This window comes from Arachis ipaensis, chromosome B3 (genome assembly GCF_059453495.1).
Source record: "Arachis ipaensis isolate K30076 ecotype BB chromosome B3, ASM5945349v1, whole genome shotgun sequence".
NCBI classification, from domain to species: domain Eukaryota; kingdom Viridiplantae; phylum Streptophyta; class Magnoliopsida; order Fabales; family Fabaceae; genus Arachis; species Arachis ipaensis.
The window spans coordinates 37,437,709-37,509,797 of NC_142438.1; the positions used below are offsets into that span (position 1 = coordinate 37,437,709).

The 72,089-nt window shown below is 36.0% G+C and overlaps 1 protein-coding gene and 1 non-coding gene across 2 annotated transcripts; one reads left to right on the plus strand and one right to left on the minus strand.

Moving 5' to 3' along the window:
* Window positions 1-24,519: 24,519 nt before the first annotated feature.
* LOC148570324 (uncharacterized) lies at window positions 24,520-31,563 on the minus strand. Its single transcript, XM_088510013.1, has 2 exons — window positions 30,438-31,563; window positions 24,520-24,806 (listed from the first exon to the last, which is right to left on the minus strand). Exons 1-2 carry the CDS (start codon window positions 31,561-31,563, stop codon window positions 24,781-24,783), a joined length of 1,152 nt encoding a protein of 383 aa, XP_088366139.1. The 3' UTR covers window positions 24,520-24,780.
* Window positions 31,564-37,255: 5,692 nt separating this feature from the next.
* On the plus strand, window positions 37,256-37,363 carry LOC148570325 (small nucleolar RNA R71). Its single transcript, XR_015908891.1, has one exon. It is a non-coding gene; the product is annotated as a small nucleolar RNA R71 (small nucleolar RNA).
* Window positions 37,364-72,089: the final 34,726 nt, after the last annotated feature.

The following is a 72,089-nucleotide window of genomic DNA, read 5'->3' on the forward strand; positions in this document are numbered from 1 at the left end:
GGTGCTTTTCCAACGAGCCTCATCTTTAACTCCTCATATCGTACCTCTATGATTATTCAAAATGATATTGTGTCAATTTATGCCTTTAAAAACTGCTTCCGCAAATAAAGCATACTCTGAACTATTAGAATAATAGGATTGTGTAGTGTATTTTGTTATTGCTTCTAAAAATTTTTCATATTCATACATTGAAATGCATTAAGTTGTAAGGATGTTACCTTTATAGGAAATATGTGTCATGGGTTACACAAATAGGCATGTCAAATTAGCTACAACGGTAGTACGAATAAATCTCCGAAAATGTATTGCCCACTTCAAAAGTAGTTGGTATTCAAACCAGTCCATCGTAGGTAGTAGTTTTTTGGTCTTTATGTATTCAAACAAGCAGTTGCAAAAGAATGGTTGTAACCATGTAGGTCACTTTGTAGCTAAGGAATCTTTGATAAAGTTCCTCCAGTAATCCAAAGTAGTTTGGATGATTTCAATGCGTTTGTCATTATGGCACTTAAGTGTCAACTGCAACCCCTCATATGGTTGTAGTCAGTAATTTTCTGCATAATCATAAGGGATTTTAGCTAATATAATTTCTCAAAGGAACACAAATAATATCCTCAGGTTAAGTGTGTGTGACTATACCCGAATCTCATATGAGTTTCACAACTGATACAACACCACCCACTACGCAACGTACATGACGCAGTGATTACTGAAAAAAAATATTTCAGCTATGATTTTTTTATTATACTTATTCATACATGATTCTGTTATCGGGTAATAATTCTAAAAGACAACTAGAAATCAGAGGCTGTTTTCCTTTCTCGTGAAGAAAAACGTAAATTTACATGAAAGATCACATGATATATGATGATGGATCAACAAAACAGATATAATACACTAACACACACGGATGCAAGATTGTGCTGCAAAAATTAATTTTGATTCGTAACAAATAAATTTGAAACAACAACCATACATTCAAGACACTAAACATGACCACAATTATGTAGGGAAGCAAGAAATCTATTCGTGGGAGGTGTGATGTTCATGTTGTTACTCTGAGAGAAGTATATTAGCAAACAAAATATGAACACGTTTTTATTGTTGTGGTTAACATGTATATTAGCATTTAAGGGTTACCCTTCTTGGGTCCTGCATGACCTTTGGCTCCTTTAGCTCTAAATCACTATACAGTGTGCTGAATTTATTTGAGTCGTCATGCCAATTGTCATTATCCATTAGCTCCTCCAAGAAGATAGACTAAAGGTTGCAATTTGATTGTTTGTGCTATAAAGTTTTAGGATTGGCTTTAATATGAAGGCTGATTTGGTTATATTTGGAAAGAATCAACCATCAAGAGCAAGAAGATTGCTACTGCCAAATAGAAAAGGAAGCAATCATGACAATTATGAGAGATAATGGACAACAATAGCTAGTGTGAATAATAAAGCACTAATTTGATTATGTTAGAAAATAATCAACTACTAAGAGCAAGATATGAAGAAAATATAGAAAGATGTGTTGCTACTTAAAAGAAGGAAAGTGTCATGTTTTTAATGAAGAATGATTTACTGTAACGGCTACAAAAGCTAGGCTTTTTGATATAAGATGAAGAATCAAGTTGTAAGAAACTCAAGGAGAAAATTCAGAAATCAAAACAACACATTGAGTGTCATTTTTCCTCACTTTGGTCTCTATTTGTAAGACTTAGTTTTTGTTTTGAGTCTTTCTAGTGAACCTGTAACACCCTACAATACTTAATCTTATGCTTAAGTCATAAGACTGAAATAGTAAGGTATTACGACATCTAAAATATATATATATATATAATAATAATAATAATAATAATAATAATGGAGAAAGAGATACTTAACAAGGAGCCTTGAAAGATGGGTAAAGCGAAATCGAAAAAATTCAAAAGTGCAACCCTCAGAAAACGTGATTACTTGCGTTAGAAGAAAACCAAAGTTCAATAACATCTATGTACAGATGTTACGAGTAGAGGGCCAAGAACACATCATAACTAGCTCCTGACTCAGCCTGCGAAGCCAAGGCTGGCCGGAGAACATATACGTACATATAATAATAATAATAATAATAATAATAATAATAACAACCCAAAAGAACATGTTCAAAACCCCAATTCTCCATCAAACCTCTAAGAGGTACATAAAAAAAGTATTCTTACATACAAGAGGAGAAACTATACATATAGATACATCAAAATAACAAAAGGAGACCCCAAAGTAAACCACTTCGCCGTAGAACCTTCAGACGCCTACCAAGGAGCCGCTCGACCTGCATCTGAAAACAACAACACAGTATGGGGTGAGAACCGGAGGTTCTCAGCATGATAAAGGTGCCACGCATGTAATATATAAGGTCCTAGGAATGCCAAAGGCAATCCTATAACTCCAACAGACAGTTATAAAACTTAATTTCTAAGCAAAAGCCATAAAAATGGATAGGTGATCTAAGTACCCTGAACTTACTTACTTTAAATCCCAGCATTAACACCAAACTAATCCACCTTTCCTCCGATCCTCCATCATCCATAAACCAGCAGGGACAAACAAACAAATAGTTCCATGCACAAGTAGGAAACAGGTAGTACAAATAGCAAATATAGCAGTTAACAGAGTATATATATTCAGTTAGGCAATCCCAAATAATGCATAGCAGACAAAACAAACAAATGCACATGATGCATGCCTGTCCTATGGCTGATGATATCATCTGTCAGTTATATAGCCAACCCGACATGTCCTGGTAGCTAACCATGGACTGAAACACCCATGCAGAGCAAGTGGGTTTGAGCTACAACCCCCTTGCTACTACCCGCTTAACCCAGAGCCAGTAGAATAACCACTACTGCGGCTACTACCCAGGCGGGTGCTTAAAAGCTCAACCTGGAGCAAGTGGAAGATCCACTACTACTGCTACTACCCAGGCGTCACAAACATACATTTATTCAATTTAAATCAAGCATGATCACTATCAACTCTCAAACATTAATTTGGAGCAAGCGGGACGAATCACCATCTTTGCTACTACCCAGGTATCTCAAGCATACATTTGATTATTCCAAATGAGTTCAATCATCCATCAACATTTCACTATCACAAATGTTCACCATTTTCATAACATTTTCTCCCTTCTTATTCATAATCCATCATTTTAACCTTTACTTTACCTTCAAGTTACTTTAATTTCCTAACTTCAACTAGCTACTGTACTTAGTACTATACCTTATGTTTAAAAGGATGAAAATGGAGGTTTAGAAGTGAAAATCTGGTTTAAAAGACAAAATTCCAGTTTTGCAGCAAGCCAGGGCCACGCGTGCGCGTGGTAATGTGAAAAAGTAGCACGCACGTGTATTCCCTTACCATGCGTACGCGTGGTCATGAAGGTTGGCTCATCACGCACATGCATGGCTACTCGCGCATGCTTAGTTTGAAGTGTCATGCCACGTGTACGCGTAGATGTGCGTTTTCCCAAAAATTTACAGATTGCCCAAAAGTTGCAAAACCAGTAAAATTGCCACCTGCATAACACAGTTTTTACACCAAACTTCCGTCGTCCATAACTTTCTCTACAAAGTTCTGTTTTTCACAAAATTGATATCGTTCTAAAGTTTGCAAAACCACCTTTCATTTGAAACAAACCACATTTCCATCCAAAATTTGAGGAGCAAGTTATGGACTCCCAAAGTTCACTAAAATTCATTTTTTACCAAATAACACCTAAACCTCATTTTTTTCCCAAAACCACATTTCCTCTTCAAAGCTTATTTCTATACAACTCAACATATCACAATCATCAATCTAGCTAGCCTTTAATCATAACACCATAATTCTTACAAACTAGCTCAAAAACACCACATACACCTAACTTCACCAACTTTAACCACAATTCAACATATTACTCTATATACACATATCATCATCAATGTGAAATTCTTCAATTGTTAACACAACATTATTCATCATAATAAGATCTACAAATCCAAATATACACCATTCCCTATGTCAACCATACCATTACTTTACCACAATCATAAACCTTTTATTCATCACCATCACACTAGCATATATACATACATAAGTTTAACTCGCATTATCAGTTACTTAACACAAGCATCCACATCAATTGATTCATCAACAACACAAACACTAACCATTTAACATATTAAACCATTTCAACCTATCCTATAATGCTCAAGCCTAAGTTTTCACACAACCTTATATATTAAATGCACGAAACCTAAACCATACCTTGGCCGATCACTTTATTCAATCCAAGGCAGCCTCACAAGCTACAAAACATCCCCTTAAGCTCAAAGAACCCAGTCTTAATCTTAGCTTTAATCACCACCAAGCCTCCAAATGCTCACTTTTCAATTCCAACATATGTATATAAACTTAATTCACACATAATACACATATATATTCCAAATTCAGCTTATTCATAGTAAAATAGAAATTGACTAGGGTTTAGGTTGTTCTTACCGCACCCACACACGTAGCAACTCAAACCCAACAAGCTCCTCAAGCTAAATCGAACCTAGAATACCAAAATTGAACAATTTTCAACATAATTGCTCATGAATTTTTTAAATTGGGGGAAGCTGGCCGAGAATAAAATAGTGAGTTACCTACCAAATTGTTCCATGGGTTTCGTAGAGCTCGTCGCGGTGAATGCGTAATTGCAAACGGTTTGTCAATCGGAGCTCCGGATCAAAAGTTATTGAGAAATGAAATCTGAATGAGGGTTTGGAAGCTTTGGTGTTCTTCCTCCCAACAATGGCACCGTGGATACAGAAATGAAGGGAAAGGATGCTGTGTTCTTTTTAAGTGATGGGTCCGGTTGGACCCATGGGCCCAATTTTGGCTTGGTTTAACCAGTTCGGCCAGTCCGGTCCAATTTTGGGCCAAATTTTTCGAAATTGGTGTCAAAATTCTCATTTTGAAGAGCTCTATCCTATTTTGATATTAGTTTTGCATTTTTAATTTTCCTAATTAAAATTCGATTTATTGACTAATTATTTATCGATTTTAGCGGGGTTTACATCCTCCCCACCTAATTAGGAATTTTGCCCTCAAAATTTAGATTCAGTTATCTGAAAAGAGGTGTGGGTAGTCCTTCGGTATATTCAGAGTTTCTTGAAGCTGACCCCATTACTCAAAATGTCAATCTCCTTTCATTTAAACTGGCTTAGGTTGTAAGATATGGATTTGTTTTAGAAGCGTGTTTCAGAAGTTACGAAATATGGAGTACATCGAATAAGTTCAAAAGTTACGACAGCAAACTATTTGGTATGCCTCCGATCGTCAGTACTCTCCAAAAATTGAAATGGGCTAACCTAGCAGGTTTTAACTTCCTTGTTTTTGATTGCTCATCCTATTCTGGTTCATTGAAGCAATTTTCAGAGGTAGGTGTCCTTTTCCTTCCAACTTGAGAAGTCTTCTTCTTAAATCTGCCTAACTCTTTCGTCGGCTTTCATCATGAGAATCCTAACTCAAACTTACGTAACTTTTTCTCCGTTGTCTTGGCTATCAAATTCAGAAACTAAAATGTTCGACGATCCAGTTTTCGATTAATTCAATGGTGTTTAGCGTACTGTGAAGTCTCACCTTCTCTCTAATGTATAGTCTCTTTGATATCTTCAATAAGTAGTTTACTCCGATGGGAAAAATGGGCTTGGTCACTTGATCCATAATTTCCTAACAGCATCGGGTTTTGTCCTAGGCCTTGGCAATCTATTACAAAATCGATAGTTATTCTCTTTTACCTTTAATGTAGAACCTTCGACGGTTGCAGCATTTTGAACGGCTTCTGGTGGTCTTTCTTTCCTTTCTCATATATCAAGCATGTAATCATATAGATTGCCACTTCATTTTTCACTTCCGATTGCTCAAAAATATCTTCTTGGATTCGTGATACGTTTTATTAAGTTTAGGGCCAATTCGAAAATATTCCCTCGCAAGCTTCGGACAATAGTTTCTCGTCTCAACTTCCAATTTCAACACATAATTGTCTCTTGGTATCTTCTTGAGTCAACAGGCTTCAATACTTTTAGTAGCTCCTTATCGCCATTATTGCGTTTCCTAAGTCCTCGACTCTACGATCTCTATTTCGGCATTTGGCATAAAGATCAATCTTCTTCCTATAGCTCGAAGGTTTCCATCGTATTCTAGTATTTCATTCACACGGTGCACCTCATCGCGTCTATTTAGTCACAAGCGATATGACCAGCGAGGATTAAGGCTCTAAATTCCCTAGTAATGTCACAGGTTCGTTTTGGGTTCAAATGTCTTGCTCTAAGAAATCAACGTCTCTCTGGTTACAGATAAGATTCATATGCAATACTAATATAGGCTCGAGTTGATTTTCAAAGAGATATTAAGCTTGAAAGATAAATGAATAGTATGAACAGTGTTCGTGAGAAATCAAAAAGAGTTTTATATATGGTTGATCAGAGTTGTATCAAAATAATAGAATGCACAAGAAGAAGAATTTAGGTGCACCTCAAGAAAGGAAACCGGACCAAAAACATTTGATAGTATGGATAGGACATACTGAATCAAGTAAGTTTCAGTTGAGCTTGAGAGTTATAAAGTTGTGAAGAGAGCACCCAACATTCAACAATTTCCAAGGCTCAAGAATCATTTATCTATACCAAAATAAGCTCAGGCTCACCCCTGGATGGACAGATTCAAATACAAATATGTGCACGTAAAGGTTAGAATTTTAGAGGATAAACCATTCGTTGTTTGAGGGAAAAAGGAATCCAAAACAAAATTCCATTACAGGTTTCACAAGGAAAAGCTAGATCGAGTCACCAAGATTCGCCGGTACTATCCCTCTCACATACAGTCTACTACTATGGTCTTCCCTTTCTACTAACAAAATGGTGTTATCCACAAGGTAGCACTCGGTCGAACATATTTTTCTTTCATTACTCCCTTCAACCAAGTCTTAAGTTTAACACTAAGCTTGTCACTTCCAATCTTACATCCTCATCCCTATCGTAGGCTATAAATAAATGTAGTGTTTCAAAATCACATATTATAATTTAAATTTCTGATTATCAATTTTCGCAATTACCTCAATCTTGCTGATTTGATCGTCCCCCATCTTGAGTCTTTCCCTACGAACAGTTCCTAGATACGTGCCCTGGTAGACCATACTTGTAACATACGCCCAAGCCAATGCGGCACGGCCTATTCGGATGGTAACGGCCACACTTTTGACATGTCAGCTCCTCCGAAGTATCCCTTGTTTGTTTTCTTCTACCGTCCCCTTGGTGATCATCATCCAATCCAACCAGGTTCCGACCATGAGGAAATGGCTGAGCATATTCTCTTTGCTTGAATCCTCGACCCCTTGGTACCAAATTCTGGTGGTGGTCTCTTTGGTGGAATTCCTGGTTATCGCTCTTTTCCACGGCTGCGTTCCTCACACATTCTTTAGCTATTCGGCTCTTGTTTACAAGTTCAGAAAATACCCTAATCTCCATAGGTGCAACAAAGCTTAGAATATCACTCCGAAGGCCCCCTTTATACTTGATACATTTCCACTCAGCAAAATCCTCAGGAGCTCCTTGACAAATCCGTGAAAAACGATATAGTTCCTCAAACCTGCTAGTGTACTCAATAACAGTCATCTGGCCTTGTTTCAGCTGAAGCAGTTCAAGTTCCTTAGCATTTCTAACTGAGCTGGGAAGGTATTTCTTTTAGAATTCTTCTCGGAACAACTCCTAAGAGATCACAACCCCATCAGGCTGCAGAATGCACCTCATGCCCTGCCACCAATGCTGAGCCTCTTCCTGTAGTTGGTAGGTTCCAAACCCAACCCGCTGTTCATCAGGAACCTGCTGAGCCTGTAATGCTCGCTCAATGGCTTGGATCCAGTTATCCGTATCGGTAGGGTTCGAGGTTCCTCTGAAGGTCGGAGGACGAACCTTCAGGAAGGAGGAAAGCGTCATAGGACCATCGTCGCCGTTATTGCCATTGTTACCATTATTTATTTGGTTTCCCAGGGCTTCGGCTGTCGTGTGCATCGCCGCGGCCATATTCCCTAAGGAAGCCATAAAGTCTACAGGGTTAGGATTATTCCCTGATGCTTCAGGCATAGCATTGCCTATTCTGCCTCTACCTCGCCCGTGTCCGCGTCTGTGTGTCGACATTTGATCCCTATACACACCAAACAAGTGATATCAAGTTGATCAATCTCAATATCGCAAGTCTAGTGCTTTAAGTCCCAAATGCATGCTCATGAACGTTTATGCCACATATATCAGTTAGATATCCTAATAGCACATAGACACATATACAGAGAATGCATAAAAGCATAATCAATCCGTCCTCAGGCTCTATAGGAATGAACTGCCCGGATACCATAATGTAACACCCTACAATACTTAATCTTATGCTTAAGTCATAAGACTGAGATAGTAAGGTATTATGACCTCTAAAATAAAAATATATATATAATAATGGAGAAAGAGATACTTAATAAGGAGCCTTGAAAGATGGGTAAAGCAAAATCGAAAAAATTCAAAAGCGCAACCCTCAGAAAATGTGGTTACTTGCGTTAGAAGAAAACCAAAGTTCAATAACATCTATGTGCAGATGATACGAGTAGAGGGCCAAGAACATAGCATAACTAGCTCCTAACTCAGCCTACAAAGCCAAGGCTGGTCGGAGAACATATACGTATATATATATATATAAAATAACAACCCAAAAGAACATGTTCAAAACCCTAGTTCTCCATCAAACCTCTAAGAGGTACATAAACAAAGTATTCTTACATACAAGAGGAGAAACTATACATATATATACATCAAAATAACAAAAGAAGACCCCAAAGTAAACCACTTCACCGCAGAACCTTCAGACGCCTACCGAGGAGCCACTCGACCTGCATCTGAAAACAAAAACACAGTATAGAGTGAGAATTGGAGGTTCTCAGCATGGTAAAGGTGCCACGCATGTAATATATAAGGTCCTGGAAATGCCAAAGGCAATCCTAGAACTCCAACATATAATTATAAAACTTAATTTCTAAGCAAAAGCCATAAAAAGGGGTAGGTGATCTAAGTACCCTGAACTTACTTACTTACGTTAAATCCCATCATTAACACCAAACTAATCCACCTTTCCTTCGATCCTCCATCATCCATAAACCAACAGGGACAAACAAACAAATAGTTCCACGCACAAGTAGGAAACAGGTAGTACAAATAGCAAATATAGCAGTTAGCAGAGTATATATATTCAGTTAGGCAATCCCAAATAATGCATAGCAGACAAAACAAACAAATGCACATGATGCATGCCTGTCCTATGGCTGATGATATCATCTGTCGGTTATATAGCCAACCCGACATGTCCTGGTAGCTAACCATGGACTGAAACACCCATGCAGAGCAAGTGGGTTTGAGCTACAACCCCCTTGCTACTACCCGCTTAACCCAGAGCCAGTGGAATAACCACTACTGCGGCTACTACCCAGGCGGGTGTTTAAAAGCTCAACCTGGAGCAAGTGGAAGATCCACTACTACTGCTACTACTCAGGCGTCACAAACATACATTTATTCAATTTAAATCAATTATGATCACTATCAACTCTCAAACATTAATCTGGAGCAAGCGGGACGAACCACCATCTTTGCTACTACCCAGGTATCTCAAGCATACATTCGGTTATTCCAAATGAGTTCAATCATCCATCAACATTTCACTATCACAAATGTTCATCATTTTCATAACATTTTCTCCCTTCTTATTCATAATCCATCATTTTAACCTTTACTTTCCCCTCAAGTTACCTTAATTTCCAAATTTCAACTAGCTACTGTACTTAGTACTATACCTTATGTTTAAAAGGATGAAAATGGAGGTTTAGAAGTGAAAATCTGGTTTAAAACACAAAATTCCAGTTTTGTAGCAAGCCGGGGCCACGCGTACGCGTGGTAACGTGAAAAAGTAGCACGCGCGCGTATTCCCTTACCATGCGTACGCGTGATCATGCAGGTTGGCTCATCACGCGCACGCATGGCTACTCGCGCATGCGTAGTGTGAAGTGTCACGCCACATGTATGCGTGGATGTATGTTTTCCCAAAAATTTACAAATTGCCCAAAAGCTGCAAAACCAGTAAAATTGCCACCTGCATAACAGTTTTTACACCAAACTTCCGTCGTCCATAACTTTCTATACAAAGTTCCGTTTTTCACAAAATTGATATCGTTCTAAAGTTTGCAAAACCACCTTTCATTTGAAACAAACCACATTTTCATCCAAAATTTGAGGAGCAAGTTCCCAAAGTTCACCAAAATTCACTTTTTACGAAATAACACCCAAACCTCATTTTTTCCCCAAAACCACATTTCCTCTTCAAAGCTCATTTCTATACAACTCGAACATACCACAATCATCAATCTAGCTAGCCTTTAATCATAACACCACAATTCTTACAAACTAGCTCAAAAACACCACATACACCCAACTTCACCAACTTTAACCACAATTCAACATATTATTCTATATACACATATCATCATCAATGTGAAAATTTTCAATTGTTAACACAACATTATTCATCATAATAATATCTACAAATCCAAATATACACCATTCCCTATGTCAACCATACCATTACTTTACCACAATCATAAACCCATTCATCACCATCACATTAGCATATATACATACATAAGTTTAACTCGCATTATCAGTTACTTAACACAAGCAGCCACATCAATTGATTCATCAACAACACAAAAACTAACCATTTAACACATTAAACCATTTCAACCTATCCTATAATGCTCAAGCCTAAGTTTTCACACAACCTTATATATTAAATGCGCGAAACCTAAACCATACCTTGGCCGATCACTTTATTCAATCCAAGGCAGCCTCACAAGCTACCAAACAACCCCTCAAGCTCAAAGAACCCCGCCACAATCTTAGCTTTAATCACTACCAAGCTTCCAAATGCTCACTTTTCAATTCCAACACATGTATATAAACTTAATTCACACCTAATACACATATATATTCCAAATTCAGCTTTTTCATAGTAAAATAGAAATTGACTAGGGTTTTGGTTGTTCTTACCACATCCACACGCGTAGCAACTCAAACCCAACAAGCTCCTCAAGCTAAATCGAACCTAGAACACCAAAATTGAACAATTTTCAACATAATTGCTCATGAATTTTTTAAATTGGGGGAAGCTGGCCGAGAATAAAATAGTGAGTTACCTACCAAACTGTTCCATGGGTCTCGTAGAGCTCGTCGCGGTGAACGCGTAATCGCAAACGGTTTGTCAATCGGAGCTCCGGATCAAAAGTTATTGAGAAATGAAATCTGAATGAGGGTTTGGAAGCTTTGGTGTTCTTCCTCCCAACAATGGCAGCGTGGATACAGAAATGAAGGGAAAGGATGCTATGTTCTTTTTAAGTGATGGGTCCGGTTGGACCCACGGGCCCAATTTGGGCCCGATTTAACCAGTTCGGCCCATTCGGTCTAATTTTGGGCCAAATTTTTTGAAATTGGTGTCAAAATTCTCGTTTTGAAAAGCTCTATCCTATTTTGATATTAGTTTTGTATTTTTAATTTTCTTAATTAAAATTCGGTTTATTGACTAATTATTTACGGATTTTAGCGGGGTTTACAAAACCAAGAAAAACTTATGATTTTTTAGAGATTATTTGAAAAAGTCTATGAATAAAAAGTTATAAGCTAAGAAGAAAAACTAACATAGTTTCAGATTAAATTTGTCTTTGGTTTTGTTTGGCCTTAGTGATTTGATTTAGTCTTGGCGTTTATTTGTGAAGCACGGAATTGTTGCCTCGTTTGTCTTGGCATAGAACCGGTTTGGTTTGATTTGTCTTTGTCTTGGTTTTGGCATTGATGATTATAATCTTGAATTAGATATAGTGAAATTCCTCCATTATTGTAGTGGAGACTGGATGTAGATCTCATTGCACTTCGAGGTTGAACTAGGATACATGCTGGTGTCGTTATCTCTACTCTTTCCTCTTTTATCTTCTAATGTTGAGAAATGCTAAATAGAAAAATCTCTTGCTTGTTGAGTAACACGCTTTAATTTTTAAAAGAGTGCCTTGATTCAAACCCTCCCTTTTTCAATGTTTATAAAACCTACAAAGTTCACTGATATAGTAGACAAACTTGCTACTGCATAAAAAAAATATTAGACCTCAGTAAATAAAGATGGAATAATTGTGTTTGAAAAATAATAAATTTTTATTTTATTTCAGAAAAAAACCGTTTAGTTAAAGATTATTTAACTAATCTTATAAAATAAAAAATTAATTTAACTCATTACAAAAATAATTTTATCCATGATTATTTTGAAATGAAAGTTATTCAGGGATCCAACAATTTCTACATTATCTAATACTTTGGGTTAATAATTTATTTTTTATACTATTACAATATAGGATTTAGAGTACACGCTTTATAATTTAGTTATTAATGTCTAAAGTTGGCCAAATATTAACAAAATTACTTAAGCATGTAACATTACTCTCTTGAAATATAAAACCTCTAAAATTATTTAAGCAAACTTATTATATAACGAGTTTACCAAACTATCTCATTTTTAATGTCTTTTGAATTTACAAAGAAAATTTTTCTTCTACATACCTGTATTTACAAATAAAAAAGAAGTAAAATAAAAAAATCTTATTTATTAAACTTGCAATATCGGTAAACAAAAATAATTTTATCTAATGACTGATATGTCAATCAAGAATTATATTTTATATATAATACAAGATTATATTATAGATATGGAAAAAAATGACTTGTAACACATTGTTAATTAGGTATTTTAAGTTTTTAACACATAATAGTATGAAAATTTTTTAATGCCAAATGTATTCCTTTTAAAAAAAATTGTTATGAAATTATAACAGGTTAGGAAGTTATAAAATCTATGCTCCTAAAAAAAATTGAATGCCACATATTCATTATTACACATTACAAATATATCAAACTATGCATATGATATTACTATTGGGGTTTGTATTTAGTAAGCTCAACTTCTTTGAGCTTTTCAGATATGCACAATAAATAATTTATGAATATGGCCCATATGGGGGTTTAATAATAGTAATAATTATTTTTTTTATATTTATCCCAAATATTTTTTAAATTCATGAGGGATAACCCTAATTTTTTTTACTTGTAATCTCATTGCCTCTGAATCACCAAACCTAGTCCACACTTATCTGCTCTCTGTCGTCGCCGTGCATCAAGCATTCGCTGCTAGTCTCAGACCCTCTCCTGGTGTCGTTCTCATCCTCTCTCTCTTCTCAGCCCATCACCTCATTGTCTCATTCATTCTCAATATCTTTCTTTTCTCTTCGCGTCGTTCGTCTTCAGCCTTAGAGTGGTTGTGTGGGTCTCAGAGAGTCAACATTGTCGTTTGCGCTATGGTGCTCCGTCTCTCCCTTCATCACTCCACTTCCAGTATTCCAATGGAGCCTCAATGTCAGGTATGAATTTTCTTCATTTAGCTCATTTTTTTATCCTTTTATGTTGTGTATGTATCTTTTTTGTTGATTCAATTTTTTTTGTTCTACTTTTTTGTTAAGGTTTTTTGTATGAATTTATTTCATTCATTTTATTCAATTAGTTATTTTGTTATGTTTATTTGGTTTTTTAAATTTTTTGGGTTATTGATGAGCGAATATTTTATACACTTTTTGGCATCATTTTCATAAAGTTTTCATTATGTTTTGTCTAAGTTTTATTATGTTTTCATAGGTTTTAGTGCAAAATTCACATTTTTGGATTCTACTTTGAGTTTGTGTGTTTTATGGTGATTTCAGGTATTTTCTAGCTGAAATTGAGGAGCTTGAGCAAAAGTCTAATTCAAAAGCAGAGAAAGGACTGCAGATGCTGTCAAGATCTGACTTCTGTGCACTCGAAGGAGCTTTTATGGAGCTACAGAAGTTCAAATGGTGTGCTCTCAATGGCTATAGAAAGCTAACATCCAGGACTTTCCAAAAATATATAATAGTTCATACTTTGCATTGGAAATGAAGGCCCAAAACTAGCGTTCAACGCCAGCCACCAGCCCTATTCCTGGCGTCCAGCGCCCACAGGGGAGCAGCTGTTGTCCAATGCCCGAAAGGGAGCCCAGGGGTGGCGTTCAACGCCCCTAAGGGGTACTAGCTCGTGGGAAACACTCAAGCTCAGCCCAAACACTCACCAAGTGGGCCCCATAAGTGGATTTTCGCACCCCTAAGACTAGTCTATCATATTTCTGTAATCCTTAGTCATTAGATTAGTATATATAGGAGAAGATCACTCTTTTTCAGGATCTTCTTCCTCCCCATTATTTTTTAACACTATTATGTACAACATGAGTCACTAACCTCCTAAGGTTAAGGTTAGGAGCTCTGCTGAGTTTTATGGATTAATAGTATTACTGTTTTCATTCAATATGTCTGATTCTATTCTCTTATGCAACCTCGTTCTTCATCTTATGAATTGAGGGTGACCCGTGATAATCACCGTTGTTCTACATGGGTTCCGTGCGATTCCTGACCCAGATAGCGTTGAACTAAAGTTAGAGATTGCATTGCGGATTCCAATAGAGCATATGAGCAAGTTTGGATATGTGATATATAATCCCGTTGACTATGGGTGCGTGAGGTCTCTGTGGCGTTAAGGCTAGAGTCAGAGAAGCAGCACTTTCTAATCCAGAAGATCTACCTTGTCTGTGACACCTTGAGTAGGATCGTGAAGGGGAGTGGATTGCTTAGAGCTTCATCTTCTGCTATAGTGAGACACCTAAAGGTGACTTGATGAGAGGACATGAATCATCTCAACGTGGTGGATTACTGTAGTGGAGGAGGTTAACTTGATGAGAGGACATGAGTTAATCACTTACAGCTGCCATTGAAGAAATCAGAAGGTTATTGAAGAAGACAGTAAGAAAAGTTAATTCGGAAAGACAAAGCATCCCTGAAGCCTCAACCATTCTATCACTATCGAATTATCATCTATCTATGTAACGTTCTATTTATCTATTTTATATGCTTTTCATGACAAACTATAATTTCTATCCGTCTAACTAAGATCTACTAGGTATCCACTGCTTGCTCAAACCAACAATCTTCGTGGGATCGATCCTGACTCACCTCAGGTATTACTTGGACGACCCAGTATACTTTTCGGTCTATCTGTGCGAATTCTGCGGAGCCAGTTTCATGCACCAGTTATGTTTATGAGGGTTAAAAAATTTTGGTATTTGTTTTTATGATTCTGATTTCAATTTCTAGGTTTATGTTTTTGTTTATGATGTTATATTGTTTATTTGGAATTAATGTTCGATTTCTGTTCATGATTTCAATTTCTGAGTTTATGTTTCTTTCAATTTTGGTATTTGTTTTTATGATTCTTATTTCAATTTCTAGGTTTATGTTTCTGTTTATGATGTTTTATATTTTATTTGTTATTGTTGTTTTGTTCATGATTTTAATTTTTGGGTTAATGTTTATCTTCAATTTTGGTATTTGTTTTTATGAATTTTTTTTCTATTTTTTATTTGTTACTGCTGTTTGATTTTATTCCAGAAATTAGTATTGTGATTCTATTTGCAAATTCAATGCTCAGTGGTTAGTTTTGATTATTTTATTTATGTTTGTTCATTTTCCTACTTTTTGATATTCTGTCTTGTCTTTTTCTCATTTTTAATGTTGTTATTCTATTTGCTTTCAAGTGAATCCCAGTGGTTTCACTGCATATTCACTTGCTATTTGGCAATGTGTGAACAAAAACTGTGAGAAAAATTTTTTGATCAAGGTAGTATTCTTAACATCCCATAAATCAAATTCATAGTTTTCTTCACCAAGTGAGATCACAACATACTATAAACCTACAATGGTGACAACCCAACTAGAAATATTTATCAATTGCACTTTGTTCATCTTGGCTTGGCATTCAAATTTTATAATTCATATGCCAAGACGAGGGGGCTTCAGTGTGCGAAAGAGTAGGAGTAGAAGAGTTGATGGGAAAGTTAAAGAAAAAGCATATGTTTGTTCTTATGAAGGGTATAGATTAGAAAAATGGAACCATATGAAAAATCAAGTTAGGGAGCCAAAACTAGAGACAAGATGTGGTTGTATGAGTAAACTTCATGTTTTCTTCGATGCGGTAACTGAGAGTTGGGTATTGAGAGATTTTTGTGATGAACACAACCATGAGCTTGTTGTTCCAAAGTTATCAAGAATGTTAAGATCTCACAAGAAAATGATTGAGCCTGACATTAGTCAAATGAACCATATGAAAAAGGTGGGGATAAGCATATCAAATATATTTGGGTCATTAACTAGCTAGTGTGGTGGGTATGAGAACATTAATTTTTCAATTAAGGATATGCACAATCAAGTTGCAAAGCAAATAAGACAATTACCTGATGATTTAACCTCTGCAATGACTTACTTGGAAACGCTAGTGGCAAGGGATCAAAACTTGTTTTATAGTGTTGAAAGGGAAGAGAAGGGGTGTTTCGGAAAATTTTTTGGTGTGATGGATGGTGTTAGTTGGACTACGATCTGTTCGGAGATGTGCTAGCATTTGACGCCACATATAAGAAGAATAGATATAGATTGTCAATGGTAATATTCTCGGAAGTTAACCACTATAATCAAATCGTTGTATTTGGTTCTGCAATAGTTTTGAAAAAGAGGAAAAGCACGTATGTGTGGTTACTAAAACAACTTCTCATAGCAATGAAAGGAAACACACCAACTTCAGTAATTACGAATGGTCATCCATCGATGGCTATCGCTATTCAGGAAGTGTTTTCCAATGCACATCATAGGTTATGTGCATGGCACTTGATGCGTAATGCAACAAGCAATATTCACAAACCTCAGTTTACGAAAATGTTTACAAAGTTAATGCTAGGTGATTACGAAGTTAGTGTGTTTGAACAAAAGTGGTAGGAAATGGTTAGATGCTTTGGAGTGGAAGATTGCAAATAGATAGTAGATATGTATGGAAAAAGAAACATGTGGGCTACCACGCATATCCGAGGAAAATTCTTTGCTGGGTTTAAACAACTTCGAGGTGTGAAAGTCTACATGCTGTCCTCAAAAGATATGTTAAATCACACCATAATTTGACAGAATTTGTTCAACACTTCCAGCGTTATTTGAGCTAGATGTGGCACAGAGAGGATTTGACAGACTTTAAATCATCAACTGGACAACTTGTGATGCAGACAGACTTTCAACACTTAAAAAGGTCAGCAGCTACCATTTATACCCGGTAAATTTTATGTTGTTCCGTTCAATGCTCCACAAGGCCAGCACATTGAAGGTAATATATAAAAAGGAAACGAGTTTTTGCAAGATATATAAGGTGTCAAAATTTTACAAGCCTAACATGATATGACATATGTCTTTTCACGGAGAGCAAGATGAATTCAAATGCTCTTGCATGAGAATGGACTCCATTAGTATTCTATGTAGTCATATACTTGTTGTTTTGGGTTTTCTAGACGTTGCAGAGCTGCCAAAATCATTAGTGCTACGAAGATGGACTAGAAAAGCTAAGGAAGGCGTTAGTGGATACTATGACATAGGCAGCTTGATGGAGGATTCCTTCGCTATCAGTCGGCGTGCATGTTTGGCACATTAGTATAAACAAGTTATGAACAAAAGGGGCCTAAAAGGGGCTCTATTTAATGAATCACGAGATGCATTAGTAAATATACTTTCATGGATTATGGCTCATAGTGGGTATGATAACATGATGAAGGGGCATGTGGAATACATATATGAAGGCCTTGAAAAGAATGGAAGTATTGAGACAAAGACCACAAGGAAGCCTAAGCGTTGCAGCTACTGTCGCAAGAGAGGTCATAACATTGCTACATGTTCTATAAGGAGAATGTTGAGGGTAAAGACTACTCCTTCGTAGATGCTGAAAGTGATGAGTATATTCACACTGAATGGTTTGATGATGAAGATGTAAGTACAATAAATTTGTTGAGTATATTTTGTTACATATGATATTGTATGGTAGCTCATTAGCCTTCCTATTTGCTGTTTTGATCCAGGAATATTTAGATTCCTCAAGGTATTACGAGTAGAGTGGTGGCAAAACTGAGTCCTCAATAGAAATCGATTCTGGTAGTATAAAATGTTTTAAATTTTATTTTTATTTTTTATTATACTTATTTTACTCTTTTTAAATTTAAAAATATGTCACTTAAATTTCAGGGACAAATGATAATGATGAGGCAGAGTTTTGAACCATCCGTTACATCAATCAAAGACGAGTTTAAATTCCTTTTTTTCTGTTATTTCTATTAATTTTGCTTTTGGAATATGTTTACATTACTCTGAATCTTAAAAATTTTAGAACAAGTGAATGAGTTATTCATTTTTTTGTGAATGCACTTACTTTTGGATGATTGTTGCTACTTAGTGTTTATAGCCAAGAATGTTTTCATTGATGTTAAATTGCTTTACAGGTTGCTAGACTTCATAAAATGAATAATATATGGTTGATTGTGCTGCCATTTTAGTGATTTTTGGAATTTTGATTCATGTTGTGACTTAGTTGGATCTATATCAAAGAACCTTGAATATATATAGTTGATAGATAGGAGATCAGAGTGCACATCTCTTTCATCAAAAAGTGAAGTTTTTGATAATATTTTGTCTCTGTGATCTTTTAACAGGAAAATTATATTGATGCATTTGTTTTTCTACCAAGTCATAGCCCACCATTATTTACAACTTATGGAGTTGTCTATTTGCATTCTCATCTGTGGGAAAAATCAGAGTTATGGATGGTGGAATTAGAAGTTACAAATTGAATTTTTTCTATGAAATATGAATGTTTTGGTGCAAAATATTTAGATTGCATTTTACATAAACCTTTGCACCCTTTAAGTTTCAAAGAAGTGACTCCATAGTAATGTGGGAATCAATTAGAATTCAATAGGTTTAACACCCGCCATTTAGGAAACTACAAATAAACAGATCTCAAACCTTTACTAATATCTCTTATGATGTTTAAGATAAAAAATAACAATAAATAGATCAACGGAGAAAATGGTCGTGACCAGTTAAAAGTCACTCAACAACACAGAAATTTGGACAGTCCTGTGGTAGGTGAAGTGCAACTGCAGGATCAAACCAAGCATTGAATATGAGTATCACCAAAGATTACATGAAAAGAAAGAGATCAAATTGAGCCGAATTTTACTCTGTTAGAGCAACTGCAGGATCTAAAACTTTTGAACCAGAATCAAACACCAATTTTCTCATTATATTTATCTATTTATCATTCTAGAAAAATGATATTATCACACTTCTTTTTTGTAATGCCACTCCACATATAATCATACATAATTTTTTTTAAAATAAGAGTGATAGTATTCATTCCCATCTCTTGTCCTTGATTGATGATGCCAAAGTAAGAAAAAACCATACAGTGATAGTACAAAAGCATAAATTGATGCGGTCCTAAATTCATATTTTACCTCAACATACAGGATTGGTCCTACTGAATATAACAAAAGTGCGCACTAAGCTTTCAATGGAAGCAGCATGGTCAAATAAATCAATAATGGAAGCAACTATTTGGGTACCATTCAGAGTTAAATAATTAATATATAGGTGGATAGTAATATTCAGCTACTGCAGTGGGCACACAAGGAAGAAACAATTGGTGAAAATAGAAATACTTGTGGCAGCAATTTGATTGCAGAATTTAACACCAATAACAAAATAAAGAGGTCTTAAGTGAATCTATTGGGTCTAGAGATCTTCATTCCATATTTATTGTTAAACAACTTCATGAAATAGGAAAAAAAACTAGCATAAAAAAACCTGAATTGCAACTAAATAATCTGAAAACTAGATACCACAAACTAGTGTATAGAAATAACAAATAATCAATTGTTGGTTGAGTTGAACTAATGCTTACTAGCGTTGTCCATAATGGTCTTTCTCAATTCATTAGGGTGACATTTTTTGGCATTTGATAGAGGAATTGCTTCATTGGACAGCAACTTTGCATGGATCTTGGCGGGTTATGGTTGTTTGATCTAGTTCCATGACATCATCCTCATCTTCTGACTCATCAAGACATATATTTGAGTCCACATCCATATTAAATATTGACTTAAGATCACTCTTTTTGTGATTTTCCATAATTTTGCATATCTTATAAGGGGTTGTGATAGGATTGGTTTTGCTTCAACTTAAGCTTGACATAAATGGAATTTATGCGTTCAATCATGGACTTCAATAGAATTTGTTCCTCTCGAATACTATTGTTAGCTCTTTAATGTCCTACAGGTAGTAGATACAACATAGGTAATTTAAAACACAAATGCATTAAAATTTAAAAATAGGACACAAATATTTGTTGGTCTTACATACCTCTAAATCAGCCATAACTCTTCTTTCAAAGGAGTTCATTAGAGCACTTGGAGGTGCACATGAGTTAGGTAAACTGAACCAATAATGATAATAATAAGATATAATTCAACCAATTGTAGTAGCAAAAATAACAATGAAAGTAATGAATTTAGTATAGCCTTTACCCATGGCTATTATTGGTTGCCATTGATCAGAGCAATTCTCCCTCTAGGTTTTTTTTCTTTGAACAGACTCCTTTCTTGCAAGATCCCATCACATACACGCCTTTTGATCCTTCGATATCATCTCTGTGATTTTTTTTAAATATCAGTATAGAGATATGACATAATTAGTCCATTAATAGAAATTGATTTGATTTCTTAAATGTAGATTTTTTTTCTGATTTATTTTTCAAAATCTTCTCCAATTAAGGTAATCATTCAATAAAAGAAGAATGTGAATGCGTAATTAAAGGAGATGAAAATTTGTAATTACCTGATAGCGTATGCACCATGACGATGATGAGTTGCTGCATCGTCATCGCCATCTCCCATGCCAACCTTTTCCATTGTTGCAGTGCTTCCAATTTCTCCTTTTGTTCTCACCTCAACTATTGAAGATATTAGGGCATCATCTATTTTGTATTCATGTTTTTTAAGTCTCTTCCTGAGAGTGAGAGGGTCTAAAACGATAATTAAGTTTTGTTCTTTGGTGGGTCCTTGACCCCAAAATAAAATGAAATAAGTAAATAAAATTGATTTTGAATTTTCAAAATTGATTACAAGTGTTATTAATAACTTATAAACTATAATGTAAAAAATTATATCTAATATATCTTTAAACATTTTAAAAAATTTATTAATAACTTTCTATTTATAACTTCTTTACTAAATAGAAGTACTTTTGTATTTATTTCAACAATACTTATATTTTAAACTTCTTAATACCACTAGCTTAGTAGATGACTCGTGTACACTTTCATGGTGCACCGTAGAAGTGCGCAGGTTACATTGGTACATTTGGACTAACAGCTCTAGAAATTTGATAATTAAAGTTAGAAGTAATTCAAACTAAGCTAAACCAGACCAAACTTAACATTAACTCACTAAAAGCTCACAAAATAAGTCGATTGTTTGGACATGAAAGACTAATAATAAAGGTTGTATTAGGTTAAGTAAGTTGGTGCACGAAATTATGATCTCAGGCACGGCGCCAAAAACTCTATACGCACATCTTAATAAATTGTTTTTCATTCACAACTTCGATACAACTAACCAGCAAGTGCACTGGGTCATCCAAGTAATAAAACCTTACGTGAGTAAGGGTCGATCCCACGGAGATTGTTGGTATGAAGCAAGCTATGGTCACCTTGTAAATCTCAGTCAGGCGGATATAAAATAATTATGGAGTTTTCGAAATTAAATAATAAATAGACAGAAAATAAAGATAGAAATACTTATGTATATCATTGGTGAGAATTTCAGATAAGCGTATGGAGATGCTTTCGTTCCTCTGAACTTTTGCTTTCCTGCTGTCTTCATCCAATCAGTCTTACTCCTTTCCATGGCTAGCTTTATGTAAGGACATCACCATTGTCAATGGCTACTTTTCATCCTCTCTGTGAAAATGGTCCGATGTGCTGTCACTGCATGGCTAATCATCTGGAGGCATCACCGTGGTCAATGGCTGCATCCTATCCTCTTGTGAAAATGGTCCAAATGCTCTGTCACAGCACGGCTAATCATCTGAGGTTCTCGATCATACTGGAATAGGATTCACCCTCCTTTTGCGTCTGTCACTACGCCCAGCACTCGTGAGTTTGAAGTTCGTCACAGTCATTCAATCCCAGAGTCATACTCAGAATACCACAGACAAGGTTTAAACTTTCCGAACTCTCATGAATGCCGCCATCAATCTAGCTTATACCACGAAGATTCTGATTAAGAGATCCAAGAGATACTCATTCAATCTAAGGTGGAACGGAAGTGGTTGTCAGGCACACGTTCGTGGGGGAATGATGATGATTGTCACGTTCATCACATTCATGTTGAAGTGCGAATGAATATCTTAGAAGCGGAATAAGTTGAATTGAATAGAAAAACAGTAGTACTTTGCATTAATTCATGAGGAACAGCAGAGCTCCACACCTTAATCTATGGAGTGTAGAAACTCTACCATTGAAAATACATAAGTGAAAGGTCCAGGCATGGCCGAATGGCCAGCCCCTTTGATCTAAGAACCAGACGTCCCAAGATGTCAAATACAATAGTAAAAAGTCCTATTTATACTAAACTAGTTACTAGGGTTTACAGAAGTAAGTAATTGATGCATAAATCCACTTCCGGGGTCCACTTGATGTGTGCTTGGGCTGAGCTTGAAGTTTCCACGTGGAGAGGTCATTCTTGGAGTTGAACGTCAGTTTGTAACGTATTTCTGGCGTTCAACTTTGGCTTGTAACGTTTTTCTGGCGTTTAACTCCAGACTGCAGCATAGAACTGGCGTTCAACGCCCTTTTGCATCGTCTAAACTCGGCCAAAGTATGGACTATTATATATTGCTGGAAAGCCTTGGATGTCTACTTTCTAACGCAATTAGAAGTGTGCCATTTTGAGTTTTGTAGCTCCAGAAAATCCACTTTGAGTGCAGGGAGGTCAGAATCCAACAGCATCAGCAATCCTTCTTCTACATCTGAATCTGATTTTTGCTCAAGTCCCTCAATTTCAGCCAGAAAATACCTGAAATCACAGAAAAATACACAAACTCATAGTAAAGTCCAGAAATGTGAATTTAATATAAAAACTAATAAAAACATCCCTAAAAGTAACTAGATCCTACTAAAAACATACTAAAAACAATGCCAAAAAGCGTATAAATTATCCGCTCATCACAACACCAAACTTAAATTGTTGCTTGTCCCCAAGCAACTAAAAATCAATTAGGATAAAAAGAAGAGAATATACTATAAATTCCAAACTATCAATGAAACATAGCTCCAATCAGATGAGCGAGACTTGTAGCTTTTTGCCTCTTGAATAGTTTTGGCATCTCACTTTATCCATTGAGGTTCAGAATGATTGGCATCTATAGGAACTCAGAGTTCAGATAGTGTTATTAATTCTCCTAGTTCAGTATGTTGATTCTTAAACACAGCTACTTTATGAGTCTTGGCCGTGGCCCTAAGCACTTTGTTTTCCAGTATTACCACCGGATACATAAATGCCACAGACACATAACTGGGTGAACCTTTTCAGATTGTGACTCAGCTTTGCTAAAGTCCCCAATTAGAGGTGTCCAGGGTTCTTAAGCACACTCTTCTTTTGCTTTGGACCTTGACTTTAACCGCTCAGTCTCAAGTTTTCACTTGACACCTTCACGCCACAAGCACATGGTTAGGGATAGCTTGGTTTAGCCGCTTAGGCCAGGATTTTATTCCTTTAGGGCCTCCTATCCACTGATGCTCAAAGCCTTGGGATCCTTTTTATTTACCCTTGCCTTTTGGTTTTAAGGGTTACTGGCTTTTTGCTCTTGCCTCTTGGTTTTAAGAGCTTTTGGCTTTTTCTGCTTGCTTTTTTTTTTCCATTTTTTTTGCCATTTTTTTTCTTTTTTTTTTCTGCAAGCTTTTGTATTCACTGCTTTTTCTTGCTTCAAGAATCATTTTTATGATTTTTCAGATTATCAAATAACATGTCTCCTTGTCATCATTCTTTCAAGAGCCAACATATTTAACATTCTTAAACAACAACTTCAAAAGACATATGCATTGTTCAAGCATTCATTCAGAAAACAAGAAGCATTGTCACCACATCAATATAATTAAACTAAGTTCAAGGATAAATTCGAAACTCATATTGTAACACCCTACCACACAAAGCTTTACGCTTAAGTCGTAAAACAGAGTGATGTGGTATTACGACCTCTAAAATAAAATGAGTACATATAATAGCAGAAGAGTTATAATAAGCTAGGAGCCTTGAAGGATAGGGGAAATAAAAATCGCGAGATAAAAGCGCAACGCTCAAGGAACGAGTTAACTTGCATGCTAAGAAAACTGTAACTGGCAAACATAAGATAACAGAAGTAGGGATAGAGTGCCAAAGATACAAAATAACAAGCTCCTAACTCAGCCTGCGAAGTCAAGACTGGCCGGAGAATATTTACACATATATACATACATATCCAAAACCCAAAAGTACATACACACAATCCTGCCTCTCCATAAACCTCTAAGAGGATCAAAAAGGACAAGTTATGCGGAGAGAAAGCTAAGTACATATATATACATCACTGTACAACAAAACTATACAACAACACTATCCAGTAACCCCTCCGCTTTAAGAGTCCAGACGCCTAACGAGATGGCTCCCGACCTGCATCTGAAAAACAACAACATAGTATGGAATGAGAACCGGAGGTTCTCAGTATGGTAAAGGTGCCACACACATAATATATAAGGTCCTGAGAATGCCAGAGGCAATCCTAGAACACCGACACTCAGATTATAGAGCTTAAAGTATTAAATAGAAGCCATAAAAGGTGGTTTCCTAAAAATATTTAATCCTAACTTAACTTGACCTTAAATCTAAGTCCTATACTGCCATTCCTCCATACCTCCAACTCCATCATGCATTTTCACAAACAAATAGGCAGATAAAGGCAAACACAAGAAGGTTACAACTACTGCAGGTAACAAATACACATTTAGCATGGCAAATACAGATAGGCACACCCAATTAGAGCACAAGCAAGTAATTCAAGTAATATGTATATGATGCATGCCTGTCCTATGGCTGATGAGGCTCATCTGTCGGTTATCCAGCCAACCCGACAAGTCTGAATTGTCCTTAGACGGTCCCCCGACGTGCATCCCCAAGAGTCTATGCATAGATTTTTCTCAAATAATCAATATTGCTCAATGGGGGTAACATTCCCGGGAATTTATATAGTGCCCGGTCACACTTACGTCGTAGGGTCAACAGAGTATCGAGTTTTCAACCTGGTACACGTGGTGGCAAGCCACGGCACTTAATCCAGGGAATCTCGTATCTCAGATTATTCAAATTCATAAGCCATATAAATAATTCAATTATAATTCCTCAACATCCACATCATTCTCAATTGCATCTCATTCATCATCATACATTAAACATATTCAATCCTTATCCTTCATTATCACACCTCCCATTCCGTCCATAAATAGTTTCAATTCAAAACATAATTCATTCTTTTCTAAGAATCAAACTTCAAACTTAAAACATACTCACTTTCTTAATAACTCAAAATCAAACTATATAACATTTAAATCTAAATCTCTTTTAAATAATCATCTAAATAAAATCTCTAATTTTTTATAAAATTTCGGCAGCATCTCCTCTAAAACTCGGACTTTGCCACCCTTTTCGGGTCCAAACCTGCTTTCTTTTCCAATTCAACATACCCTTCCTCATCATCATAACAGTCACCACAATAAATCTACTTCAGATTAACAATTATATTCATACAATATTCAAATCCAACAACCAAAATTCAACTAAGGATCATAGTTCACTAATCCTAGGCTTCTAACACATAATATCTCAAATCAATAATTCACCAAATCATTAGCACTAAACCAACCATGTTCATCAACAATAACATTCACCATCCAAGATTAATAACTAATTATCCAATAAACTTTAACCAAATATATTCATCAACAAATTACTAAACATTAAACATACACCTGCATTCCAACTTATCCTATGGCCGTCTAGCCTAAGTTTTCACAGAACATTATATATTAAATGCAAGAAACCTAAACCATACCTCAGCCGATTTCCACGTAACGACCAAAGCTATTTATTCAAAACCAAGACAGCCCCTCAAAACTCAACTAATCCGCTTCCTCCAAGTTCCAGTATTCACAATTTCAAGCTCCAATTATTTATTTTCAACCTAATACACATTCATAATACATATATACCCAATTTAATACTCAAAGCTCAAATTTAATGAAATTAAAATATAATTATCGTATCCTCACCTTACCCAAGCTTCACATAAGCAAGAGTGAACGTTTCTCTCAAGCTAATTGGATCCTAAAACATCAGAAATCAAAGAAATTCAATATTCCCACTTAAAATTCGAAAATTGGGGGAAGATGAAGTTGAGAGTGAAATAGCAAGTTACCTATGAAATTGTTCCGGTAGAAATGTAGAGCTCGACGCGGTAGACGCGTGGCCGCAAACGGTGCGGCAATCGGAGCTCGGACGGAGAAGTTACGGGATTTGGAAGGTTACCGTAAGGGTTCGGGAGTGTTTTTCTTCTCCCTGGGCATTTTCACGCTGCAGCTGGTGAAATGGAGAAGAAGGGCTTTCGGGCTCATTAAAAGTGTGGGTCCGGTTGGACCGACGGTTCGGTTTGGGTCCGGTTCAACCGGTTCGGCCCATTCGGTCTAATTTTGGACCGTTCGGTCCAATTTTAGACCGTTTTCTTTGAAATTGGTGTCAAAATTCTCGTTTCGATGAGATCTATCCTAATTTAATATAATATTCACATTTCTAATCTTCCTTATTAAAAATTAATTTATTGACTAATTATCTACTAATTTAACCGGGGTTTACATCCTACCCACCTAATAAAGAATTTTGCCCTCAAAATTCAAATCTAGTTACCTGAAAAGAGATGTGGATAGTCCTTTCGCATATCTGATTCGAGCTCCCAGGTATGTTCCTCGATACCAGCTCGACTCCAAGCCACTTTTACCAATGATACTTCCTTTCCGCGTAATCGTTTAATATTAGTATCATCAATTCTCACTGGAATCACTGGAAGTGTTAGATCTTCTCTCACTTGGATTGGTTCTGGTTCTAGAATATGACTTGCGTCAGGAGTGTACTTCCTAAGCTGAGACACATGAAACACATCGTGCAAATTCGAAAGATATGGCGGTAAGGCAATTCTATAAGCCACTGGCCCAATCCTCTTCAGAATCTCAAACGGTCCAATATAACGGGGATTTAGTTTCTTAGTCTTAATAGCTCTTCCCACTCCAGTGGTTGGTGTAACTTTCAAAAAGACATGTTCTCCTTCTTCGAATTCCAAAGGCTTTCGCCTCTGATCAGCATAGCTCTTCTGACGGCTTTGGGCTATAAGCATTCGACTACGAATTTTCTTTATCTGCTCAGTCGTTTCAGCTATCATCTCAGGCCCTAACAAACTCCTTTCTCCAGTCTCATACCAACACAATGGAGATTGACATTTTCTGCCATACAGAGCCTCATATGGAGCCATTCCAATGCTCGCATGATAGCTATTATTATAAGCAAATTCTATTAATGGCATATACCGATCCCAGCTTGCTGGCTGGTCCAAAACACAAGCCCTTAGCATATCCTCCAAAGTCTGAATAGTTCTCTCTGACTGACCATCTGTCTGAGGGTGATACGCAGTACTCAAACTTAGCTGAGTCCCAAATGCACGCTGAAAAGCTCCCCAGAATCTTGATGTAAAACGAGGATCCCTATCAGATATAATGGTAGAAGGCACACCATGTAATCTGACAATCTCTTTGATATACATTCGAGCCAATTCCTCCATTGTGCAACTTATTCGGATAGGAAGAAAGTGAGCTGATTTTGTCAGTCGATCCACAACCACCCAAATAGCATCACAACCAGACCGAGTTTTAGGCAAACCTATCACAAAATCCATTGCGATACTCTCCCATTTCCATTGTGGAATCTCTAAAGGCTGAAGGGTTCCTGATGGTCTCTGATGCTCAATTTTAACCTTCTGACACGTTAAACATTTAGATACATGCAATGCCACATCATTTTTCATCCCTGGCCACCAGAACATCGCTTTCAGATCCTGATACATTTTAGTGCTCCCTGGGTGAATTGAAAACCCGCTCTTATGAGCTTCCTTCAAAATATTTTGTCGTAGGTCTCCAACATCAGGCACAATAATCCGGTTCTTGAACCTCCATAAACCATCCTGACCTTCTGACACTCTCCACTGTTTTCCCTGTTCAACTGCTGGTAATACCTTACGTAACACTTCACTATCTTGATGAGTCTTCAGAAGTTCTGATTTAAAATCACTTGAAATCTGAAACTGACTCAAACACAGGATTCCAGATTCTTCTCTAACTCCCAAATTCAAACCTTGGAATGCCTTCAGTAACTCTTCCTCCCGTAGCATCATCCAAGCTGCATATAAAGACTTCCGACTCAAAGCGTCCGCCACAACGTTCGCTTTTCCTGGATGATAATTCAATTCAAAATCATAATCTTTCAGAAGCTCCATCCACCTCCTCTGACGCATATTCAACTCTTTCTGCTCAAAAAGATACTTCAAACTCTTATGGTCTGAGAAAACAAGAAACTTAACACCATAGAGGTAGTGCCTCCAAATCTTTAAAGCAAACACAACAGCAGCAAGTTCTAAATCGTGTGTCGGGTAGTTCATCTCATGCGGCCTTAATTGCCGTGAGGCGTATGCTACAACATTCTGGTGCTGTATCAGAACACACCCCAAACCTTTCAGAGATGCATCACAATACACTTCAAACGATTCACTTGGTTCAGGTAATACCAATACAGGTGCAGTAGTCAACTTGTGCTTCAAAGCCTGGAAACTCTCTTCACATTCCGGAGTCCAGATAAAAGGCGTATCCTTCCTAGTCAACTTAGTTAAAGGTAAGGCGAGCTGTGAAAATCCCTTAATGAATCTGCGATAATACCCCGCCAAACCTAGGAAACTCCTGATCTCTGTCACTGAAGTTGGTCGCTCCCAATTCATCACTGCTTCCACCTTAGCAGGATCCACAGCTATCCCCTGCTTACTCACCACGTGGCCGAGAAACTTCACTTCACTCTTCCAGAACTCACATTTAGATAACTTAGCATATAACTTCCTATCTCTCAGAATTTGCAGCACAGTTCGCAAGTGATCAGCATGCTCCTCTTCAGTCTTAGAATAAACAAGAATGTCATCAATGAAGACAATAACAAACTTGTCCAGATACGGTCGAAAAATTCGGTTCATATAATCCATAAATACTGCCGGGGCATTAGTTAACCCAAAAGACATCACTGTATACTCATAATGACCATAACGCATTCTGAAAGCAGTTTTCGGAATATCCTTATCTCTAACCCTTATCTGATGATACCCTGATCGCAGGTCAATCTTAGAAAACACACCGGCACCCTGTAACTGATCCATTAGATCATCGATTCTAGGCAACGGATATTTATTCTTCACAGTGATCTTATTCAATTGCCGATAATCGACACACAGCCGCATACTCCCATCCTTCTTCTTTACCAGTAACACTGGTGCTCCCCACGGAGAAACACTTGGTCGGATAAAATGCTTACCCAACAGATCTTCCAGCTGAGCCTTCAGTTCAGCCATTTCTAAAGGTGACATCCTATAAGGAGTAATCGAAATTGGACCGGCTTCAGGCACCAACTCGATTGCAAATTCAACCTCTCGGTTAGGTGGGAATTCATTAATATCATCCGGAAACACATCTGGAAATTCACATACAACCGGAATCTGCTCTAAACTCTGATCATCACCTGATACTCCCGCAGTTAATAACATAATACCCTGACATTCAGTTCCAGAACAGTTTACTATCATAGAATTCAAATAGTAACTATTCACTACAACCGGTGCTTCTGACCCTTCCGGCATAAACTGTACTGACTTCTCAGAACAATCAAGCAAAACATGATTCTTGGATAACCAATCCAATCCCAAAATGAGATCAAGACCAGTCATAGGCAAACAAATCAAATCATGCACAAATTCACGCTGTTGTACTCGAAAGGAAACTTGTGGACATCCTATCCTAGTCACCATAGCTTCATGAGTAGCATTATATACTTTCAAATCATAACCTAAAACCACCATTCTCAATCCTAATTCATGGGCCTTTTCAAATGCAATAAATGAATGAGACGCTCCTGAGTCAAATAAAGCATTTAAGATTTTACCAGCCATTTCACAATTACCTCTAATAAGTGTCTCAGATCCCTCAGCACCTATGGTAGAAGTGGTGTATACTCGCCCTGGCTGCTGCACCCTACCAATCTCATACTTCTTCTTCTCAGGGCAATTACTGGCTATATGCCCGGGCTGTCCACAGGAATAGCACACCCCAAGTCCTAGTCTGCACGGAACTCCAGGATGATACTTTCCACACTTCTGACAATTCAGATCCTGCTGTGGCTGCTTCCCAAACCTTTTTCCTTGACTAGCATTAGTATTCGGCCTTATGTAATTACCTTGACCCTGAGTCTGCTGCGGAACAAAGCCTCTACGCTTGAAATTCCTACCTCTCGGAGCAAAGTTCCTCCCTGAAGGCCTCTGAAAAGGCACCCTCAAACTCCCTTTCTCTGCTGCCGCCTTCCTCACACAATCCTCAGCCACCCTACTCTTATTCACCAATTCAGAAAATACCCTGATCTCCATTGGGGCAACGAAGCTCAGAATATCACTCCGAAGACCTCCCTCATATTTAATACATTTCCATTCGGCAAAATCTTCAGGCGCACCTTGACAGATACGAGAAAAGCGACATAACTCCTCAAATTTGCTGGTATACTCAGCAACAGTCATCTGTCCCTGCTTTAACTGCATTAATTCAAGTTCCTTGGCATTTCTGGCTGAATTAGGAAAGTATTTCTTATAGAACTCTGTCTGAAAAACCTCCCAAGGAATCGCAGCACCATCAGGCTGCAGGATACGTCGTGTTCCCTGCCACCAATACTGAGCTTCACCTTGCAACTGATAAGTTCCAAATTCAACCCATTGCTCTTCAGGAACCTGTTGTGCCTGTAATGCCCTTTCCATAGCCTGAATCCAATTATCTGCATCAGTGGGATTTGAGGTTCCCCTAAAAGTTGGAGGGCGAACTTTCAGAAATGTAGCAAGTGTCATAGGACCGTCCTCATCATTATTGTTCCCATGATTACCCTGATTTATCTGATTACCCAGTGCCTCGGCTGTCGCCTGCATAGCTGCAGCCATATTTCCCAGGGCAGCCATAAAGTCTACTGGATCAGTCCCTATGGGAGCAGGAGTAACGGTGCCTGTCCTACCTCTACCTCGCCCGCGACCGCGTCCGCGAGTCGACATCTGGTCCCTATACACACCAAACAAGTGATATTAAGTTGATCAGTCTCAATATCGCAGGTCTAATGCTTTAAGTTCCAAATGCATGCTCACAAACGTTTATGCCATATATATCAGTCAGATATCCTAATAGCACATAAACACATATACAGAGAATGCACAGAAGCACAATCAGTCCGTCTTTCAGGCTCTATAGGAACGAACTGCTCTGATACCATAATGTAACACCCTACCACACAAAGCTTTACGCTTAAGTCGTAAAACAGAGTGATGTGGTATTACAACCTCTAAAATAAAATGAGTACATATAATAGCAGAAGAGTTATAATAAGCTAGGAGCCTTGAAGGATAGGGGAAATAAAAATCGCGAGATAAAAGCGCAACGCTCAAGGAACGAGTTAACTTGCATGCTAAGAAAACTGTAACTGGCAAACATAAGATAACAGAAGTAGGGATAGAGTGCCAAAGATACAAAATAACAAGCTCCTAACTCAGCCTGCGAAGTCAAGACTGGCCGGAGAATATTTACACATATATACATACATATCCAAAACCCAAAAGTACATACACACAATCCTGCCTCTCCATAAACCTCTAAGAGGATCAAAAAGGACAAGTTATGCGGAGAGAAAGCTAAGTACATATATATACATCACTGTACAACAAAACTATACAACAACACTATCCAGTAACCCCTCCGCTTTAAGAGTCCAGACGCCTAACGAGATGGCTCCCGACCTGCATCTGAAAAACAACAACATAGTATGGAATGAGAACCGGAGGTTCTCAGTATGGTAAAGGTGCCACACACATAATATATAAGGTCCTGAGAATGCCAGAGGCAATCCTAGAACACCGACACTCAGATTATAGAGCTTAAAGTATTAAATAGAAGCCATAAAAGGTGGTTTCCTAAAAATATTTAATCCTAACTTAACTTGACCTTAAATCTAAGTCCTATACTGCCATTCCTCCATACCTCCAACTCCATCATGCATTTTCACAAACAAATAGGCAGATAAAGGCAAACACAAGAAGGTTACAACTACTGCAGGTAACAAATACACATTTAGCATGGCAAATACAGATAGGCACACCCAATTAGAGCACAAGCAAGTAATTCAAGTAATATGTATATGATGCATGCCTGTCCTATGGCTGATGAGGCTCATCTGTCGGTTATCCAGCCAACCCGACAAGTCTGAATTGTCCTTAGACGGTCCCCCGACGTGCATCCCCAAGAGTCTATGCATAGATTTTTCTCAAATAATCAATATTGCTCAATGGGGGTAACATTCCCGGGAATTTATATAGTGCCCGGTCACACTTACGTCGTAGGGTCAACAGAGTATCGAGTTTTCAACCTGGTACACGTGGTGGCAAGCCACGGCACTTAATCCAGGGAATCTCGTATCTCAGATTATTCAAATTCATAAGCCATATAAATAATTCAATTATAATTCCTCAACATCCACATCATTCTCAATTGCATCTCATTCATCATCATACATTAAACATATTCAATCCTTATCCTTCATTATCACACCTCCCATTCCGTCCATAAATAGTTTCAATTCAAAACATAATTCATTCTTTTCTAAGAATCAAACTTCAAACTTAAAACATACTCACTTTCTTAATAACTCAAAATCAAACTATATAACATTTAAATCTAAATCTCTTTTAAATAATCATCTAAATAAAATCTCTAATTTTTTATAAAATTTCGGCAGCATCTCCTCTAAAACTCGGACTTTGCCACCCTTTTCGGGTCCAAACCTGCTTTCTTTTCCAATTCAACATACCCTTCCTCATCATCATAACAGTCACCACAATAAATCTACTTCAGATTAACAATTATATTCATACAATATTCAAATCCAACAACCAAAATTCAACTAAGGATCATAGTTCACTAATCCTAGGCTTCTAACACATAATATCTCAAATCAATAATTCACCAAATCATTAGCACTAAACCAACCATGTTCATCAACAATAACATTCACCATCCAAGATTAATAACTAATTATCCAATAAACTTCAACCAAATATATTCATCAACAAATTACTAAACATTAAACATACACCTGCATTCCAACTTATCCTATGGCCGTCTAGCCTAAGTTTTCACAGAACATTATATATTAAATGCAAGAAACCTAAACCATACCTCAGCCGATTTCCACGTAACGACCAAAGCTATTTATTCAAAACCAAGACAGCCCCTCAAAACTCAACTAATCCGCTTCCTCCAAGTTCCAGTATTCACAATTTCAAGCTCCAATTATTTATTTTCAACCTAATACACATTCATAATACATATATACCCAATTTAATACTCAAAGCTCAAATTTAATGAAATTAAAATATAATTATCGTATCCTCACCTTACCCAAGCTTCACATAAGCAAGAGTGAACGTTTCTCTCAAGCTAATTGGATCCTAAAACATCAGAAATCAAAGAAATTCAATATTCCCACTTAAAATTCGAAAATTGGGGGAAGATGAAGTTGAGAGTGAAATAGCAAGTTACCTATGAAATTGTTCCGGTAGAAATGTAGAGCTCGACGCGGTAGACGCGTGGCCGCAAACGGTGCGGCAATCGGAGCTCGGACGGAGAAGTTACGGGATTTGGAAGGTTACCGTAAGGGTTCGGGAGTGTTTTTCTTCTCCCTGGGCATTTTCACGCTGCAGCTGGTGAAATGGAGAAGAAGGGCTTTCGGGCTCATTAAAAGTGTGGGTCCGGTTGGACCGACGGTTCGGTTTGGGTCCGGTTCAACCGGTTCGGCCCATTCGGTCTAATTTTGGACCGTTCGGTCCAATTTTAGACCGTTTTCTTTGAAATTGGTGTCAAAATTCTCGTTTCGATGAGCTCTATCCTAATTTAATATAATATTCACATTTCTAATCTTCCTTATTAAAAATTAATTTATTGACTAATTATCTACTAATTTAACCGGGGTTTACACATATACTTCTTGTTCTTTTGAATTAAAAATATTTTTCATTTAAGAGAGGTGATGGATTCATATTCATTACTTTAAGGCATAGACACTTAGACACTAATGATCATGTAATAAAGACACAAACATAGATAAACATTTAACATAAGAAAACGAAAAACAGAAAATTTAAGAACAAGGAATGAGTCCACCTTAGTGATGGTAGCGTTTCCTTCTTGAGGAACCAATGATGTCCTTGAGCTCTTCTATGTCTCTTCCTTGTCTCTGTTGCTTGATCCCTAGTGATTTTGGTGCTCCTATCCTTAGTTGATCCCAATAATTGTGTGGGGGAAAATGTATCCCCTGAGGTATCTCAGGGATCTCTTGATTTGCAGTCAAATGTTCTACCACTGAGCTATAGATCCTTTACATGAATCTCTCCATCTCCCATGACTTGGAGGTGGAAGCTTTTGTCTTCCCTTTTCTCTTCTCTCTTTTTTTTTTTTTTGAGGTTTCTCTGGCCTTAGGTGCCATCAATGGTTATGGAAAAACAAAAAGCTTATGCTTTTACCACACCAAACTTAGAATGTTGCTCGCCCTCGAGCAGGAGAAGAAAGAATAGATGAAGAAGAAGATGTGGAAGAAACTAGGATTATGAGGAGGGAAGGTGGGGATCCTGTGGGATCCACAGATCCTGAGATGATCCTGTGAGGTTCACAGATCTTAAGGTGTCAAGGATTTACATCCCTGCACTAATTAGGCATGTAAAATGCCTTTGCATGCAATTCAGGTGTTTAAACGCCGAACTGATGCTTGTTCTGGGCGTTCAACGCCCAGATGCAGCATATTTCTGGCGTTGAATGCCAGCTCCATGCTCTGTTTTGGCGTTGAACACCAGCCAGATGCTCCTTACTGGCGTTTGAACGCCAGTGAACTCCTCCTCCAGGGTGTGTTGTTTTTAATGCTGTTTTTGATTTTTCTTCAATTTTTTCAATTGTTTTTGTGACTCCACATGATCATGAACCTAATAAAACATGAAATAACAATAAAAATAAATTAAAATTAGATAAATAAAAATTGGGTTGCCTCCCAACAAGCGCTTTTTTAATGTCAATAGCTTGACAGTGGGCTCTCATGGAGCCTCACAGATGTTCAGAGCATTGTTGAGACTTCCTAACACCAAACTTAGAGTTTGACTTTAGGGGCTCTGGTTGACTCTGTTTTGAGAGAAGCTTACTGTGCCTCTTTTTCATGTTCACAAAAGGATGTCCTTGGGTCCTCATTCAATTGAAGGACTAGTTCTCCTCTGTTAACATCAATCACAGCTCTTGCTGTGGCTAGAAGGGTCTTCCAAGGATGATGGATTCATCCTCATCCTTCCCAGTATCTAGGATTATGAAATCAGCAGGGATGTAAAGGCCTTCAACCTTTACTAACATGTCCTCTACTTGTCCATAAGCCTGTTTTCTGGAATTGTCTACCATCTCTAATGAGATTCTGGCAGCTTGCACCTCAAAGATTCCCAGTTTCTCCACTACAGAGAGTAGCATGAGGTTTATTCCTGACCCAAGGTCACATAGAGCCTTTTCAAAGGTCATGGTGCCTATGGTACAAGGTATTAGGAACTTTCCAGGATCCTGTTTCTTCTGAGGCAATCTCAGTTGATCCAATGCATTTAGTTTATTGGTGAACAGGGGAGGTTCATCTCCCCAAGTCTCATTGCCAAATAAATTGGCATTCAGCTTCATGATTGCACCAAGGAACTTGGGAATTTGTTCTTCAGTGACATCTTCATTCTCTTCAGAAGAAGAATACTCATCAGAACTCATGAATGGCATAAGGAGGTTCAATGGAATCTCTATGGTCTCTAGATGAGTCTTAGATTCCTTTGGTTCCTCAGAGGGGAACTCCTTATTGATCACTGGACGTCCCAAGAGGTCTTCCTCCTTGGGATTCACGTCCTTCCCTTCCTTCTTGGATTCGGCCATGTTGACTATGTCAATGGCCTTGCACTCTCCTTTTGGATTTTCTTCTGTATTGCTTGGGAGAGTACTAGGAGGGGTTTCAGTGATCTTTTTACTCAGCTGGCCCACTTGTGCTTCCAAATTTCTAATGGAGGACCTTGTTTCATTCATGAAACTTACAGTGGCCTTAGATAGATCAGAGACTAAGTTTGCTAAATTAGAGGTATTTTGTTCAGAGTTCTCTGTCTGTTGCTGAGTGGATGATGGAAAAGGCTTGCTATTGCTAAACCTGTTTCTTCCACCATTATTAAAGCCTTGTTGAGGCTTTTGTTGATCCTTCCATGAGAGATTTGGGTGATTTCTCCATGAGGGATTATAGGTGTTTCCATATGGTTCACCCATGTAATTCACCTCTGCTATTGCAGGGTTTTCAGGATCATAAGCTTCTTCTTCAGAAGATGCCTCTTGAGTACTGTTGGATGCAGCTTGCATTCCATTCAGACTCTGAGAAATCATATTGACTTGCTGAGTTAATATTTTATTCTGAGCCAATATGGCGTTCAGAGTATCAATTTCAAGAACTCCCTTCTTCTGAGGCGTCCCATTACTCACAGGATTCCTCTCAGAAGTGTACATGAACTGGTTATTAGCAACCATGTCAATGAGTTCCTGAGCTTCTGTAGGCATTTTCTTTAGGTGAATGGATCCACCTGCAGAAGTATCCAATGACATCTTAGCTAATTCAGACAGACCATCATAGAATATATCCAGGATGGTCCATTCTGAAAGCATGTTAGAAGGACACTTTTTGGTCAGTTCCTTGTATCTCTCCCAAGCTTCATAGAGGGATTCACCTTCCTTCTGTCTGAAGGTTTGAACATCCACTCTAAGCTTACTAAGCTTTTGAGGAGGAAAGAACTTGGCTAAGAAAGCCGTGACCAGCTTATCCCAAGAGTTCAGGCTATCTTTGGGTTGAGAGTCCAACCACATTCTAGCTCTGTCTCTTACAGTAAAAGGGAAAAGCATGAGCCTGTAGACTTCAGGATCTACTCCATTAGTCTTAACAGTATCACATATCTGCAAGAATTCAGTTAAGAACTGAAAAGGATCTTCAGATGGAAGTCTATAAAACTTGCAGTTTTGTTGCATCAGAGAAACTAATTGAGGTTTAAGCTCAAAATTGTTTGCTCCAATGGTAGGGATGGAGATGCTTCTTCCATGTAAATTAGAATTAGGTGCAGTAAAGTCACCAAGCATCCTCCTTGCATTATTATTATTTTCGGCTGCCATCTCCTCTTCCTGTTCGAAAATTTCTGAAAGGTGCTTGCTAGATTGTTGTAATTTAGCTTCTCTTAGTTTCCTCTTCAGAGTCCTTTCAGGTTCTGGATCTGCTTCAACAAGAATGTTCTTGTCCTTGCTCCTGCTCATATGAAAAAGGAGGGAACAGAAAATTAATAATAGGGATCCTTTTTGCCCAGGTATAGAGGTTCCCTTATGTAAGTAAAAGAAGAAAAGAAGAGTAGAAGAAAAGAAGAAGAGAAAATCTGAACTCAGAGAGAGAGAGGGGGTTCGGATTTTTGGTGAGTGAGGAAGAGATGTTAGTAAATAAATAAATAAATAGAAGAGGATGAGAGGGGGAGGTTTTCGAAAATAATTTTTGAAAAATGGTTAGTGATTTTTGAAAATTAAAAGAAGAAATAAATTAAAATTGAATTTTGAAACAATTAGTTAATTAAAAAGAATTTTTGAAAAAGAGGGAGATATTTTCGAAAATTAGAGAGAGAGAGAGGGTTAGTTAGGTAGTTTTGAAAAAGATAAGAAACAAACAAAAAGTTAGTTAGTTAGTTGAAACAAATTTGAAAATCAATTTTGAAAAGATAAGAAGATAAGAAGTTAGAAAAGATATTTTAAAATCAAATTTTTGAAAAAGATATGTTTTAAAAAGATATGATTAAAAATATATGATTTTGAAAAAAGATAAAAAGATATTTTTGAAAAGATATGATTGAAATTAGTTTTGAAAAAGATTTGATTTTTAAAATCACAATTAATGACTTGATTCACAAGAAATCACAAGATATGATTCTAGAACTTAAAGTTTGAATCTTTCTTAACAAGCAAGTAACAAACTTGAAATTTTTGAATCAAAACATTAATTGATGATGTTATTTTCGAAAATTAGGAGATAAAGATAAGAAAAAGATTTTTGAAAAATATTTTTTAAAAATTTTCGAAAATAGATAAGAAAAATGAAAAAGATTTGATTTTTCAAAAATATTTTGAAAAAGATAAGATTTTTAAATTGAAAATTTGAATTGACTCATAAAAACAACTAGATTTTAAAAATTTTGAAAAAGTCAAATCTAATTTTCGAAAATTTATGAGAGAAAAAGGAGAAGATATTTTTTTGATTTTTTTGAATTTTTAATGATGAGAGAGAAAAATATGAAAAATGATTGAAAATTTTGGATCAAAGCATGTGATGAATGCAAGAACACTATGAATGTCAAGATGAACACCAAGAACACTTTAAAGATCATGATGAACATCAAGAACATATTTTTGAAAAAAAATTTATGCAAAGAAAACATGCAAGACACCAAACTTATAAATCTTTAATGCTTAGACACTATGAATGCAAGAATTTTCGAAAAATGCATAAATTTTTTAGAAAAAATGCAATTGACACCAAACTTAAAAATTGACTCAAGACTCAAACAAACAACATAAAATATTTTTTATTTTTATGATTTTATTAATTTTTTTTGGATTTTTCAAAAATTATTTGTGAAAAAGAAAAATAAGGATTCCAAAAATTTTAATATGAATTCCAGGAATCTTGCACTCTTAGTCTAAAGCTCCAATCTGAGGGTTAGACATGGCTTAATAGCCAGTCAAGCTTTAGCATGTAAATATTTTGGATCTGAAACAGCAGCAGGTGGATTAGCAACAACTAGCTTGCTCTTGATAATGATGGGTTGGAAGCCCCAGTCCAAATGAATTTAGACATGGCTTTACAGCCAGTCAGGCTCCAACATTTTTTCATGAAACACTAGAATTCATTCTTAAAAATTCTGAAGAACATAATAAAAATTTTTGAAAAGAATTTTTATTTTTTTCGAAAATAAAGGAGAAATTTTTGAAAGATTTTTTTTTTTGAAAAAAATTTTTTTTTTTGAAAATAAAACAAAAAGAAAATTACCTAATCTGAGCAACAAGATGAACCGTCAATTGTCCAAACTCAAACAATCCCCGGCAACGGCGCCAAAAACTCTGTACGCACGTCTTAATAAATTGTTTTTCATTCACAACTTCGATACAACTAACCAGCAAGTGTACTGGGTCGTCCAAGTAATAAAACCTTACGTGAGTAAGGGTCGATCCTACGGAGATTGTTGGTATGAAGCAAGCTATGGTCACCTTGTAAATCTCAGTCAGGCGGATATAAAATAGTTATGGAGTTTTCGAAATTAAATAATAAATAGACAGAAAATAAAGATAGAAATACTTATGTATATCATTGGTGAGAATTTCAGATAAGCGTATGGAGATGCTTTCGTTCCTCTGAACTTCTGCTTTCCTGCTGTCTTCATCCAATCAGTCTTACTCCTTTCCATGGCTGGCTTTATGTAAGGACATCACCATTGTCAATGGCTACTTTTCATCCTCTCTGTGAAAATGGTCCGATGCGCTGTCACTGCATGGCTAATCATCTGGAGGCATCACCGTGGTCAATGGCTGCATCCTATCCTCTTGTGAAAATGGTCCAAATGCTCTGTCACAGCACGGCTAATCATCTGAGGTTCTCGATCATACTGGAATAGGATTCACCCTCCTTTTGCATCTGTCACTACGCCTAGCACTCGCGAGTTTGAAGTTCGTCACAGTCATTCAATCCCAGAGTCCTACTCGGAATACCACAGACAAGGTTTAGACTTTCCGAACTCTCATGAATGTCGCCATCAATCTAGCTTATACCACGAAGATTCTGATTAAGAGATCCAAGAGATACTCATTCAATCTAAGGTGGAACGGAAGTGGTTGTCAGGCACACGTTCGTGGGGGAATGATGATGATTGTCACGTTCATCACATTCATGTTGAAGTGCGAATGAATATCTTAGAAGCGGAATAAGTTGAATTGAATAGAAAAATATTAGTACTTTGCATTAATTCATGAGGAACAGCAGAGCTCCACACCTTAATCTATGGAGTGTAGAAACTCTACCGTTGAAAATACATAAGTGAAAGGTCCAGGCATGGCCGAATGGCCAGCCCCTCTGATCTAAGAACCAGACATCCCAAGATGTCAAATACAATAGTAAAAAGTCCTATTTATACTAAACTAGTTACTAGGGTTTATAGAAGTAAGTAATTGATGCATAAATCCACTTCCGGGGCCCACTTGGTGTGTGCTTGGGCTGAGCTTGAAGTTTCCACGTGGAGAGGTCGTTCTTGGAGTTGAACGCTAGTTTGTAACGTATTTCTGGCGTTCAACTCTGGCTTGTAACATTTTTCTGGCGTTTAACTCCAGACTGCAGCGTAGAACTGGCGTTCAACGCCCTTTTGCGTCGTCTAAAATCAGTCAAAGTATGAACTATTATATATTGCTGGAAAGCCCTGGATGTCTACTTTCCAACGCAATTGAAAGCGCGCCATTTTGAGTTTTGTAGCTCTAGCAAATCCACTTTGAGTGCAGGGAGGTCAGAATCCAACAGCATCAACAGTCCTTCTTCTACCTCTGAATCTGATTTTTACTCAAGTCCCTCAATTTCAGCCAGAAAATACCTGAAATTACAGAAAAATACACAAACTCATAGTAAAGTCCAGAAATGTGAATTTAACATAAAAACTAATAAAAACATCCCTAAAAGTAACTAGATCCTACTAAAAACATACTAAAAACAATGCCAAAAAGCGTATAAATTATCCACTCATCATAAGTAAAGCTAAGCCGAACCAAACTAAGTTCAAGTTCGACTTACTAAAAGCTTAAAATTTGTCTCGAGCTCATGAGCTTAGTGAATCGAGTTGTTAATGACTTACTAGTTGTTAACAACATTAAGATGAACTTCCAGTATTTTTTTAAAATACGAATTTTTTAAATTTAACATTAAACAACTATTTTTTATTTTAATAACTAACCCACTATAATTTTATTGTATCATTATATATTATATGTATTTATTCAAAAAATAATATTAACAAATATCGTATAGTCATAAAATTAATTATTATAGTGTAATTGATAAAAATATTTGATATTTGTTATTTATACATGTTAATAACATTTATATTTATGTTAATAATTATGAATAAAAATATATTATATAATTTTACTATATAAATAATAATTAGCACATAGAATAGTGTGAACCAGTAAAACAATATAACTAATATGCTATATAGTTTTACTTGTTTACTGGTTCAACCGATAATTTACTAGTTGAACTTGTAGAACCGTTCCCACGTAAATAAAAAATATAAATTGATCAAAATTAAAAAATCTAAAATTTAAAATAACATACATTCACTAATATTTTAAGAACAATCAAGTCTCAACAAATTATAATCAACAGGTTATAAATCGGTTATTGTTAAGTAGTTAAATAAACTTCCAGTATTCTTTTGTAATACAAATTTATAATTTTTTTTACATTAAACACCTATTTTTTATTTTAATAACAAACTAATTAATTTAATTTTATTATATCAGTATATATTACATGTATTTATTCAAAAAATAATATTAATAAATATCGTATAGTCATAAAAAAAGAATTATTAGAGTGTAACTGATAAAAATATTTGATATTTGTTATTTATACATGTTTAATAACATTTATATTTATATTAATAATTATGAATAAAAATATATTATATAGTTTTAATATATAACTAATAATTAGCACATAGGCTAGTGTGAACCAGTAAAACTATATAACTAATATGCTATATAGTTTTACTAGTTCACTGGTTCAACCGATGACTTACTAGTTGAACTCATAGAACCAATCCTGAAGGTTATAGAAGGCTTAGAGAAGGGAGGATTGAATCTATGGCCTTCTTTTACTTTAATAAACTTAGCCTTTAATTACAAACTTTTACTTCGAATCTGTTTGAACTGTGCAGCGAAAACTTTATGAGACAAATTCGTTTTGTCTCATAAATATCAGAAAATAGAACTCAGAGAAAGAGAAGAGAAATGACACAGGCATGTATCCTGGTTCAGTTGCCTTGTGCAATGCAACCTACATCCAGTCTCCACCACAACAGTGGTGAAATTTCCACTATAGTTAAAGTATTACATACACCAATTTCATAGGATTCACCCAATCCTTTTCTCTCAAGTTCTTAACTAACTTGACTTGGTTATGCTAATACCTAACTCTTCACTCTAAGTGCTAACCCAACTTAGAAAGGGGCACCTCACAGGTACAAGACACAAGATATATGAAACAACTTAAAGAAATCTGAAATCACTCTAGGCTTTTCTCTCAAGTGTTTCACTCAGCCTTTTATTACTCATAAGCTTTTTCTTGATTTCTCTCTTTCATTCTTTTACCTCTCAAGAAATTACAGAAAGATATACATTGAAAATGAAATAAAAACTATAAAATATAAAGGAGATTAATGCATAAACAACCTCTGTTGCTATAAGTTGAACCGGATTCAGCTGACTCTGATTAAGTTCTTCATCTTGGCAGAATGCTTCTTTAATTAGAAAATACTGTCCAAAGTTGATGAACTCTACGGAGAAGCTCTTCAGAATAAACTCAAAATCTGGTTCTCTCTCCTTGCCTTGCCAACCAGAAAGTTTTTCTTTTTGTACCTTGTGCAGGATCACAGATAGGGTTTCTCCCTAGGTCAACTTCTCGGACTTTGAGCTTTGATAATACATCCCTTCACTTTCTTCAATCAACCCCTAAATTAAGGATTTCAATTCTAATTTTCTTGCTTGACCGTGGTTAACTGAGCAGCAAAGGATTATTGTTCAGTGATAAGCCCTAAATCCATACCATTAAGAATGTGCTTTGGCTCTAAGTAACTTTGTGGACCATTGATTTACAGTAGCACAGATCAAAGATTTCTTTCTCCATTTATCCTAAAATGGTGTCGCAAAAAGTTGGAGAAGGAGTGAAAAAAATAAATTGCATGCAAATGGAAATAAATCACCTTTAACTTTTGACTAAGCTTAGCTCGTTTTGATTTGGGTGATTAGACATTTGCTTTTGTGATTTACCTTTCCCTTTCTTTCTTCTCTGGTGAATGAACCAGGAAGAAGCTTTCTTCTCTTTCTTCATGTTTCTGACCGAAGTGAACTTGTGAATGATGGCTTTGGAAGGCTTCCTCTTGAGTGATGCAACTTGGGCTGGATTTGCTTCACTTACCTTTCAGCCCATGTGATTTCTTTGTTATTTCTTTTGGACATAGTTTGTGCACTTTTGTATACCTCAATAGCTTCTGTTTCTTTGTTTCATATGGATTGGGTTGCTCTAATCATTTGAGCCTGCCACACTAATCAAACAAAAATCAAAACTAATTGGGTGTTTAATCCAATACATCAATATTTGTCATCATCAATTAAGTTAGTTAATTTCTTAACTCAACAGTTCAAATGTAAATAAAAAATATAAATTGATCAAAAATATAGTCGCTCTAAATTTAAAATACATGTATTCACTAATATCTTAAGAACAATCAAGTCTCAACAAATTATAATCAACAAGTTATAATCAATAAATTATATTCACTAATATCTTAAAGCATTCTATACGCATCACCCAAAATCGAAAATTGTAATTTCTCAACTACAATACTTAGGTTTTAATAACTTACAAATTATAAATAGAAGCAATAAATAGCATTAAAATATTTCTTTTTATGGTATGCTTAACTTTTGTACTTAGGGTATACAATAGCAACACCGTACATAAATTATATCTATACTTCAAAGATAAAAATTTATAAAAACTTTTTAATAACCTTCTATTTATAACTTTTTTAATAAATACAAGTACCTTTGTATTTATTTCAACAACACTTATATTTAAAGCTTCTAAGTAAAATAATAAAATGAAATATTTATAACATTGGCCTACTCATGTACACCTTCATGGTACACCGTGGAGGCACGCAGGTTATATTGACCCGTCCTGACCAACAAGTATGGATCAATCCGAGTTTGACCACACCCATTAAACTACGATAATGTCGTAACTTTCGGATTGTTCGAGCTGCACCAAAGATAATAACTCGTCGACCACACCCATTAATAAATGAAGCTTTTTTGGTGAGTTCTCGTTGTCGTAAGGCAATTTGTGATCCATTTCAGAGAACAGTGGTCTCTATTAATGCTGCATCTCTAACCACTAACCATGGCCACCTCCGAAATTAACTCCTTTCAGCTACCTATTTCTAAATAGCCACAATTAACTCCACCTTTCTCCACTCTACAACACAGTACCAACCCATTACAACGACCAATACTTTAACAAAATCATTTATCAGTGGAGCATACCATTCAAAGCAATTGTCATTACCAGCCATAGAAAATATATCTATTTATAATCCAATCCCCACAGTAACAACCCAAAAGTAACTGGACTTAATTAAGATGACAATGAAATTTAGTCTCTCCAACCCTGCTAACACGTGTCTTTTGTTTATTGGTTGGTCAGCGTGTAGCCACCACAGACGTGGGCACCAAAGACACAACATATATATACCAAACTTCAAGCCTAAGAATATGAGTGTAAGCACATACAAAATACCTTTGATGCACCACTATTTCATGGTACATTTTATGCTTGATTGAGTGGATTTTATCCACTAAACTCACACTTATTCATATAATTCGTATGTTTTACATTTTCCTTCCTAATTTTGTGCTATGATTGAAAACATGCTTCTTTGGCCTTAAATCTGCTAATTTTAATCCTCTCTTATTACCATTCGATGTCGTGATATGTTTGTTAAGTGTTTTCAGGGGTTTATAGGGCATGAATGACTTAGAAGATGAAAAAGAAGCATGCAAAAGTGGAAGGAATACAAGACATTGAAGGAATTGTTAAGCTGTCAAGCTTGACCTCTTCGTACTAAATCGATCATAACTTGAGCTACAGAGGTCTGAATGAGGTGGTTTTAGTTGTGTTGGAAAGCTAACATCCAGGGCTTCGAAATGATATGCAATTTGCCATAGTTGCCATGCTGTTAGGCGATGCGCACGCGTGATGTACGTGTACACGTGACACGCGCAGAAGACCATCGACGCGTACGCGTGATGTACGCGTACACATGACATGCGCCACATGCAGAAGACGCTGAGGGCAATTTTGGGCTGAGTATGGACCCAGTTTTTGGCCCAGAAAACACAGATTAGAGGCTGCAGAGTGGGGAAATCATTCATTCATTGACACAACTTTCATTCACATAATTTTAGGTTTTAGATATAGTTTTCTAGAGAGAGATGCTCTCCTCTCTCTAGGTTTTAGGATTCTTAGGTTTAGCTATTTTTAATTTTAGATTTCTACTTTACTTTAATTTAGTTTCTCTTCTACTTTTATTTATTCTAGCACTTTAGTTTCTCTTCTCTTGGTGATTTATTTATTTATCCACTTTAGTTTATGAATTCTCATGTTAGATTTGATTTTCTATTTAATGCAATTTGAGGTATTTCATGTTTATTGCTTCTTCCTTTATTTGTTATCATTGATGCTTACAATTGGTTGTTTGGATTTTATTGGCTCTTATTGCTTTTCTATGCTTTTATGTTGTGCCTTCCAAGTGTTTGATAAAATGCTTGGTTAGATTTTAGTGTAGATTTTTCTCCTCTTGGCTTTGGTTGAGTAATTGGAGACTCTTGAGTTATCAAACCCCTTTGTTGATTGATAATTGAAATTTTCTAGTTGATTTGGATCCCTCTAAAGCTAGTCTTTTCTTAGGAGTTGACTAGGACTTGAGGAATCAAATTGATTCATCCACTTGACTTTCCTTCATAGTTAGAGGTTAACTAAGTGGGAGCAATGGACAATTCTTAGCACAATTGATAATGATAACTAGGATAGGACTTCTAATTTTCATACCTTGCCAAGAGTTTTCTTAGTTATTAATTTAATTTCTTGCCACTTTATTTCCTTGTTCCTTATTTCAAAAACCCAAAAATATACTATCTCATAACCAATAATAACTCCACCTCCCTATAATTCCTTGAGAGACGACCCGAGGTTTAAATACTTCAGTTATTATTTTTATCGGGGTTTGTTACTTGTGACAAACAATTTTTTGCATGAAAGGATTATTTATTGGTTTAGAAACTATACTTGCAACGAGAATTCATTGAGGAATTCTAAACCGTCAAAAATTCGTTCGTCAAAATGGCGCCGTTGCCGGAGAATTGCAAACATGTGCCTTATTATTGGTTATTGTGAATATTGTGAATAATTTTGCTTTTTCGTTTCTTTGTTAGTTGTTTCTAGTTTTAGGAGTTTATTCTCATTATTCTCTTATTAGTTTTTATTTTTACTTTCTTTTGGTTACTATGAATTCTCACCCCTTTGGATATGAGTTTGGTCACAATTATATTATAGGGAATGGAAGCTATAATGAGAACATGCATAAAGGTTGGGACAATCAAAGATGGGAGGAGCCACAAGGATTTGATCAACCCTTTCAGCAACAACCTCCTCCAATGTGCCATGAGCAACAACCATTCTACGTTGCACCCCAAGACAATGGTTATGGTGGACTTTTTCGTGACAACTAACCTCTACCAATTTACTATGAGCAAGAGCATTCCAAGATGCGTACCAAAACAATAGCTATGGTGGACTGATGAGCGGATAATTTATACGCTTTTTGTCATTATTTTTACTTAGTTTCTAGTATGATTTAGTTGGTTTTTAGTATACTTTTATTAGTTTTTAATTAAAAATCACATTTCTGGACTTTACTATGAGTTTGTGTATTTTTCTGTGATTTCAGGTATTTTCTGGCTGAAATTGAGGGAGCTGAGCAAAAATCTGATTCAGGCTGAAAAAGGACTGCTGATGCTGTTGGATTCTGACCTCCCTGCACTCAAAGTGGATTTTCTGGAGCTACAGAACTCCAAATGGCGCGATCTCAATTGCGTTGGAAAGTAGACATCTAGGACTTTTCAGAAATATATAATAGTCCATACTTTGCTCAAGGATAGACGACGTAAACTGGCGTTCAACGCCAGTTCCATGTTGCAGTCTGGCGTCCAGCGCCAGAAACAAGTTACAAGTTGGAGTTCAACGCCAGAAACAGGTTACAACCTGGCGTTGAATGCCCAAAACAGCCCAGGCACGTGAGAAGCTTAAGTCTCAGCCCTAGCACACACCAAGTGGGCCCCAGAAGTGGATTTCTGCGCTATCTATCATAGTTTACTCATTTTCTGTAAACCTAGGTTACTAGTTTAGTATTTAAACAACTTTTAGAGATTTATTTTGGACCTCATGATATTTTTATATCTGAACTTTGTACTCTTTGACGGTATGAGTCTCTAAACTCCATTGTTGAGGGTGAGGAGCTCTGCAGCGTCTTGATGAATTAATGCAATTATCTCTGTTTTCCATTCAAACACGCTTGTTCCTATCTAAGATGTTCATTCGCGCTTCACTATGAAGAAGGTGATGATTCGTGACACTCATCACCTTCCTCAATCCATGAACGTGTGCCTGACAACCACCTTCGTTCTACATCAGATTGAATGAGTATCTCTTAGATTTCTTAATCAGAATCTTCGTGGTATAAGCTAGAATTGATGGCGGCATTCATGAGAATCCGGAAAGTCTAAACCTTGTCTGTGGTATTCTGAGTAGGATTCAAGGATTGAATGACTGTGACGAGCTTCAAACTCGCGATTGTTGGGCGTAGTGACATACGCAAAAGAATCAAGGGATTCTATTCCGACATGATCGAGAACCAACAGATGATTAGCCGTACTGTGACAGAGCTTTTGGACCATTTTCACTGAGAGGACGGGAAGTAGCCATTGACAACGGTGACACCTTACATATAGCTTGCCATGGAAGGAGCCTTGCATGTGTGAAGATGAAGACAGGGAGAAAGCAGAGATTCAGAAGACAAAGCATCTCCAAAACTCCAACATATTCTCCATTATTGCATACCAAGTATTTATTTTATGTTCCCTTGTTCATTTGCAAGTCGACTGATAATTATAATTGGCCTCCTAACTGAGATTTACAAGATAACCAGAGATTGCTTCAAACCAACAATCTCCGTGGGATTCGACCCTTACTCACATAAGGTATTACTTGGACGACCCAGTGCACTTGCTGGTTAGTGGTACGAATTGTGAAAAGTGTGATTCACAATTCGTGCACCAAGTTTTTGGCGCCGTTGCCAGGGATCGTTTGTGTTTGAACAACTGACGGTTTATTTTGTTGCTTAGATTAGGAAAAATTTTTCTTTTTGGTTTAGAGTCTCTTATTATTGTTTTTGGTTAAAATTTTTAGAATCCTTATTTTCTCTTTCAAAAAAAAATATTTCTTTCATTCTTAGTTATTTAAAAAAAAATACTTCTTCAAAACAAGTGTTACATTTACTGCCCAATTGGCTAGAGCGTTGGTCTAAGTTCGTGGCAATTTGGTATACTCTTTCCAAAATCTTCTTTTTTTAAAAATAATAATAATAATAATTTCTCTATTAAATCTTGTACCAAACTTTAAGTTTGGTGTTTCCTTGTTGATTTTTCTTTGTTTTTCGAAAATTTTAGCTTGGTTTTCTAAAAATTTTAAGTTTGGTGTTCCTTCTTCATGTTCTTGTTGTTCTTGTGAGTCTTCAAGGCGTTCTTGAGTTTTCCTTGTGTCTTGATCTTAAAATTTTTAGGTTTGGTGTTCCTTGGTGTTTTCCCTCCAATATTTTCGAAAACAAGGAGCATTAGATCTAAAAATTTTAGATCTTGTGTTATTTTATTATTTTTCTCTTTCCTCATTAAATTCAAAAATATCTTTTCCCTCTATTTTAAAGCAATTTTTCGAAAATCAATTTTAAAATTCAGATTTTTTATTTCAAAATTTAAAACCCTTTTCAAAAAAAAAATCATATCTTTTTCAAAACTTCCTAACCACTTTCTCTCTCCTCATTTTTTCAAAAATCCTCACCCAATTTTTATTTATTTTATTTTAATTTATTTCATTTTCGAAATAAATAAATAAATAAATAAATAAAAATATTTTTTTTCTAATTTTACATCATCTCCCTTTTTTCATTATGGATCTAAGTAGAAATGAACAGTCCAGAAGGACTCTGGGGTCATATGCTAACCCCTCTACTGCTTCATATGGGAGTAGTATCTGCATACCCTCCATTGGAGTCAGTAGCTTTGAGTTGAATCCTCAGCTCATTATCATGGTGCAGCAAAGCTGCCAGTATTTCGGTCTTCCACAGGAAGAACCTACAGAGTTTCTGGCACAGTTTTTACAAATTACTGACACAGTACATGATAAGAAAGTAGATCAGGATGTCTACAGATTATTACTGTTCCTATTTGCTGTAAAAGACCAAGCTAAGAGGTGGTTAAATAACGAACCTAAGGCTAGCATAAAGACATGGAAACAGCTGACAGAAAAATTTCTGAATCAATACTTTCTTCCAAAACGGATGACACAGCTAAGGCTGGACATCCAAGGCTTTAAACAAGGAGATAATGAATCTCTTTATGATGCCTGGGAGAGATACAGAGAGATGCTAAGAAAATGCCCCTCTGAAATATTTTCAGAGTGGGTTCAGTTAGACATCTTCTATTATGGGCTTACAGAAAGGGCTCAGATGTCTCTAGATTACTCAGCTGGTGGATCTATCCACATGAGGAAGACAATTGAAGAAGCTCAAGAGCTCATTGATACAGTTGCCAGAAATCAGCATCTGTACCTAAGCAGTGAACCTTCCATGAAAGAAGAGGCTAAAACAGTAACTACTGAACTCAGTCCTGCTGAACAAGCTACTGAATTCAATCAGCAATTGGACTTTCTAACAAAGCAGTTAGCCAAATTCAAAGATAGACTACAAGAGACAAGGATGGCTAATATAAATATGGAAGAACAATTGAAGCAAACAAAGCAGCAGCTGTCAAAACAAATAACAGAAGAATGCCAAGCAGTTCAATTAAAAAGTGGGAAAATATTAAATACCCCACCTCAAGGCAGCAGGAAGCCAAGAAATGAGCAAACCACCCAAAATCCATCTGAGGACAATAAGAGCCCAGGAAAAAATAATTCTGGCATCAAAACGCCAGAAATTAGGTGGAAGGCTGGCGCTGAACGCCCAGACCATGCTCAGGACTGGCGTTCAACGCCAGAAACAAGCAAGGAACTGGCGTTGAACGCCCAAAGGAAGCACAGTTCTGGCGTTCAGACGCCAGGAACAGATGAGGAGTTGGCGTCTAACGCCACTCCAGCTTCCAACCCTGGCTTTCAAATGCCAGTGAGGGATCAGACACTTGCAAGTGCTGATAATAAATCCCTCAAGAAGGCTTTTCAACCTACCTCTGTAGGAAATAAACCTGCAGCAACTAAGGTTGAGGAATACAAAGCCAAGATGCCTTATCCTCAAAAACTCCGCAAAGAGGAGCAGGATAAGCAATTTTCCCGCTTTGCAGACTATCTCAGGACTCTTGAAATAAAGATCCCGTTTGCAGAGGCACTTGAGCAAATACCCTCTTATGCCAAGTTCATGAAAGATATCTTGAGTCATAAGAAGGATTGGAGAGAAACTGAAAGAGTTCTCCTCACTGAAGAATGCAGTGCAGTCATTCTAAAAAGCTTCCCAGAAAAGCTTAAAGATCCCAAGAGCTTTATGATACCATGCATATTAGAGGGTAACTGCACCAAGACAGCTCTATGTGATCTTGGGGCAAGCATCAACCTAATCCCTGCATCCACTATCAGAAAGCTTGGCTTGACTGAAGAGGTCAAACCAACCCGGATCTATCTTCAACTTGCTGATGGCTCCATTAAATACCCATCAGGCATAATTGAGGATATGATTGTCAAGGTTGGGCCATTTGCCTTCCCTACTGACTTTGTAGTGCTGGAAATGGAGGAGCACAAGAGTGCAACTCTCATTCTAGGAAGACCATTCCTAGCAACTGGACGAACCCTCATTGACATCCAAAAAGGGGAGATAACCCTGAGAGTCAATGAGGATGAGTTTAAGTTGAATGTTGTCAAAGCTATACAACATCCAGACACATCAGACGACTGCCTGGGCGTTGATATTACTGACTCCCTGGTGGAAGAGGTCCATATGACTGAGAGTCTCGAATCAGAGCTAGAAGACATTTTTAAAGATGTTCAGCCTGATCTGGAGGAACCAGAGGAAATAAAAGAACCTCTGAAAACTCCTCAGGAAGAGGAGAAACCTCCTAAACCCGAGCTCAAACCACTACCACCATCCCTGAAATATGCATTTCTGGGAGAAGGTGACACTTTTCCTGTAATCATAAGCTCTGCTTTAGGGCCACAGGAAGAGAAAGCACTAATTCAGGTGCTAAGGACACACAAGACAGCTCTTGGGTGGTCCATAAGTGATCTTAAGGGCATTAGCCCAGCCAGATGCATGCACAAGATCCTATTGGAGGATGATGCTAAGCCAGTGGTTCAACGACAGAGGCAGCTAAATCCCGCCATGAAGGAGGTGGTGCAGAAAGAGGTCACTAAGTTACTAGAGGCTGGGATTATCTATCCTATTTCTGATAGCCCCTGGGCTGTCCATGTTGTCCCTAAGAAGGGAGGAATGACAGTGGTTCATAATGAAAAGAATGAACTGGTTCCTACAAGAACAGTTACAGGGTGGCGTATGTGTATTGACTACAGAAGGCTCAATACAGCCACCAGGAGGGATCATTTTCCTTTACCATTCATAGACCAGATGCTAGAGAGACTAGCAGGTCATGAATATTACTGCTTTTTGGATGGCTATTCCGGTTACAACCAAATTGCAGTAGATCCTCAGGACCAAGAGAAAACAGCATTCACATGTCCTTCTGGAGTGTTTGCCTACAGAAGGATGCCTTTTGGTCTGTGTAATGCACCTGCAACCTTTCAGAGGTGCATGCTCTCTATCTTCTCTGATATGGTAGAGAAGTTTTTGGAAGTCTTCATGGATGACTTTTCAGTATTTGGAGACTCATTCAGCTCCTGCCTTAACCATTTAGCACTTGTTCTGAAAAGATGCCAAGAGACCAACCTAGTTTTAAACTGGGAAAAATGTCACTTTATGGTGACTGAAGGGATTGTCCTTGGGCATAAAATTTCAAACAAGGGAATAGAGGTGGATCAAGCTAAAGTTGAAGTAATTGAAAAATTACCACCACCTGCCAATGTTAAGGCAATCAGAAGCTTTTTGGGGCATGCAGGATTCTATAGGAGGTTTAAAGGATTTTTCAAAAATTGCAAAACCTCTGAGCAATCTGCTAGCTGCTGACATGCCATTTGTGTTTAACACAAAGTGTCTGCAGGCGTTTGAGACCCTAAAAGCTAAGCTGGTCACAGCACCAGTTATTTCTGCACCAGACTGGACATTACCATTCGAACTAATGTGTGATGCCAGTGACCATACCATTGGTGCATTATTGGGACAGAGGCATAACAAGCTTCTGCATGTCATTTATTATGCTAGAAGTGTTTTAAATGATGCCCAGAAAAATTACACAACCACAGAAAAAGAATTACTTGCAGTGGTTTATGCCATTGACAAGTTTAGATCCTACTTAGTAGGATCAAAAGTGATTGTGTACACTGACCATGTTGCTCTTAAATATCTACTCACAAAGCAGGATTCAAAGCCCAGGCTCATAAGATGGGTGTTGCTTCTGCAAGAGTTTGATGTAGAAATAAGAGACAGAAAAGGGACAGAGAATCAAGTAGCTGATCACCTGTCCCGGATAGAACCAGTAGCAGGAGCATCCCTCCCTCCTACTGAGATCTCTGAAACCTTTCCAGATGAGCAATTGTTTGCTATTCAGGAAGCTCTGTGGTTTGAAGACATTGCAAACTATAAGACACAAGGTTCTCCTTCTGTAACCATGGAGAGGAAGCATGAAAAGCTTCTCTCACTGCAGAGTCAACCAAAGCCCCCACAGTCAAACTCTAAGTTTGGTGTTGGGAGGCCACAACCAAACTCTAAGTTTGGTGTTGGGAGGTCCCAACCTTGCTCTGATTATCGGTGAGGCTCCATGAGAGCTCACTGTCAAGCTATTGACATTAAAGAAGCGCTTGTTGGGAGGCAACCCAATGTTATTTAATTATATCTATTTATTTTCCATTGCTATTTTATGTTTTCTTTAGGTTGATGATCATGTGAAGTCACAAAAAAAATGGAAAATCAAAAACAGAATGAAAAACAGTATGAAAAATAGCACACCCTGGAGGAAGATCATTCTGGCGTTTAAACGCCAGAAACAAGCATCTGTCTGGCGTTTAACGCCAGAAACAAGCACCAAGCTGGCGTTTAACGCCACAAACAAGCATCAGTCTGGCGTTAAACGCCAGAAACAGGCTACATTTGGGCGTTTAATGCCAGAAACAGGTAGCAGTCTGGCGTTAAACGCCAGGATTGCACAGTAAGGGCATTTTGTACGCCTAATTAGAGCAGGGATGCTAAATCCTTGACCCCACTGGATCTGTGGACCCCACAGGATCTCCACCTACCTCACCATTCAAATTTAAACCATTTCCCTCCCAAACCCACCCATTCACACACTTCCATCTCCTCCATCTTCTTCACTTCTTTCTTCTTTTGCTCGAGGACGAGCAAACCTTTTAAGTTTGATGTGGTAAAAGCATTGCTTTTGTTTTTCCATAATTCAGTGGTAGAGCAATTGACTACAGATCAAAGAGCTATGAGGAAAGAGCAACAAAGGCAAGGAAGAGACATAGAGGAGCTCAAGAGCACCATTGGTTCTTCAAGAAGAGGAAGACGCCACCCTCATTAAGGTGGACCCATTCCTTAATCTCCTTGTTCTTATTTTCCTGTTTTTCATTTACTATGCTTCATGTTTAATTATGTTTGTGTCTTTACTATATGATCACTAGTATCTGAGTGTCTATGTCTTAAAGATATGAATGTCCTATGAATCCATCACCTTTCTTAAATGAAAATTGTTTTCTAAAAAAGAAAAAGAAGTACATGAATTTCTAATTTTAAAATAGTTTAATTATTTTGATGTGGTGGCAATACTCTTTATTTTTTGAATGAATACTTGAACAGTGCATATGTCTTTTGAATTTGTTGCTTATGAATGTTAAAATTGTTGGCTCTTGAAAGAATGATGAAAAAGGAGAAATGTTATTTGATAATCTGAAAAATCATAAAAATGATTCTTGAAGCAAGAAAAAGCAGTGAAGAACAAAGCTTGCAAAAAAAATGCGAAAAAAAAAAAGAGAGCAAGAAAAAGAAAAAGCAAGCAGAAAAAGCCAAAAGCTCTTTAACCCAAAAGGCAAGAGCAAAAAGCCAATAGCCCTTAAAACCAAAAGGCAAGGGTAATAAAAAGGATCCAAAGGCTTTGAGCATCAGTGGATAGGAGGGCCTAAAGGAATAAAATCCTGGCCTTAGCGGCTAAACTAAGCTGTCCCTAACCATGTGCTTGTGGCGTGAAGGTGTCAAGTGAAAACTTGAGACTGAGCGGTTAAAGTCAAGGTCCAAAGCAAAAAACAGAGTGTGCTTAAGAACCTTGGACACCTCTAATTGGGGACTTTAGCAAAGCTGAGTCACAATCTGAAAAGGTTCACCCAGTTATGTGTCTGTGGCATGTATGTATCCGGTGGTAATACTGGAAAACAGAGTGCTTAGGGCCACGGCCAAGACTCATAAAGTAGCTATGTTCAAGAATCAACATACTGAACTAGGAGAAAAAATAACACTATCTGAATTCTGAGTTCATATAGATACCAATCATTCTGAACTTCAAAGGATAAAGTGAGATGCCAAAACTGTTCAGAAGCAAAAAGCTAATAGCCCCGCTCATCTAATTAAGACTGATCTTCATAGATGTTTTTGGAATTCATTGTATATTATCTTCTTTTTATCCTACTTTATTTTTATTTGCTTGGGGACAAGCAACAATTTAAGTTTGGTGTTGTGATGAGCGGATAATTTATACGCTTTTTGGCATTGTTTTTACTTAGTTTCTAGTATGATTTAGTTGGTTTTTAGTATATTTTTATTAGTTTTTAATTAAAAATCACATTTCTGGACTTTACTATGAGTTTGTGTATTTTTCTGTGATTTCAGGTATTTTCTGGCTGAAATTGAGGGAGCTAAGCAAAAATCTGATTCAGGCTGAAAAAGGACTGCTGATGCTGTTGGATTCTGACCTTCCTGCACTCAAAGTGGATTTTCTGGAGCTACAGAACTCCAAATGGCGCGCTCTCAATTGCGTTGAAAAGTAGACATCCAGGTCTTTCCATCAATATATAATAGTCCATACTTTGCTCAAGGATAGACTACGTAAACTGGCGTTCAACGCCAGTTCCATGTTGCAGTCTGGCGTCCAGCGCCAGAAACAAGTTACAAGTTGGAGTTCAACGCCAGAAATAGGTTACAACCTGGCGTTGAACGCCCAAAACAGCCCAGGCACGTGAGAAGCTTAAGTCTCAGCCCCAGCACACACCAAGTGGGCCCTAGAAGTGGATTTCTGCGCTATCTATCATAGTTTACTCATTTTCTGTAAACCTAGGTTACTAGTTTAGTATTTAAACAACTTTTAGAGATTTATTTTGGACCTAATGACATTTTTAAATCTGAACTTTGTACTCTTTGACGGAATGAGTCTCTAAACTCCATTGTTGGGGGTGAGGAGCTCTGCAACGTCTTGATGAATTAATGCAATTATCTCTGTTTTCCATTCAAACACGCTTGTTCCTATCTAAGATGTTCATTCGCGTTTCACTATGAAGAAGGTGATGATCCGTGACACTCATCACCTTCTTCAATCCATGAACGTGTGCCTGACAACCACCTCCATTCTACATCAGATTGAATGAGTATCTCTTAGATTTCTTAATCAGAATCTTCGTGATATAAGCTAGAATTGATGGCGGCATTCATGAGAATCCGGAAAGTCTAAACCTTGTCTGTGGTATTCTGAGTAGGATTCAAGGATTGAATGACTGTGACGAGCTTCAAACTCGCGATTGTTGGGCGTAGTGACAGACGCAAAAGAATCAAGGGATTCTATTCCGACATGATCGAGAACCAACAGATGATTAGCCGTGCTGTGACAGAGCATTTGGACCATTTTCACTGAGAGGACGGGAAGTAGCCATTGACAACGGTGACACCTTACATACAGCTTGCCATGGAAGGAGCCTTGCGTGTGTGAAGAAGAAGACAGGGAGAAAGCAGAGATTCAGAAGACAAAGCATCTCCAGAACTCCAACATATTCTCCATTATTGCATACCAAGTATTTATTTTATGTTCCCTTGTTCATTTGCAAGTCAATTGATAATTATAATTGGCCTCCTAACTGAGATTTACAAGATAACCAGAGATTGCTTCAAACCAACAATCTCCGTGGGATTCGATCCTTACTCACGTAAGGTATTACTTGGACGACCCAGTGCACTTGCTGGTTAGTGGTACGAATTGTGAAAAGTGTGATTCACAATTCGTGCACCATGAAACCCCTTGTAGTTACCAACAAGCCCCACCATATGCATATGAACCCCCTCCTCAACATAGCTTTGAACCACCATACTCACAAGCCCCTTTCTACCATTCACCTCCATATGACCCTAACCCTTATCCACCACACCAACCACCATACGAACCATATGAACCATACCCAGAACCACCACCTCAATATACACCATCTCCATACCCTTATCAAGAAGAACCACCTCCGTATTATGAGCCTTTTCTCCCAACAAATGAACCCTCCTATCCACTCCAAGCTCCCATAGATGATACCTTTAGTGTTATTCGTCAAGGGCAACAGGAGCAAACCACACTTATCTCTACTTTCACCGGTCTCACCTTTACTCTCCAAGCTCTTATATCTCATATGGATCCATCCTTTACCCCCAATACTCAACCCTCAAGCTCTGGTGCACTTACTTTTCACTCATATCCATCAATCCAAGAGCAACATGATCCCAATTATGCTATTGACATGGAACAAGAGAGAAGGGATCGTCTTAGGGACGTAATGGATCGGGTTCACGCATACATACTTCAAGAGAAGCAAGAGGAGGCCCAAAGGTGGAGGTAGGAGAGACCCTTGAAGAAAGTTGTCAAGAGGTAGAAGTCATCAAGGAAGAGCCGGATTTTGTACTAGAGCAAGTGGAGAAAGCCGAAATTATTGAAGCAGAGGATGTGGTTGAAGATTTCAGAGATGCGAAACCTCCATGGGAACCTCAAGTCATAGAGCCTCCTTCCAAGAAGTTTGAGTTTAATGTTGAGGAGGGTGTACAACCTCTAAGGCATGTCATGGTTGAAAACTTGGAGGAGGTTGATCAAGAGATGGATTCAAGAATCAATGAATTTCTATCCACAATTGAATCCTCTCCCATTGAACTTGAAGACGAGGTTAATGTTGAAAAATCTTGTCAAGAGGTGAAGATCATCAAAGAGGAGCATAAGGGAGTGGACCTTGCTTTGTCAAAGTGTGGGGAGGTTCCCCTTCCTAAGTCATCATCATCCTTTACACCATTCAAGTGGGTAAATCTCTTATCTCTAGGCTTTCTATTCCACTTGAGTATGGGTTGCTTGAAACGGATGGTCAACTTAGAGCTCTTTGCGGATTGAAGAGTAAATGAGAATTCTGTAGTGGTTGGAAACATCACTCTAGGTTCATGATGGTTGCACGCTCAAGGTTTGATAACAATGGTTGGTATAGAACCAAAGTGAATGGGTCCAAGAGGATGTTTGGGTGCTTAAATGAGAATTCCAAGGATAAACCACCCGGATGGAATCATGATGATCAACTTGAAGACGGGTGTAGGAACAAGATTTGGGGTCCAGGTATACAAGAGGCTCAACTTTGGGAGCTCATAGCTTGTGAAGAACTCCATCAAAGCTTGGGGAATTTATTTGGTATTGATAGAGCTTATTGGAAGTCCAAGCATTGGTGAAAGTTTCAGGATGAGTTCAAGCACAAGCCACCATGACAAGGTGCTCACCAAATCTCCAACTTAAGGACAGTAAATAAAAGTGCTAGGTGGGAGATAACCCACCATGGTATGATCGTCCCTTTTTATTCCTAGTTTTGTTTTATTTTATTCTTCTCAATTTTACTTCATAAATTATGCATCGTCACCTGTATTCTGCATACAAAAAAGAACACGTACGACGCGTAAGCGTCAATGACGGGCACGCGTCACATGGGGTATGCACAACCATTAAAATTAAACAGAAAGTTACGCTAGAACGACGCGGGAGGGGTGCCTTACGCACAAGCGACCACACGCGTACGCGTCAACTGCAATTTTTACCATCCACGCGTAAGCGTCAGCGACGCATATGCGTGGACACCCAAATCGGCATAAAAGGTACAATTGAACAGAGAGTTGGGCTGCCCTGGTGCTAAAATCGCGCAAGTGGTCACGTGACCGACGCTCACGTGTCGGTGTTCATGTTTGGCCACCCACGCGTACGCGTACACGTCGCATGGCTAATTCCGTTTTCACGCGTATGCGTGATGCGCGCGCGCGTGTCGCGTCCTGTTTCTCATTCTCTTCTCCTTTCTTCTCTCCTTTCTCCTTCTTTCTTCCTCCTTTCTTACTTTCTTCTTCTTCATTTCTTTAGCTTCTCATCCTTATTCTCTTTCATTCTATTTTTACTTAATTTATTTGCATACTTTCATTCATTGCATTTTAACCTTGTGCATGTTTATATTTTCTTTTCTAAGTTTATTATTTTTTCATTGGTGTTAAATGTTCTTCTTCAACTGTTGTATCTTTTCTGATATTATTTTGGTGCTTAGTGACTTGTTTTAAATTGTTGGGTATTATTATGCATAAGTCAATGCTAATCTTTTATGACAATTGTATTCCTTTTGCATTGATATGAAGTTATATTGTCTTCCATGACCCACTTTCTCTCCCCCATTATTGCAATTTTTGCACTATTGATATGCCATTTGCTTCTATTATTTTCTCACGTATATGTTGTAGCTACCATGTACTTGAGACTCTCATTATTTGGTATTAACCCACCTATATTTTATTTGTTTTCTTATCTTTATTTCTGGGTTACTTTTTTTCCTTTTCCTCTTCTTTCAGAATGGCCACCGAAGAAGAGAAAGGGAAAGCTTCTCAATGGGGCAACCGACGAGTCAATCTGCACAATTTTTGAAAAAAAGCATCAGTTGTAGCCACCCGTCCACTTGCACATCTTAGCATGCACCGAGGACGGTACAATCTTTATGTGTGGGGAGGTTGATACCAACTTCCGTGAGATAGTTATTTCCTATTTCAACACCAATGTTTAATTTTTCTTGTTAAATTAGTTGTTACATTTGCATGTTTGTTGATTTTGTGCATGTTCTTCTACCACTACTTGGTTGGAGTGATAAATTCTTTTTCAAGACCCTTTTTATAGCATTTCACTAATTTAAATTAAAACTTTTTTGTTAAACTTGTTTTAAGATTTTAATTTGGAGCATGGTTTATAGCTAAGAACACACAACCTGTGAGATTTTGAGCTTAATTATATGGTTACATTATTTAATCAAGATTTTTATTCTTGTGTGTTTTCTTCTCTATGATTGCAATCTATGATTTGTTCCATTCTATATGTCCATTGTTTAGTATATATTCATGCATACATATGATTGAGGCCATCAATTGTTATTAGCTCACTTATCCCAAATAGCCCGCCATTTCATTTACCTTTGTTTGCCATTTTGAGCCTCTTAATCCCATTTGTTCTATATTGTACCGCATCACTAGCCTTAAGCGGAAAAACAATTAATAACCCCATTTGAATCTTTGGTTAGCTTAAGATAGAGATTGTGTGTCAACTAAATGTGGAGAATTGTGGGAACTTGGGTTAATGAGAATGTGTTGTGTTTTATTGACAAAAAATATTGGTGGGTGCTTACTCATGTAAAAAATTGAAAAATCATATGCATTGATATATTATGCTTACATATATATATATATAAAATACTTATGAATAGGGGACAAAATTACCCCAATGACAAGTTCAATAAAAGATCAATGCAGATGTGGTGGAATTAAAAAATTGATACATGAGTATGTGATGCAAAAGTGGAATATTTGGGTAGCTAGGCATGATTTTAGAATTACATAGAGTGTGTGTGTTAGGTGAGAACTTAGGTTAGTCAAAGATTCATATTATAGCTCACTTGGCCATACATATATCCTCACCCTTACCTTAGCCCCATTACAACCTTGAAAAGACCTCATGATGTTTGCATTTGTACACTAAATATTTGTTGATTGGTTAGATGAAGAACAAAGTTTTAGAAAGCATGACTAGAGAAGAGTAGAGTGGATTAACCCTAGACACTTGAGGGATTAGAGTGCATATACACTTCCAGTGAGGGTTCAATGCTTGATTCTATGTTCCCTGCTTTCATGAGCTATCTTCTTACAAGTTTACTAGCCTCTTATTATGTGATTTGAATTAGTGGAATCTAATTTATGTTTGTTTTGGAGAATTTATTTACTTTTAACCAAGTAGGTAGAAGTATTTTTGCATCTAGTTGCATTCATATAGATAGGTTGCATTTCATAAGTTTTACCTTTCCTCTTCACTCCTTTATAGCTTCTCTTGAGCTTAGCATGAGGACATGCTAATGTTTAAGTGTGAGGAGATTTGATGCACCACTATTTCGTGGTACATTTTATGCTTGATTGAGTGAATTTTATCCACTAAACTCACATTTATTCATATAATTCGCATGTTTTACATTTTCCTTCCTAATTTTTGCTATGATTGAAAACATGCTTCTTTGGCCTTAAATCTGCTAATTTTAATCCTCTCTTATTACCATTTGATGTCGTGATATGTTTGTTAAGTATTTTCAGGGTTTATAGGGCAGGAATGGCTTAGAGGATGGAAAGGAAGCATGCAAAAGTGGAAGGAATACAAGACATTGAAGGAATCGTTAAGCTATCAAGCCTGACCTCTTCGTACTAAATCAATCATAACGTGAGCTACAGAGGTCCGAATGAGGCGGTTCCAGTTGCGTTGGAAAGCTAACATCCGGGGCTTCAAAATGATATACAATGTGTCATAGTTGCCATGCTGTTAGGCGATGCGCACGCGTGATGTACACGTACGCGTGACACGCGCAGAAGACGATCAATGCGTACGCGTGACATGCGCCACATGCAGAAATTGCAGAAGACGCTGGGGGCATTTTGGGCTGAGTTTGGACCCAAATTCGGCCCAGAAAACACAGATTAGAGGCTGCAGAGTGGGGGATTCATTCATTCATTGACACAACTTTCATTCACATAATTTTAGGTTTTTGATGTAGTTTTCTAGAGAGAGATGCTCTCTCCTCTCTCTAGGTTTTAGGATTCTTAGGTTTAGCTATTTTCAATTTAAGATTTCTACTTTACTTTAATTTAGTTTCTCTTCTACTCTTATTTATTCTAGCACTTTAGTTTCTCTTCTCTTGGTGATTTATTTATTTATCCACTTTAGTTTATGAATTCTCATGTTAGATTTGATTTTTTATTTAATGCAATTTGAGGTATTTCATGTTTATTGCTTCTTCCTTTATTTGTTATCATTAATGCTTGCAATTGGTTGTTTGGATTTTATTGGTTCTTATTGCTTTTCTATGTTTTTATGTTGTGCCTTCCAAGTGTTTGATAAAATGCTTGGTTGGATTTTAGTGTAGATTTTTCTCCTTTTGGCTTTGGTTGAGTAATTGGAAACTCTTGAGTTATCAAACTCCTTTGTTGATCGATAATTAAAATTTGCTAGTTGATTTGGATCCCTCTAAAGCTAGTCTTTCCTTAGGAGTTGACTAGGACTTGAGGAATCAAATTGATTCATCCACTTGACTTTCCTTCATAGTTAGAGGTTAACTAAATGGGAGCAATAGACAATTCTCAGCACAATTGATAAGGATAACCAGGATAGGACTTCTAATTTTCATACCTTGCCAAGAGTTTTCTTAGTTATTAATTTAATTTCTTGCCACTTTATTTCCTTGTTCCTTTTTTCAAAAACCTAAAAATATACTATCTCATAACCAATAATAACTCCACCTCCCTGCAATTCCTTGAGAGACGACCCGAGGTTTAAATACTTTAGTTATTATTTTTATTGGGGTTTGTTACTTGTGACAAACAATTTTTTGCATGAAAGGATTATTTGTTGGTTTAGAAACTATACTTGCAACGAAAATTCATTGAGAAATTCTAAACCGTCAAAAATCCGTTCATCAACCTTACATAACCGTCATAAGTGTAAAGGATACGGGAGAAAGGCAAAATAAATATTAAAATCACAATACTAGATAAAATGCCACTAAAAGTTACTTCAAAAAACTAATAAAATCGTACTTTTTATTAATAAATCGGTTATGAGCTACAAATATTAGTATGGTATAAATACTTATTATTATTAATACCAATATTAGAGATAACATGTTAAATTTTATTTTTGTTTTTTTCTATTTGATACTTTTGCTAATTTTATTATATTGAGTTTTTTTGTTACAAAAAAGAAATTACACAAGGTGGAAGATGAATTTATATATTATTAAAGCGAAGTGACAATTCTAAGTAACTCGCTTGAAGAGCTTATTGTTGGTAGCTCTTTGATTGTTATGGTCAAAGTCAAAGAAAGAATAGGTAAGAGATATATATAGCTATAAAATACACGCTGATAATTTTATAAATATAAAATACTAGGGAATAATTTATAAGATATATAAAAATATATAATATAAAATAGTATTGAGATATAAAAAATATCTCTTAACGTTATAAAATTAATGAATAACATTAATGTTATAATTATTAAGTCTTATTGAGCTAGATTCTTGATTACAAATTTAAAATAACAATAATTAAAATAAATTATAATCCATCATGTACAATAAATATCGAATTACACTTATTCTAAATGATATCAAGTCCAAATTATAATTCATATTGAATAACATATCATATACTCAATTTTCGTTAAGTGCACAAACTAAATTTTTATAATTTATAAAGCATTCAACATAATTGTATCATCTTACTAGATCAAAATTAATAAATAACATAAGTTTGACAACATCAACAGGTTAATAATAAAAAGTGTAGACCTCAAGAGCTCTGATCTGGGCGGCTGAGTAAACTTTTAACCATTTTGAAAGAAATATTAGAGGAAAGATAAAATGCTTCTTTTATACAGAAATTATTTATAATATGAAAAATACTATTCTTCCTTTAACAATTATCTATTAATCAGTCTTTGAATTTAATTTATTAATTATAATATTTTTCAATAGATTCATATTTTAAGTTTGTAGAAAAATAAAACACATTATTTAACTTCTTTTTCCCCAATCGAGGTTATTATATTTTTTCTTTATTCATTAAAAAAAAAACGGTTACTTTTATTCCTTTTTTTTTGTTCATTTTTGTTTTTCAACTTACCGTATCTTTTGTCATCTTCATCATCAAAAATAAAATAATGATACACTAAAATCGTTTAAAACATGTTTCAAAACATGGTTTTGTATTAGATGTGTTCATAATTCATTTTGTATGCAACTATATTATTTTGAATGTGTTGTAGATATTTGATGCAATATTTAAAATGTGCTCTCAAGATACATCCAAAATAACAAATATAATGCTTTTGAAACACATTCAAAAATCATTATTTGTTCACACAAATCTTGTATGAAAATGTCCAAAAATACAAACACATCTACAATCAAATAAATATAAACACATCTAAAATTAGGTATTGACATATCCAAATTACATTAATATCACAAGTCCCAGATCAAACAGAATAGTTCAAAAAAAGTATCAACACAAACACATTAAAAAAAATCACAAAAACATCAAATATATTCATAGATTAAAAAGATGAAACTTTTATTAAATAGAAAAAAAAAAGACCGAAGACCAAGAACTCTAATAACATAAAAATTTTGAAGGAGGTAACAAATTTCAAATAAAGTAGAGTAGTGCAAAAGAAAATTATCAATACAAACACATAGAAACACATCCAAAATTATGCATAGATTAGAAATATGGAATCTTTTACAAAATCATAAAAAAATAAAGGAATAGAAGACAAAGAACTCTACTAATTTGGAAGTGACACTGTATGAGACGAAAGGCGAAAAAGAGAAAGAGTGCATTGCTGAAATGCATTTTCGGCACAGAGAAAGCCGGATAGAGTAAGACCGTGATTATGAGAAGCTAACGAAGGATGCGGCAAAGATGAGGAGTGCGTCTAACGGAGGAGCGCGGCACGGGGGAGGAGTGTGGCGACAAAAGGCACTGCAACAACTAGGTTTCATGGGGTTGAAACCTATTTTAGAATATTTAGGGGTTTATTTTGGGACGCGTTAGTATTTAGGAAGTTTAAAACTAATTTGCATATTTAAAAATTAAATTTTTGGATTTTAGTTTTACTTAAACTGTTTTTTGAATTTATGTTTTAAATTAAAAAATATTAAATCTATTTAGATGTGTTTGTGTATGTGAGTGAGATAGTCGTGAGATATACACATGTTTGGTGAGATGTGCTTTTTGCTATCAACACAAAACTGACACTACAACCTCGTCCACTGTGAGATGCTCTTGAACCTCTACGTGGTCAAGCATCCATGTTTGGCAATGCTGGTATACTGCTTCTCATGGATTGTGAGATACCCATGCTCTAATTATACTGTTTCTCGTAGATTGTGAGATGCTAGAGTGATGTAGTAGTCACGTCATTCCCTTTTCCTCATATATAAGAAGTACCTCCTTATTCTTCTCGTAATGGTTTTTCATTTCGTAGAGTACGACGATTGTAAATAAAAATTTTGGTGATTTACTGGAGCAAATTAGTGAATAGAGTAAAAAATTTTTATATAAAAGTGTGTTAGAGCGTGGTAAAGAATGTTATGTATTTTATTAGATTCATGAAATGTGAGTATTTGAAGTGAGGATAAAAAATATATATATTTTTTAAGGAGCATTCAAAAATGGTACGAAATATAACTCTACTAAAAGATTATGATAATGTAAACCACTATAGCGGCTTATAGAAGGGAAGATCCTTGATAGATTATAGTAGTTTATGAAGAAATAACTTACACACGTAAATTTTACAAAAATATTTAAATTTTATATCTAGATCTAAATACATACATAAATTAAAAAAATAATTTTAAATGTTAAAATATAAATATTAGAAAAATATATTTAAAATTTAAAATATAAAATTTTAAATTAAAGGATAAATAATATTGTTTGAAAAAGTTATAATCTTTCTTCACATTAAGCTAATTGAACTTTATTTTATAATTAATATTCATCAATAAACCTGTGTGTGTTTATTGATGAATATTAACTGTAAAATTATTTTTTTTGGAACACAAATTTAATAATAACATCAAAATTATTTTTAGAAAGAGATAATTATATTATGACTTAAATAGTATTTACAGCAATATAATTTCTTATAATTTTTATAAACTTAAGAATTATTTCTTGATACATTTTAATGTTATTACTTTAGTCGTAAATAATTAACACTGAATATAATTAATTTTTACTGTTATAATTTAATTACAAATTTACATACAATTATTTATTTGTTTGTTGTATATATATTTATTTGTGTATTATGATCTTTGTTAAATTTATATTTTTATTATTATATGTTATTATATATATTTATATAACTAAATATATTAATACTAATATATTAATATCAAATATAATATTAATAAATTGACACATATATATTAAAAAAATTCCTTCTCGTAAAAGTAAGATATTTTTTAATTTTTTTAAAAAATAAAAACTATTCTCACGGTAAGCAAGTTGTATTTGGAATAATTAAAAAAATAAAAAAATCTTTCACCTACTATGAGAAGGATAAACTCACTATCTTAAAGTTCAACACTATACATCTTTATTTTTAAAAATAATATTAAAAAAATTTATATCCAAATTTTTTGGCCTCATTCATGGCCTTCACTTTAACTGTTATTGAATAAACAATTTTTCTTAGAAAGATAAGGTGATAATTAAAGCTTTATTTTTTTTTACACACTCTTTCATTTAAACAATGAGAATTGATATAAACCTACCAATATATGATATTCTTGTCAAATTAGTATTTTTTTTTTAAGACTCAACGAATTTTTTATAAGAATTATTGTTAAAAATAGAATATTTTTATTGAAGTATAAGCATCAATTGGTCTGAAACAATGGTACAAACAATTTTGATCAGCCTATATTAAAATATTATTAGAGTTGTTAATATTTAAGAATTAAGTTAGTAGTGGTTAATAGTTAATAGATGAATATTTATGAGATTAGTTTGTACTATCTCTCTATATAACTTAAGTCTTGTATCATGTAAAATATAACTGCAATACATATTTTATTTCCTTTAATACTATTTTTATTTTATTGTTATGATATCATAGCTCAACCCAAGACTCTGCTAATACCCAATGGCTAAACCAGGGATGGATCTATATATTGTGTAGTGGGGGCAAGCGCTCCCACTACAATTTGAAATTTTTTTGAGTGGTATATGATAATAATATTTATTTGTCTCTATTAAATTATTGAATTTGACCCCACAATAATTTTTTACTCAACTTTTGATACTTAATAGTCAGTTTAAGAATTTCATATTAGATGTTTATTAAAATAATCAATTCTCAATTTAAATAAGACTGATGTTCTTTCTTAGAAATGAACTCAAAAGATATTATTTATTTTTTTTTAAATTAATTTTAATTTTTCTGTAGCAACTACATTAATTGAAAAAATTTTTCTAACTATAGATATCAGTGAGAGTTGACTTTTGATTTTATGAGAAGTGAATTTCTAATAACTGTTTGGTAATATATATATATATATATATATATATATATATATATATATATATATAAAAGAGGCATTTCGATTGTATTGTTAAAAAAAATTATTCAGTTTTTTTAAAAATATGAAACCTAAAAAATAGAATTATAAAATATATATTATTATTTAAATTATTATTTTAATATTTTAATTTATAAATTATATATTTTGAAGACTAATAATATTTTATAATAATAAAATATAATTATAACAATAATTATGTTATATGTACATAAAAAGTAACTATCTGTACAGAATACATATTGAAATACAAAATATATATTGAAAATAAATTAAATAATAAATATATTTATACACAAATACATAATGGTTAATGAATAATTTTATAGCTGATTTTTATACAATATAATATTTTTATTATAAAAATTATTAGAGTTTATTTATCTTGTGTCCTAAAGGCACATATTATAAGATTACAAATTGAGAATATTTTTGTTGGAAATACAAAAAATTTAAGTTTTTAATGTATTCATTTTACAGTTATCAAATGAAAAAATATAAAATATTCTACTAATTAATAATAAGTTTGTCATGAGTCTTTAAGACACATATTAGCTAAACTTAAATTATTATTATTATGTCATATATATTTTGTTCCCACTATCAAAACTTTTTGGATCCGTCACTGGGCTAAACCATCAGACCTAAATAAACAAAGTCTTTCCTCACCTCCTTCTAATAAGAAGGAATCCTCCATCAATGTTGCTTCTGACACTACTAGCCCTTACTACATACACCCTAGCGAAAATCCAACTTTTGTTTTGGTTACTCTAGTGCTCAATGGCAACAGCTATCACTCATGGAGTAGGGGTGAGTTTTAGGAAGCGCCCTTTTTGAAGGGGCGTCCCACGCGCCGCTTACTTTCTGGTTTTGTGGCATTGTTGGAAATTAACATGTGGCGGTGCACCTGACAAACTTGCAGAACGAGAAAAAAGGAGAAACTTGCAATGGTGGAGATCCTATTTTGTGTTAATTACATTTGTGGCTGGAGCATTTGTGGTAGAATATGATATAGGAATATTATATGGGTAGCATTTAAATATTTTTTTGTGGGTAACATTATTCTTTTTGTCAGGAAAGATGGCCTGTTTAGCTGGACTTTGTAATTTTTTTTTTATTTTTTATTTTTGGACTAAACTGAATGATTGAGAGATATAAGAGCTGGGCTTTCTAGTAGGTGGCTGCAAAAAGATGTTTTAATTGTAATGTAGAATAAATAATTGAAAGTGCATTACCAATTTGAAAGCGTTCGGTTTCTTCATGTAATACAAATTTAAATTGATGGTAGATTCAAGACAAAAAAAACAAAGAATTGATTGTATGTAATTTTGACAAAAAAATTTTAGTGTCTGTGATTAATTAAACCCTAAACTCTGAAATCCAAGCTTCTCCACGACTGCCGCAAGGACGGCCGGCATCTGTCATGCTCAGGCATCACCGTTATCGGCTAGTTGTTGGCTCCTCTCGTCATTTGACAAACGTAGCTTTTCAGTATCTCCCTCGACCTTCACTTCGTCAGCAAAGCAAAATCTCGTTTGCTACCGTTTTGCTTTGTGCAGCCACTGCCGCCTCACTGGCGTCTTGGCATCTGCTCGAACCCGCCGTCCCTACTGCGCATCGTCTACGCTCGTCTGCGCTCGTGTCACGTCCTTCTACCGTCGCACATCTTGTCTGGCATTGTTCCTCTGTCGAAGGCTCCTCTGCTCCAGTTCCAACGCATTCGACCCTCCTTTGCTCCAGTTCCGCTGTTCTCGTCTCTCCTCTGCTCCAGCCCAACTCTTCTCCAATTCTATCTCGTTCAGCTCTCCATCGCGCTCCGTCACCTCTGTGCCCTGGAAGGTATTTTTACTTTTTAATGTGATTATTATTTTAATTGGTTTATGATTAATATGTGTGACTTTTCTTCTTGAAGTATTGTTGTTATTACTGTGGATAAAGATTGTTGATCATGTTCTTAGTGATTCTGTTACGTTGTTGTTCTGGTGTCCTTATTTTTTCCTCATATTATCACTATTTTAGTTATCTTTATTTCGGAATTTGGTTTTATTTCTTGGTTGGATTAGTGATCTGAATCTTTAATTTGGAAGTTAATTTTTGGTGCTTTCCTTGTCAAATTGATTAGCTACTTCAACCGTAGGGGATTGTGAAATTTTTTTAAGCTGTGATTAACCATTCGTTTTGGGATTTTCACTTTCCCATTGATGGTAGTTACCACTATGTGTATAGAAACTTAGCCTTTGATTGTTTGAGCATACACATATCAAATTATTATTTTCAGCAATAGTGATTTTGAGATTTTTCTCATTTTGTTACTGTGTTTTAATTGTTCCTATTAGTGTTGTAGTGTTGTTGTTTGTTAATTGTTATTGTTGTTGTGATTTTTAGTTCATGTTGAGGTTGTTTTTATTATACTTTGCTATAACTTGTTAATTATTTCTGTCTTATAATTTGTTAACTTGTTATGTTATAAATATATAGTTGTTCTTGTCTTTGTTCAGTTTATGACTCCCCTGTGTAATTTGTCTAATTGGTAATATATATTTTTGGTTATAAATAATATCAATCAAGAAGCACTTATTGTAACTTTGTTATCTCACTTGTGAATTTGTACTTTGATGAATTCATAACATTTTAGTTGATGTAGTTCTATTTAATTTTAAGGTTTATGTTAAATTATAAATATATTTTATTATATTTATTTATAATTTATTTATTAATTTATTATAAAATGGTTTTGTTTGGTTGAAAACCATGGATATTGTTGTTTTAAATAATAAGTGTGTTGTTGGGTTGAGCTGTGAAACCCAATCCAAAGAAATATTATTATAAAGCACCTGACTTCTAACCAATATATACATCACAGGAGAAAAGATACACTATAGCAGTTCAAGCAAGGAAGATGCCGTGACGAAGGGCACTCACACCGGTGTTTTTACGAGCTGGGAAGACGCTAGGGAGCAAGTTTGTGATTTCATATTTCCAGAAGTCCATGGCTTTAACAGCTACCAACAAGTTGTGTTGGCCTTCAATGCAAGATTGTGGTGCATTACGATTGAGAAATGTGCAACTCTGCAAATGATGGGCAGTTCTGTCAATGCTCTGTGTGGTTAGAAAGGAGGCTCGGAGTGTGGAAGTTTCTGTGGCCGTCCAAGTATTTCTTGTAAGTGTGTTAGTTTTAGGTGATACCTTTTTTGAATTTATTGGAAGTTCGGTGTGAAAATATTCCCGTTGTTAAAACAAGGCTGCCAGTCATTGGTGAATTTTCTATAGTGAATAGCATGGAGGAGTGGTTGGTGAAGCTTTGCTATGATTCTGAAATCCCTGCCTCTTGTTTCTTCAAGAAAGAGAGATATCTGAGAAACCAAGGCCCGTTCTATGGCTTTACCGTGGTGGTTCCTGGTGAACCATACGAGTTTAAATTAAATGCGAAGGGGCAAATTTCTATGGTGGAAAAGGCTACCCGCAAAGATGCAGCGATGGAGATGCTTGGTCAAGTGCTTGATATCACCAGTAAGGCGATTAAAGACTACAATTACTCGAAAGTTGAGCTTCTTCGTGATAGTAACAATGTACTTCAGGCTAAGGTCGGTCAATTGGAGGATGATCATAAAAAGCTTAAGGCTAGTTATGACGCTGCAGTGAATGCTCGCATTGAAGGTCAATCTCCGTAATTTATGTTTGGTTGAATAAATTATGGTATAGTACGTAGGATGAGTATGGCTTAGTAAATTTAGTTGTGTTATGTATGGGATTGTAGACTACTTAATTTTGTTATAAGTTTGTGTTGGTGTTGAATTAATTAATGAAATTAGAGTTATGTTGTAGTAGTATTTGTGCTAATATTCTACTATAAAACTAGTGATATTGAGTACATTTATTGTGCAGTGTTGAGTACTTTAAGATTTGTCTTATGCTCTTCACAAAATGTTGGGGTTAAGGTATGCTGCATTGAAAAAGGTGTTTTAGGGTATGAATGAATCAGACTTCGGAAGCGTATTTGTATTTGTGGGAGGCAACCTCATTGAATGTATTTGTCTTTTTCTGTGAAATATAAAGGGAGCCTATTTTATGTCATTGTCTCAGAGATTTTATTGCAACTTGAATTATGTTACAGTGCTTTTGTGATTGCAGTGACGCAAGCAAATTCGGCATAACATATGATGTTGTTTTTAGGTCGATAGCTTTATGTAAGACTTGAAATTAAGAGTCAACTAAGAATGATTTCCAACCAATGTCTTTTCATTAATGTTTATGCAGGCTTAAATACTAATAAAGACTAATATGCAGTAGTTTTTTGAAATGTATACTTAAACCTTACAATTAACAGTAACGAGTTGAAATTAATAAGATTCTAAATGGATTTTCAACTTGTAGATTTACCTATTAAGGATGACCAGGTAAAGCACCAACAAAGTAATGGCTAATAAGAAGATGGTAGCTGCATTAACAGATATACATGGAGGCTTAATTCCCCATAATAGTAAAGGAGCTTTAGGCAAAAAAATCCTGTTTTGTTGGCAGTGGTGG

What these genes read in the sequence shown, in the direction of transcription:
- LOC148570324 (XM_088510013.1), bottom strand. Translation starts at nt 31,563, where the DNA reads ATGTCGACTCGCGGACGCGGTCGCGGGCGAGGTAGAGGTAGGACAGGC. An exon ending in ATCTGAGACACTTATTAGAG is followed by an intron (nt 24,807 to 30,437) that starts GTAATTGTGAAA and finishes GTTGTTTTTCAG; the next exon opens with ATGCAGGTCGGGAGCCATCT.